Here is a 72,089-nt window from a genome sequence, read left to right on the forward strand (position 1 = left end):
AAAAAAGAAAGAAAGAAAAGGAATGGTTGGTTTTATACTAGAAGAGGAAGTGTGGTTTACATGAGAGATTTCAGAATCAAATGTACTTGATTCTTCAAGACAATCTTCCTGTTATCTGGAGAGAAAAACGTGTTTCAGGACGGCATGGAAACAGATAAAAGTACACAGAGAATTACTTGTCTTATCTTGAATGATGAATAATTAATACATTTCCTTAAAACAGTCTAAACAAATGCCAAAGGGGGTTTGTTTTTCGTAGGAAAAGCTTGATTTCACTGTTGTAATCTAGCAGCATTGAACTTTCAAAATGATTTTTGTAGTTTCCTATGCTACATAAAGCGAAAACATGGAATAATGAAGAGCAAAATGTCTTTTCATTCCCAACTGTGACAGAAAACAAATAGCAAGATAACAAACTTAATTGTATCAATGATCACATTAAGTGTAACTGGTCTAACACCTTAACTTAAGAAGGTTGTCAGGTTGGATTTTTTTTTAAAAGTCAGACCCAAATACATGCTACCTACAGGTAATACTTAAAATATTAAAGCACTAATAGGTTAAGAGTAAAAGGATGGAAAAATATATACTATCCTAACACTAGTCAAAAGAAAGCTGGAGTGGCTATATTAAAAACAAAGTGACTTCACCAAAAAGACTATATCAGGGATAAAGAAAGTTACATCATAATAATGATGAAGGATACAGTTCATCCAGTGGAAAGAACAAACCTAAATTATGCTCTTAATACAGCTTCTAAGTATGTGAGTAAAAACCTGTTAGATCAATAAAGTAACAGACAAATCCACAATTATAATCAGATATTTCAACATATCTCTCGCAGAAAAGCAACAGGGTATAGATTATCTAAACAACATATCAACCTGCTTGATCTCATTTATACTTCGGGAACACTCTTCTCAAAGACAGTAAAATTCATCTTAGGTGGACAGGGGACACTTACCAGCATATACCATATACCATATTCTTGAGACTTGTTTTAGTCTCAATAAATGAGTAAATGGACTCAAGTCATACAAAGCATGTTTTTGACAAAAATGGAATTAAATTAGAAATCGATAACAGCTCACTATATAATATGTTGTCCAAAGGAGTAAAAATTTGAAAATGTATGAATACTATGATAATTGAAATTACATAATGTTTGAAAATTTCCTTTATGAGTCATAATTTTCTGTTATATCCTAAAGGGTAAACAATAACATATTTGCATTAAAACAAAATAATGTTTTTGTAGTAAGGAAAAAATTTTAAGCTATCTATATTGACTATACATTAAAGAGCAGAATAATTATTTCTGGTATATATTCGAATGTTTTAATCAATTTCTTAGCCAGTATCACCATATTTTTAAGGATTTTTTTTGACACAGTCTATTATTTTTAAATTTTGATAAAATTGTATGTAATCTTCAACGCTGGACTTTATGGTTAAGAAACTTGAAATTATAGCTACCTTCAAATGGCACTTCTCTGAACACCATACCTTTTAAATTGAGATATATACTCTGCATATACTAAGGTAATCAGAAGTCTTAGAATATATCCAATGAAATGGAAAATATCCTCATGAGTATTGTGAATATGGAATATTAGATTGCAAATATTTTAGCAGTTGATGTATTTTGCCTTCACAGTACATCTCTATTTTTTTTTGCCACTTAGTCTAGGAAGGGTACATTTATTTAAAAATTATTCCTAAAGCCAAACAAATTGGCTCAATTTGTGATACCTTTGAATGTTAAGCCAAATTTAGGTGTTACAGAAACATAAACCTTCTCAATTGCATTCCATTCTAACACAAATTGTAAATGTATCCAGTTAAAAATGGGAGCACCATCAAAAGACTACTGCCATAGCTGAAGAAATTCCTATGCAAAATTGAAGAATTTCAAAATTAAATCCTGTATATAATATGTTAGTTCATGACTTTATTCATTCAGTTTCTTCCTTAATTTGTAGGACTAAATCCCATTGTCTTTATGTTGGCAAGTTCTGATAACTGAAATTCTGTTGAATTTTTTTTTTTTTTCTTTGAGACGGAGTCTCGCTCTGTCGCCCAGGCTGGAGTGCAGTGGTACGATCTCAGCTCACTGCAAGCTCCGCCTCCCGGGTTCATGCCATTCTCCTGCCTCAGCCTTCCGAGTAGCTGGGACTACAGGCACCCGCCACCGCGCCCAGCTAATTTTTTGTATTTTCAGTAGAGACGGGGTTTCACCGTGGTCTGGATCTCCTGACCTTGTGATCCGCCCACCTCGGCCTCCCAAAGTGCTGGGATTACAGGCGTGAGCCACCGAGCCCAGCCTGAAATTCTGTTGAATTTCTATACTGAATAGGAGTGAGGATAGATGATATTGCTGTTTTGTGCCAAATCAACAGAATCTTAAACAACCAAAGGGTTAAAGAACAAATAAAAAGAGAATTTAGAAAACATTTTAGATAAATACAAATAAAAACACATGTTATTAAAGTTCATGAGATGCTTACTACTCAGGGAAAAATTTATAGCTCTACATGCCTATAAAAAGGAGGAAAGATGTCAAATCAGTGACCTAACTGTATACATTTAGGAATTAGAATATGAAAAACAGAAAAAAAAAAACAAAACCAAGAGAAGAAAGGAAATAATAAAGATAAAAGTGAGGTTAGATTAAATAGAAAATAGAAAAATAATAGAGAAAATTTACAAAATTAAAAGCTGGTTCTTTGAAAAGATAAAAAAAAGTGGCAAAACTGTAGCAGGACTGAACAAGAAAAAAGAGAAAACACCAAAATTACTAAAGTCAGAGCTGAAAGTGGAGACATTACTAAACTTACAAAAATGAAAATGATGATTGAAGAAAATTATAAACAATTGTATGTCAACAAAATAACCTAAATGGAAAGGAAAAATTCCTAGAAACACACAAACTATCACTGACTCAAGAAAAAATAGAAAATCTTAACAGGAGTGATGTCAGCAAGATAGCAGAATGGGACTTTCCAGCACTTAGCTCTCACAGAAACATCAATTTAAACTTCTATCTATGCATGAACAAACTTTCACAGGAGCTGAAGAATCCAAGTAGCTCACTTGGAGGGGATGGGAATGAAACAGCTAGTAGACAACTGTCTCTGAGACAGCACAAATGTTGGATTTAGCAAAGATCTGAAAGCAGCAATTTTAATTATGTTCAAAGAACTAAAACAAGCCATATGTAAAGAATTTAAAGAAGAGTATGACAATAATGTCCTGCCAGAGACTATCAACAGAGAGATGGAAATTATTACTGCAATGAAAGAACCAAGTAGAAATTCTGGACTTGAAAAGTACAATAACTGAAATGAAAAATTCACTAGAAGAACTCAATAGCAGATTTAACCTGAACAAAGAATTAGTGAACTTGAAAATAGGTCAATAAAATTATGCAGTCTGAAGAACAGAAAGAAAAACAGAAGGAATAAAAATGAAGAAAGCATCAGATACATGTAGTACACCATCAAGCAAACCAGAATACATATAAAAGGAGGGTCAGAAGGAAAAAAAAAAAGAAAAAATGCTTGAAAAATAATGGCCAAACTCTTTGTGAAGTTGATCACACACACACACACACACACACACCCCTACACTTACAAGAATGTAAATACACTTCAAGCGGGATAAACCCAGATATTAATACTTAATCAACATGTCTCAAGGAGAGCTACCCCAGAGTCAAATTGTCAGAAGCCAAGAACAAAGGGAAATCTTGAAAACAGCAAGGGAAACATTATTCATCATATAAACGAGATTCGCAACAGGACTATTGGCTGACTTCTCATCAGAAACAACAGAGACCAAAAGGCAGTGGGATGAGATTCAAAGTACTAAAAACAAACAAACAAAAACAAAAAACAAAACAAAACAAAAAAACAAATAAAACCCCACCAGTCAACCAAGAATTCTATATCCAGAATATTCTCTCTCAAAATATAGACAAAATAAAGAGAATTGCAGATAAGGACTGAAAGCCTTTGTTGCTAGCAGACTTTCCTAATAAGAAATATTAAAGTTCTTTAGGATGAAAGGTGATGGTCACTGGAATCCACACAAAGAACTAATGAGCACTGATTAAAGTCATCACATAGGTAAATAAAAGATAGTATACACTTTTACTTTTTTATTTTAACTGATTAAAGATAACTGCATAAAACCATAATTATACAATTGTATTATTTTGTTCATAATGTATAAAGTTGTAATTTGTGTCACATTCATCTTACTACGATAGCACAAAGGAAGGGAGCTATATTGGAGTAAACTTTCTGTATACTATTGATATTATTTTATTTATTTTGATTTTTAAAATTTTATTTCTAATTTTTTGTAGAGACAAGCTCTCACTATATTGCCCAGGCTGGTCGTGAACTCCTGGGCTCAGGCAATCCTTCCACCTCAGCCTCCCAGAGTGCTGGGATTACAGGTGTGAGCCACTATGCCTGACGACTATTGTTATTATTTTAGCAATAATCTCAATTAGATTTTTTTAAGCTAAGATATACATTAGTTCTTTTTAAAAGCTGAAAACAGATGGAAAACAAAAGGATGGAAAAAGATACAAATAGATACCATACAAATGGTGATCAAAAGGGAACAGGAATGGTTATACTACCATCAAACAAAACAGACTTTCAAAATGTTACTAGAGAAAAAGAGAGAGATTCATTTAATGATAAAAGGGCAAGTTAATCAGAAAAATATAACTACAATGAAAGCATATGCTCCTAAAAACAGGAGACTACATACATGAAAGGAAAACTGACAAAAGTGAAGGGAGAAAACGACAGCTCAACAATAGAAGCTGGAGATTTTAACACTCTATTCTCAATACATATAACAACTAGACAGGAAATCTGCAAGGATATAGAAGACTTAAACAACACTACAAACTAGTTTGTCTTAACTGATGGTTGGTTGAACACTCAACCAACAATAAAATACATACTCAACATGCAACATTTTCTAAACTAAACAATATACTAGACCTATATATGGCAAATCATAATATTTTTTAAAAGTAAGTCATGCTAAGTATATTCTCTGACCACAGTGAAAATAAAATTAGAAATCAAACACTGAGGAAATTTGGGAAATGCAAAAATATTTTGAAATTAGTCAACACATTGCTAAGTACCCCATGGATCAAAGAATAAATTATAAGAGAAATTAGGATGTATTTTTTATTTTACTTCTTAAAAATAGAGATGGGGGTCTCACTATGTTGACCAGGCTGGTCTCAAACTCCTGGCCTCAAGCAACCCTCCTATCTCGGCCTCCCAAAATGCTGGGATTACCGGCAGGAACCATCGCACCTTGCCTAGAATGTATTTTTAATAAAAACAAAATCCAAATTTTTGGAGCAGCTAAACATGTTTTTATTTTTAGCTTTAAATGCCTATAGTGCTAGAAAAGACTAAAGATGTAAAATCATTTGGTAGACTTCACCAGTGAAACCATGTAGTCTTCGGCTTTTCTTTGTTAGGAGGTATTAGATTACTATTCAGTCTCCTTACTGGTCATAGGTATATTCAGATTTTCTATTTCTTCATTATTGAGTCTTAGAAAGGTGTGCATTTCTAGAAACTTTTCCATTTTGTCTAGGTTATCAAATTTATTGGAATACCATTGTAAAAAGTACCCTTGAATAATGCTTTTTATTAGTATACAGTCGGTAGGAATGGAATGTTCCCTGTTTCATTTCTGATCCTAGTTATTTCAGTCTTTCTCTCTTAATCAATCTGCCTAATGGTTCTCAATTTTGTTGAGCTTTTCAAATAACCAACTCTTAATTTTACTAATTTTCTCTATTTTTTATTCTCTAATATGTTAATCTCAAGCCTAATATTTTCATTTCCTTCCTCCTACTAGCTTCAGATTTAGTTTCTTCTTCTTTTCTAGTTTCTAATGGCATAAAGTTAGGTTGCTGACTTGAAATCTTTCTTCTTTTTTAATGTAAACACTAACAGCTATAAAATTCCCTTAACACTGCTTTTGCTGCATCCCATAAATTTGGTATGTTGTGTTTTCATTTTCATTTACCTCATTTTCATTTGTTTTGATTTCTTCTTTGATCCACTAGAGTGTGCTTAATTTTCATATACTTGTGGATTTTACAGTTTTACTTATGCTATTGAATTCTAGTTTCAATATTTTAACATTATGACTTCTTCTGTGTCCTAAGACATAGTTTATCCTGGATAATAATCCACATGCAATTGAAGAAAATGTGCATTCTGCTATTGTTGAGTGGAAATGTTATGTATATATGTGTGTTAGGTCCAATTGGTTCAAGTCCCCTATTTCCTTATTTATCTTCTGTCCTGTTCTTCTACATATTATTAAAAGTAGTGTATTGAAGTCTCCTACTATTTTTGCATAGATGACTATTTCTTCCTTCAATTCTGTCAATGTTTCCTTCATACATTTTGGAGCTCAGGTGTTTAGTGTATATGTATTTGTAATTGATATATCTTCTTGGTAAGTTGACCCTTTTATTATATATTGTCTCTTCTAACCTTTTTAAACTTATAGTATATTTTGTCTGATATTAATATAGCCATGCCCACTCTTTTTAATTGCTGTTTGCATGCAATATCTTTTTTCATCTTTTCACTTTCTTTTTGTTTGTTTTTTAGACGGAGTCTCGCTCTGTCACCCAGGCTGGAGTGCAGTGACACGATCTCGGCTCACTGCCAGCTCCGCCTCCCAGGTTCACGCCATTCTCCTGCCTCAGCCTCCTAAGTAGCTGGGATTACAGGCGCCCGCCACCAAGCCCGGCTAAGTTTTTGTATTTTCAGTAGAGACGGGGTTTCTCCATGTTGGTCAGGCTGGTCTAAAACTCCTGACCTCAGGTGATCTGCCTGCCTCGGCCTCCCAAAGTGCTGGGATTACAGGCGTGAGCCACTGCGCCCGGCCCATCTTTTCACTTTCAAACTATGTGTGTCCTTAGATCTAAAGTGACTTTCTTATAGATAGCATTTAGTTGGATTTCATTCATTTATCGTCTGCCAGTCTATGTCTTTTGATTGCCAAGTTTGATCCATTTACATTTAAAGTAACTATTGATAAGGAATGACTTATTTTTGCCATGTTGTTTTTTTCTGTATGTATTATAGTTCACCCAGTCCCACATTTCTTTTCTTACTGCCTTCCTCTGTGTTGATTTTCTATAATAACACATTTAAATTTCTTTTTTATTCATTGTATTTTTGTTATTTTCTTAACGGCTGCTGTAGGGTTTATTATATACATCTTAGAATCAGCTTCAGAATAATACTAACTTGATCCCAGTGAGATATATAAATGTTATTTATATAGCTGTAATCTATCCTACGTTTTAATTCTATTATTGTTCTACATTATTATGTCTACACATGCTACAGACTCAAAAATACATTATTACACTTATTCTGTATAGGTTTATGTCTATTAAGGATGGAATAGAGCATATATATATTTATATGGTATTTTTAATATATAGCTTTTTATTTACTATTTCTACTTCTTTTTATTTGTTCCTGTGAATTCTAGTTACTATCGTTTATCATTTCTTTACTCCAATACAACTCTGCTGTCATTTACTTCCTTTATGCTGCTATTGTCAAATATATTACATTTCCATGTCATATGGCCAATAATACAATTATGTACATATTGTATTATACAATTGCTTTTTAAATCTATTAAGAGAAAAAGTAAAAGAAATGTGCATTTATGCTGCCTTTTATAATTACCATTTTGTGTGTGTGAGAGACAGAGTCTCACTTTGCTGCCCAGGCTGGAGTGAAGTGGCATGATCTCAGCTCACTGTAACCTCTGCCTCCTGGTTTCAAGCGATTCTCTTGCCTCACCTTCCGAGTAGTTGGGACTACAGGTGCATGCACCATGCCCAGATAATTTTTGTGTTTTTAGTAGAGATGGGGTTTTGCCATGTTGGCCAGGCTGGTCTTGAACTCCCAACCACAGGCAATCTGCCCGCCTTAGCCTCTCAAAGTGCTGAGATTCCAGGCGTGAGCCACTGTGCCTGGCTATAATTACCTTTAATTATAAATATTAATTTTGTTCTTTTTAAAAATGTGATTTTAAATTTTCATGTGTTTTACTTGCTTTCAACATTAATAACTTTTTTTTTTTTTTTTTTACAATTTCTCATATGGCAGATCTGGGAGGGCTTTGTTTCACCTTTTTTTTGAAGGCAGCATTACTAGAAATAAGATCATGGTTGACAAAGCTTTTGTCCTTTGAGTACTTTGAATGTATCATCCCACTGCCTTCATCCCCTCCATTGTTTCTGATGAGAAGTTTGCTGTTAATCTATTGGGGTACCCTTGTGGCACATTGTTTTTCTCTTACAGCTTTCAACATTTTCTTTCACTTTTAACATTTTTATTATGATGTGTCTGTTTGTGGACATGTTTGCATTCATTCTGTTCACAGTTTGTTGAGATGCTTGTGAGTGTAGATTAATGTTTGTTCAACAAATTGTGGATGTTTTTAGCCATTATTTCTTTGAATCTTTTTGTGCTTCTCTTTCTCCTCACCTTATGGTATTCCCATTACATGTACATTGGTGTACTGAAAGGCGTCCTGAATTTCTCTGAGGCTCTGTTTATATTTCTTTGTTCTATTTTCTCATCCTATTTCTTCATTTTCTTATTCTATTTTCTAATAGGAAGATGGAATTGAGGTTGCATAATTTCTATTGATCTATTTGAAAGTTTTCTAATTCTTCTGCCAGCTCAAACTTATTTAGCCCTTCTAATTATTTTTTTATATTGGTTATTATAGTCTTCAACTCCAGAATTTACATTTGGTTCATCTTATGATTTCCTTTATTGATATTCTTTATTTGATGAGACATTATCTTTATATTTTCCCTTACTGCTGTGAAGATATATATAATGGCTACCTTGAAGTTTTTGTCTTTTAAATCTGATATCTGTTCCCTGTCAAAGGCCATTTCTGTTGCCTGCTTTTTTCCTGTTTATAAGTTGAACATTTCAGTTTCTTTGTAGGTCTTACAATTTCTTGTTGATAAGTGGACATATTAGGTAACATACTATAGCCATTCTGGATAATGATTCCCTGTCCCCTTCTTCAGAGTGGTTTTTGTTGTTGTTCTTCAGAGTGGTTTTGTTTGTTTTGTTTTGTTGTTATTTGTTTTCTGTTTTGACTAAGCTATTTTAGTGAAATAGTTTGCAGTGGGAAGCATTTTGTTGTTCTTCAGAGGGTGCAGCCTTGGACATAAGCAGAGTTACCCGTAGTTGTTTTGTGTTTTCACTAAGCTATTTTAGTGAAATAGCTTGCAGTGGGAAGCATTTTGTTGCTCTTCAGAGGGTACAGCCTTGGACATACACAGAGTATACCCTGGTATGGTTTTAAACAGGAGTCTCTTTGACCATCTTTCCCTGATCTCTCTGTTAAGATGTTTGTCTCCTTTGGTATTATTTCTAGCCCACTAGGCTCCACTGGCTTCTGTCCGATCACTCTACTGTTCTCAACAAGTCCTTAGAGCATTAATTACTAAGCAGTTTGGTAGAATTTAAGCCAAGCAGGGCTAGTTTTTGAGGCCAGTCTTTTTTTTTTTTTTTTTTTTTTTTGAGACGGAGTCTCGCTCTGTCGCCCAGGCTGGAGTGCAGTGGCGCGATCTCGGCTCACTGCAAGCTCCGCCTCCCGGGTTCACGCCATTCTCCTGCCTCAGCCTCTCCGAGTAACTGGGACTACAGGCGCCCGCCACCACGCCCGGCTCATTTTTTGTATTTTTAGTAGAGACGGGGTTTCACCGTGGTCTCGATCTCCTGACCTCGTGATCCGCCCGCCTCGGCCTCCCAAAGTGCTGGGATTACAGCGTGAGCCACCGCGCCCGGCGAGGCCAGTCTTTAAGGTTTCTTTTCACCTTAGGAGGGCTCCTTAGCTGTGTCTTCCCCTGGAATTATCTGATTAACTAGCTGATTTACGGTTCATGTTGTTTTTAATTAAGGGAAGTTTTGACACTGATTCAAATAAATTCCATTCTTCTCGAGAGAGCTTCAGAGCTCTATTCTTATAGACCGTCTCTCCCTCTGGACAAAATCTCTGAACCACCATTCTGGGCAATGGGCTGGGTGGTAGCCATTTTGTTTCTCTTGTTGTGAAACCTCTGCCTTACAAGTGAGCTGAGGCAAAGGCAATCAGGGCCCGAATCTGAGTTCACTGTGCCTGGGTAGAGCTTCCAAACTATGGGTGGGAGCAGGGGAAGCAATGGAGCCCCAAGCCTCTTAGTTGCATCACCAGGAATTTAGCCTCTTCAACTGAGAGGAGGTGGGAATGAGAATCCCTGGAAGCCTGACCCTCCTGTTGTTATAAAACTTGATTGAGAGCTGGAGCCGCATAATCTTGGCAGCATCCACCCAGTGTGAAGCTTCCATCAAACTGAGCTATGAAGACAAGAAGAGAGTGGGCTGTGTCTTAAATACCACGAATTCTCACTGCTCTTACCAAGTTTTAGTAGACTTTGTTGTTAGACATTTCATTCTCTGTATACTGTTTACACTCTTTTAGACCTCAAATAGTAAGGTTTTTACAATAGTTTTTGGGGTTTTTTTTTTTGCCACTTTTACTTGTCTTGCTGATAAATGAGCCTGCAGAGTCTCCCTATCCTGTTATCCAGAAGTGGAACTTCATACAGTCATCTAACAATCGTTTAGCATTTTCTGTCGTCTCATTTTGGAGAATCATAGATGTGGCAGAAATACATATTCTTGAAGAAAAAAATGTCTCCCTTACAGGTACTGTGGTTTTAATAGGGTGTGGGATAAGTACATGACAACATGCATGGGATAGACGCTCTGCTCTCCGCAGATCTGTGCTTTTGAGTTACAGAACCTAGAAGAATATATTGACTATTCTTAGTCTTAATATATGACAATCAAGGTGTATCATTTAAGATTAAATTTGGTTGTGAGTAAAATAGTAAAACTGCACCAAATTAAAGTGGATAAAACAAGATAAGATTAATTTCTCTGTCACAAAATATGGATGTAAGCCTGATATTGTGGCCTTGCTCCAAACCAATCATGAATTCTTCCACTGCTGGCATCAGAATGGTATAAGCTCTCAGGCTTACACAGAACTGGGAAAAATTGTAAAGAATTTCTGGATATCCTTCACCCAGATTTCTCAAGTATTAATATATTAAGCCAGCTGTGTTTTAAGAGAGGTTTCTAGAACTGCCAAAATATTCACTTACATCCTACTGGCCCTAAGTTATGTCACATGACAACATCTTGGAAACATAAATGCGGTCCTTACTCTAAATAGTCATAGCCAACTGTTAATAAAAATTACTAGTTCTATAATCCTGGACTCTAATCTATAAAAACAGACTCTGACCCGCTGGGGAATCCAAGGAGAAAGTTTCACTTTCAGCAATTACAAATAACCACAGTGAAACCCTAGAGACCACACTTGTGCAGAAGACTTAGAAATGGAATGGTATCCTAGAAATTAGAACACACAGGTCTCTCATCCCCCATACTGCAAACTGGATTATCATAATACCCTATAAAAGGATGACAGAAGGCCAGGCGCGGTGGCTCACGCCTGTAATCCCAGCACTTTGGGAGGCCGAGACGGGCAGATCACGAGGTCAGGAGATCGAGACCATCCTGGCTAACACGGTGAAACCCCGTCTCTACTAAAAAAAAAAAAATATATATATATATAAAATTAGCCGGGCATGGTGGCGGGTGCCTGTAGTCGCAGCTACTCAGGAGGCTGAGGCAGGAAAATGGCGTGAACCCGGGAGGCGGAGCTTTCAGTGAGCCGAGATCACGCCACTGCACTCCAGCCTGGGCGAGAGAGTGAACTCTGTCTCAAAAAGAAAAGGATGACAGAAATCTTCTGTCCAGTTTTTTTTTGGGGAATCTATGAACATTCAAAATATTATCTATTGACGGCTGGGTGAGATGTCTCACACCTGTAATCCCAGCACTTTGGGGTCTGAGGCGGGCTGATCACTTGAGGTTAGGAGTTCATGACCAGCCTGGCCAACATGCTGAAAGCTGTCTCTACTAAAAATACAAAAACCAGCTGGGCGTGGTGACAGGCACCTGTAATCCCAGCTACTTGGGAGGCTAAGGCAGGAGAATCGCTTGAACCTGAGAGGCGGAGGTTGTGGTGAGCCACAACTGCACCATTGCACTCCAGCCTGGGCAATAAAAGCAAAACTCCATCTCAAATATCTATCTATCTATCTATCTATCTATCTATCTATCTATCTATTATCCATTGTTGAATGTTCTTCATAACACTGCTCAGAAACACCATGACAAATTTGAATCAGACCAATATCTCCAAAAATGGGCAAGCGGATTAATGTGTCATTTCAGGAAGGCCCTAGCAGGAGATAAACTTCTCAGCTATCACCATACATAAAACCTTATAATTCAATAAAATATCAAATGCAAACAAGAGCAGATCATAGAAATGTAAGTTGAGAAAAATCAGACTGAACTTCTGACCTTACGATGACATTTTCTACTCTGAAACTATTAAAAGAATTCTAACAAAAGCAGCATCTTTTTTCCATACCTGTAACTGCCATGTGCACCCATAGCAGCCAGATTTCTTGGTCTCTAAGGCTCTTTTCCTCTAAATAGAACCAGGACGCCCTACGAGGGTAGTGAATCATGGGTTGATTCCATGACTCAGGACAAGAGGCATGGGGGACATGGACCAACAAAGAAGGATCAGTCTAAAACATCTTCTTAGAACCTGAACACAATATACGTTTAAAAAGTGAAAAGAAAAAAAGAAGTCAAAAAAACAAATGTAACTGGACTCCTACTGGCTACACATCAAATTATCATAATTACTACAGATGCTTCTCAACTTACGACAAAGTTATATCCAAATAAACTCATCACAAATTGAAAACATCATATGCCAAATGTGTATTTATGACCTACAATATTTTCAACTTAACATAGCCCCATCTTAATTTGAGGAGCATACTCTGACTGAGTATGTCTTAGTCCATTCTGTGTTGCTATAAAAGAATATCTGAGGCTGGGTGATTAATAAAGAGGTTTATTTGGCTCACTGTTCTGCAGAATGTACAAGAATCATGGTGCAGCATCTGCTTCTGCTAAGGGTCTCAGGCTGCTTCCACTCATGGCAGATGATGAAGGGGGGGCCAGTGTATGCAGACATCACATGTCAAGAGAGAAAACAAGAGGGTGAGGGAGGAGGTGCCAGGTTCTTTTGAACAACCAGCTCTCACAAAAACGAACAGAGTGATAGCTCACTCACCCCTCAATCCAGAGAGGGCATTAATTTATTCATGAGGGATCTTCCGCCATGACCCAAACACCTTCCATTAGGCCCCACCTCCAACACTGAGATCAAACTTCAGTGTGAGATTTGGAGGGGCAAATATCTAAACTATAGCAACATATCACTTTTGCACCATCATAAAGCTGAGAAATTGTTAGTTGACATTGCTGGGGACCATCTCTATAATAGCTCATTGGAACAAGTCTGTTAAAAATCATGTTCATACTGATACACAAAACATGTAATTATCATACATCTAGTATCATGTCACACTCAAAAGATAAATGGTTATAAATTTTACAAAAAGAGGCTGCAGTTAGGAATGTTTAATTTACTGTTGACAGTAGGTGAGAAAGAACTGTTCATATGCCTTTTTTCCACCAACTTGATGTCTGTTTAGAAGGTATAGTTACCTATTTGTATTGATCTGTAAAAGCAAGATGGAACAAATACAGAGAAGTTTGAGTAAGCCAGACACTTTTGGAAGGGGCAGTGTACTAGAAATGGGAAAAATGTATCCATATTAACGGCTACTCATAACTCCTATGAATCAGGTGAAAGGAGGTCCAAATAAAAATCAGTGCTAGGGAGTGAAGGTCAGACTCACAAACCAAATAAATGATATATTCAATACATTTCACAGTAAGAAAATACCCCAATGTCCTAATGAAAAAGAATAAAAACACATACTCGATCCTCTTCTCCTAGGAGATGAAATATATTGTTTTAAAAATGAGTTACTCCAGTAAGATATGAATAAGCAATACATAAATATATAATAAACGTAACAGACCAGTTAGATATATAATAGACAACAGATTAAATACTGCTGACTAAGCACAACTTAAGGGGATTATATAATTAAATGTATCCAAAAAAAAACCATTATTTAATTGACCTGTCACTTTCTAATACATCTTTGTTACTAAAAATTTAAGCAACTTAGTAACCATGACTCTGGGTCATCCGATATCATACTGTGGTTCAAGGTCCAGCAATCTTCTGTTTCTTTGATTGTATTTCCTTGTTTCAGGACAGGTAAAAATGTTAATAGCATAATAAAGACCAAACTGTCCAATTACCAAAACCCTGAAGCAGCAACAATGTCAAAGAATTACAAATAAAAGGAATAAGAATTTTTTTGAAAAGCAACTAAAATTGAGAAAATTTTTTGTAAGTGAATTCAGTATGTTCACTGAGCTTGTAAGCAAGGAAATATTCTATGGATGCCTTCTCTGCTTTTAAAAGTAGTAGGTGATTTTTAAATTTTTACATACTTGGTTTGTAACTTTCGCAAATATTTTAAAGTGTTTTATTATGTTTGCAAAGGGACTGTGACTTCCAACTTAGAAATCCCAAGATTGCATGATGATAGAGTTTCACTGGAAGGCCTCCAGGGATCTTTCTTTTATGACAATTCTTAATGAGATGCCAGAATGTGCAATGACCCATAAAGGAGTTGTGCTGGGTTAATACCCAGGGAATCTGTTGAGTTCAAAAAAGAAAGTCAAAGAGAATCAATACGAAAAAGACGAAACTGGAAATAAAAAATAGGAACATGAGACTAGAAAGCCAGGTTTTAAATAGCCTCGTTTTATAAGATTTATAAGATCATTGCATTAATAAAACCTGAAAAATGTTTAGAAAATTATAACTTTACTTATGATTATAGATGCAATTAAATGTTAAGAAATAGAATTAAGTAGTCTATCAAAAGCATAATAATCTGATAAGGGTATGTATATTCACAAAAAGAAGAAAGCTATCAATATAAATTATAATTTTATAGATTTTTAAATGCACTGGAATAAAATCACAAAGGATTATTATTGACTTTTTAAAAAGTTAATCTAATTCATGATGCCACAATGGTATCATGTTTTATAGCTTGATTTAAAGGCTTAATTTTTTTCAAAGTTTATCAACATGTACCAGCCATGATGTATAGGTGCTGATGATAAATGCTGAACAAAAACAAGGTTCCAGACAAAACAATCTTGGCTCCCTGAATAAACTAGAGGGTGCTAATTTTATACTGAGTATACTGTCAGCCTTATCACACAAGTTGACTTATGTTGACACCTTAATGGCATTCATTTTTGAATAGTCTACTTCAATTTTCATTTTGTATTCAATCCACAGCTAAAATACACATGACTATAAATATTCAGAGGTCAAAGTCTCTCCATAGATTATTTACCCACTACAAATTAGATCTTTACAATGGACTTATGGCGGTTACAAGCTTACCCAAATGATCAAACTTAGTTTCACTAATGCAAGGACCTGTACTTAAATGTTTTCTGACAGTAAAACATGACATACAAATAGCCTACAAAGTATTCTTCCCCAAAATGTTTAATCTGACCTAACAGAGCCTCTGGACTCACTCAAATTCCCTTGTACAGAATATGCAACAAAGAGAACAAGGCTAAATGACACCATAAAGAAAGAAATCTAAACACATAGTCAACTTTCCTGGGCTAGTCAAAATTCAATCTCATTTTTTAAGAATGAGGAGATGGACCAGGCCTTTTCAAAACTATCAAGCAGATAGTCAGGGCCTGTGAAGTGTGCCAAAGAAATAATCCCCTGCACTGCAGGCCATACATTTCAATCCCTGTATCTTTAACCTCCTTGTTAAATTTGTCTTTTCCAGAATCAAAGCTGTAAAGCTACAAATAGTTCTTCAAATGGAGCCCCAGATGCAGTCCATGACTAAAATCTACCGTGGACCCCTGCACCGCCCTGCTAGCCCATGCTGCAATGTTAATGACATCGAAGCCACCTCTCCCGAGGAAATCTCAACTGCACAACCTCTACTACACCCCAATTCAGCAGGAAGCAATTAGAGTGGTTGTTGGCCAACCTCCCCAACAGCACTTGGGTTTTCCTGTTGAGAGGGGGGACTGAGAGACAGGACTAGCTGGATTTCCTAGGCCGATTAAGAATCCCTAAGCCTAGCTGGGAAGGTGGCCACATCCACCTTTAAACACAGGGCTTGCAACTTAGCTCACACCCGACCAATCAGGTAGGAAAGAGAGCTCACTAAAATGCTAATTAGGCAAAAACAGGAGGTAAAGAAATAGCCAATCATCTATTGCTTGAGAGCACAGCGGGAGGGACAATGATCAGGATATAAACCCAGGCATTCCAGCTGGCAACGGCTACCCTCTTTGGGTCCCCTCCCTTTGTATGGGAGCTCTGTTTTCACTCTATGAAATCTTGCAACCGCAAAAAAAAAAAAAAAAAAAAAAAAAAAGAATGAGGAGAAATGTTCTAGGTCAGTGGCTCTCTAACTCTGGTTGGTATCACAATCACCTGGAGAAATAATAAAAAACAGAGGCCCAGACTTATAAGCTAGGGCTTAAGCCTCTGTAGCTTTACTAAGTTCCACTGTTGATTCTAATACCTACCAAAATTCGAGAGCCTACATTCATAGGATTTCCAGGCTACAACATACTAAAAAGAGATAACCAAATGCAATGCAGATTCTGCAATGGATTCTCCTTTGAATATGAATAGCTGTAAAAGATGGTTTGGAAGCCAATGAAGAAATCTGAAAATGAAATGATATTACAGAATTATGAATACTTTCCTTAAGGGTAATTATGGTACAATGGCTATATGATATTGTATTTATGTTTGGTTGATACACATGTTGATTAAATAAAGGGTAAAGTATCATGATGTCTAAAACTTATACTCAATGGTACAACAAATATACAGAAAATAAAAGTGCAAATTGTTAACAATTTTGAATCTAGGTTGGGGCGTATGATTGTATATTTGACTATTCTTTCAAAACCCACAACAAGTATCAACTAGGTTTACCATCTTTTATGGGCAGGATTTGTGGTATCCCAAAGCAATTACAATAGTAACATCAAAAATCACTGGTCATTGATCACCATGATAGATATATAACAATGAAAAAGTTTGAAATATTCTGAGAATTACCAAAATGTGACATAAAGACATGAAATGCACAAATGATGTTGGGAAAATGGACCTGATCGTCTTGCTTACCACAGGGTTGCCACAAACCTTCAGTTTGTATAAAACACAATAACTGCAATGCACAATTCAGCGAGGTATGCCTGTATCTGGTAAATCATTTCATAGGGAGTATATTGTGAACATGACAACTACCCTATATTCCTCATTCAAAGACTTTCTCACAAGAATTATCTTCTCCGAACTCTAAGGTATTTAGTGTGGCTATAAAACGCCCCACATTCCTTATACTCAAAGATTTCTCGGAAGTATGAATACTCAGAAGTTGAGCAAATCCCAGGCCATGATGAAAGTTCTTCACACATTCTTTTATGTTCACAAGATTTCTCATCAATATGAGCTTCTGGTGTTGAGTAAATTTTTCATACACGTGAAGGCTTGTCCACACCCCTTATAGTCACAAAATTTTTAACTATTATGAATTTTCTGATGTTGAGACAGCTGATCATCCACAGTAAATGCTTTCCCACATTCCTTATATTATAGGGTTTCTCACCAGTATGAATTTTAACATGTTGAACAATGTTTGAGCTATAACTAAAGGTCTTCCCACATTCTGTACATTCACAGGGTTTCACACCAGTATGAATTCTTTGATGTGCAGTCAGGACCAAACTAAATCTGAAAGTTTTCCCACACTCCTTACATTCATAGTTTCTCACCAGTATGAATACTGTGATGTTGAACAAGGTTTGAGCCACTACTGAAGGCCTTCCCACATTTCTCAAATTCAAATGGCTTCTCGCCAGTATGAATGACCTGAAGTCCAGCAAGCTGTGTCAGAAAACTGAAGGCCTTTCCACATTCTTTACATTCAAAGGGTTTTTTTTACCAATATGAATTCGGTAATGTTAAATAAGTTGGTAATGATATCTAAGGGTCTTCCTCCACTCTTGCATACAAAGAGTTTCTCACTGGAATGAATTTTCTGATGCTGAGTAAGGTTTGAACCACAACTGAAGCCTTTCCCACACCCCTTACATTCACATGGTTTTACACCAGCATGAATACTCTGATGTTGAACAAGGTTTGAGACACGATTAAAGGACTTCCCACATTCTTTACATTCAAGATGGCTTCTCACCTGTGTGAATGTTCTGATGGCGATTAAGCTGGGTGTGAAGACTAAAGGCCTTGCCACATTCCTTACATTCAAAGGGTTTCTCACCAGTATGCAATTTCTGATGTCGAACAAGTTGCATATGAAGTCGAAAGGCTTTCCCACACTCCTTACATTCGAAGGGTTTCTCACCAGTATGCAATTTCTGATGTCGAATAAGGTGCATATGAAGTCGAAAGGCTTTCCCACATTCCTTACATTCAAAGGGTTTCTTTCCAGTATGAATACTTCGATGTTGATTAAGATTTGAACCACGACGAAAGAATTTCCCACATTCCTTACATTCAAATGGTTTCTCACCTGTGTGAGTTTTCTGATGTTGGGAAAGTTGTAGGTAAAGTCTAAAAGCCTTCCCACACTCTTTACATTCATAGGGCTTCTCACCAGTGTGAATACTCTGATGTTGAACAAGGCTTGAGCCACGATTGAAGGCCTTCCCACAGTCTTGACATTCAAATGGCTTGTCACCAGTATGAATTCGAGAATGTTCAATAAGTTGGCAATGATATCTAAAGGCCATCTCACATTCCCTACATACAAAAGGTTTCTCATTGGAATGAATTTTCTGATGCTGAATAAGGTGTGCACCACGATTAAAGCCTTTCCCACACTCCTTACATTCATATGGTTTTACACCAGAATGAATACTCTGATGTTGAACAAGGTTTGAACTACGATTAAAGGACTTCCCACATTCCTTACATTCAAACAGTTTCTCACCTGTGTGAATGTTCTTATGGCGATTAAGCAGGGTAAGAAGACTAAAGGCCTTTCCACATTCGTTACATTCAAAAGGTTTCTCACCAGTATGAAATTTCTGATGTCGAGTAAATTGTATGTGAAGTCGAAAGGCTTTCCCACACTCCTTACATTCAAAGGGTTTCTCTCCAGTATGAATACTCTGATGCTGAATAAGATTTGCACTACGACTAAAGTATTTCCCACATTCCTTACATTCATACGGTTTATGTGTATTGCAAAAAAGAGAAGCATGAGGAGTATAAGTAGGCAGTTTTTCATAGCTGATCATCTTTTGATTGATATGTCTTTCTTGATATCCCTGTAGTCCCTCAAATCTTCTATATTCTGAGTCATTTCTAAAATAAAAGGCCTCAAGGCCAAGAGTTGTACTTATTTGCTTTATAACCTGTTCAGGTAAATTTACTTCAGAGGCATCATTTTCTGGAGATACTTTCTCAGGTCCATATTTTGACTCCAAATCTGAAAGAAATGCAGAAAGCAAACCTATTTTATTTTCCTATAACACACATGCATACAAAGTCCTTTCATCAACTGAAATCATCAATTCAAACCAATAAAACCTATATTGGTTTTATTAGCCAAAACCAACAAAGTTGGTAGATAGAACCTTTCTCATATCACTTCTGTTTCCAGTGGAAGCAAATGCACACCTGAACTAGCCTGGTTATGTACATGTAAAAATTGGAAAATGAACCACAGAAGGTTGAACCTAACTAGGTCGACTATCTGTTGAAACATACTCATATGTTATATAGGACTTAAGACCATGAGACCCATAGCTTCATAGTCAGTAATTAGAATGTCCAGGATACAATCCAAATATACTGGCATATACAAGAAAATTTCAACTCACATTGGAAAAGAAAATAAACAGCAGCATTCTGCCAGGGGCCTGGGGATCACCCCATCCCTGCTTAACACAAGAACTAGCACATACAACTGGGGGGCCTAAGGTCAAGTCCACCAGAGCCAGCTCTGTGCCTAAGTCCCCAAGCACACCATCTGCGGACCTGGGGATCACCCTGATCCATCTACCACCTTTGCTACCTAAGCACTCATCACAGAGGCCTGAGGTCGGACCCATACAACCTGCTGCTACCTCCACAACTGGCACCCACCTGTACTCACAACCAGAAGTTCTGGGGACTGGCCCACCCACCCCATCACAGTCACCTCCAACACCAAGCACTTACTGCTTGGGAGCCAGAAGGTTGTCCTGTTCACTACTACTACCATCACCCATGTCACGCTTGCTGCCCAAGAGTCCAAGACCCCATCCACCTACCCATCATACCACTACCATTGCCAGCACCATCCAAACTATGAGGAGGCCAAAGAATCAATGTGCCTAGACACACTAATACTAGTACCAGCATACACTACCCTGGAGCCTCAAAACAGGCATGTCTGGACTGCCACTGCCACCACCAGAGCCCAAGGACTTGCCTACCTAGTGTCCTTGTGCTAGGCCATTCTTGCATTAAAGGAATACCTGAGACTGGGTAATTTATGAAAAAATGAGTATTAACTGGCTCATGGTTCTGCAGGTTGTACAAGCATGGCGCTGGCATCTGCTCAGCTTCTGGGGAGGCCTCAGGGGGCTTTTACTCATAAAAGAAGGCAATGCAGGACAAAAAATGTCACACAGCAAGAGAAGGAGCAAGAGAGAGAACAAGGAGAAGTGCTATATACTTTTAAACAACCAGGTCTTGCAAGAACTCACTTAACTATTGTGAGGATAGCACCAAGGGGATGGTGCTAAGCCATTCATGAGAAATCAACTTCCATGATCCAATTACCTTCCACCAGTCCCCATCTCCAACACTGGGGATTACATTTCAACGTCAGATTTAGAGAGGAAAATATCTAAACTGTATCACTCCTCATCCCCAATAAAACTTCACCATACCCTCCACTAACCATCACAACCAAAGCCAATGAAGAAATCACAGACACCAATGACACTGTTTATAGCCAAAAAAAAAAAAAAAAAATCATAACACTGCATAACAACACTACTGCACACACCCAGAATCAAAGCGAAAATGCCCTATCCAAACCTATTAACCACAGATACATCTTTAGGAAAAAAGCCTCCTCTACAAAAGCAAATTCAAAAAAAAAAGAGAATAAATACAGGAAATAACAAAAAAAAAAGAGGGAAACATGACATCTCCACAGGAATATAATAATTCTCCAGAAACATTCCAATGGGGGAAAAATGCTATATCCTAGCAAAAGAATTCAAAATAATTATATTAAAGAAGCTAAGTGAGATACAAGAGAATTTGGAAGAACAATACAAAGAAATCAGAAAAAAAAAACCCTCAGGATAAGAAGAAATTTATCAATTTCATTATAAAAAAGAACCAAACAGAAATTCTGAAACTGAGTAATTCATTGAATAAAATATAAAATACATTCAAAATCTTCAACAACAGACTAGATCAAGTAGAAGACTCTCAGAACATAAAGCTAATTCTTTTGAAATAACCCAGTCAGACAAAAAATAGAAAAACAAAAAAAGAAGAAGAAACAAAGACCCTATATGGGACATCATAAAACAACCAAATATTTGAAATTTTGAGGTCCCAGAGATGAAGAGAAAAAATAAAGGAAAGAAAATCTATTTAATGAAATAACAGCTGGAAACTTTCCATTTCTAGCAAGAGATGTAGACATCCAGATACAGGAAGCTCAAAGATACCCAAATAGATAACAACACAAAAAGATCTTCTCCATGACACATTATGGTCAAAATACAAGTCAAAGACAAAGAGACAATACTAAAAACAGCAAGAGAAAAGCATCTAGTCACTTACAAGGGAACTCTCATCAGCCGAACAGCAGATTTCTCAACAGAAAGAAATGAGAGACAATGAAATGATATATTCAAAGTGTTGAAAGAAAAAACTTGCCAGTCAAGGATACTAGCCTCAGCAAATTATAAAACATAAATGAAGAAGAAATAATCTTTCCCAGACAAAAGCTGAGGGCAGACCAGCTCTACAAGATATGCTTAAGAGTCCTACACCTAGTAGTGAAAGAATATCTACCATTGTGAAAACACACAAAATTATAAAACCCACTGACACAGCAAACACACAAATAAGCAGAAAGAACTCAAATGTTACCCCTATAGAAAACAACCAAATCACAATGATAAAAAATAAAAGAGAAAAAAAGGAACAAAGGATATACAAATCAACTAGAAATCAATTAATAAAATGACAAGAATAAGCCCTCACATATCAGTAATCACACTGAATGTAAATGGATTAAACTTTTCATCTAAAAGATATAGATGGAATGGATTTTTTAAAAAGTGACCCAATTATATGCTGCCAACAGACTCATCTCGCTGGTAAAGACACATATGGATTGACAGTAAAGGAATGGTAAAAGATATTCCATGCAAATGGAAACCAAAAGTGAGCAGGAATAGCTATATTTATATCAGACAAAGATTTTAAGTCAAAAGTGGCAAAAAAGAGACAAAGAAGATCACTGTATAATGATAAAGCGATCAATTCTGTAAGAGGATATGATAATTCTAAACATACTATAATCCCAACACCAGAACACCCAGATATATAAGGTGAATATTATTAGATCAAAAGGGAGAGACATGTACTCCAGTGCAATAATCGTTGGGGATTTCAACACCCCACTCTGAATTAGACAGATCATCTAGATAGAAAATTAACAAGGAACATTGGATTTAAACTTCACATTAGACAAAACAGGCCTAACAGACATTTACTGAACATTTCATCAAATAGCTACAGAATACACATTTTCTCATTAGCACACAGAACATTCTCTAGGATAGACCATATGTTAGGATGCAATTCTTAACAAATTCTTCAAAACCAAGATTATATCAAGTCTCTTCTCAGACATGGAATAGAACAAGAAATCAGTAACAAGGGGAACTTTGGAAACTGTACAACACATGGAAATTAAACAACCTGCTCCTACATAACCACTGGGTCAAGAAAGAAATTAAGGAGGAAACTAAAAAATTTCTTGAAACACATGAAAATCAGAATACAACACACCAAAACCTATGGGATACAGCAAAAGCACTGCTAAGAGCGAAGTTGATGGCAATAAGCACCTACATTGAAAAAGTAGAAACATTTCAAATAAACAATCTAATGAAATCAGGGTAGAACTAAATAAAATACAGGCTAAATAATACAAAAGATCAATGAAATGAAAAGTTGTTTTTTAAAAAACATAAATAAAATTAATAAACCACTAGCTAGACTAACCAAGAAGAAAAGAGAATAAGCAAAATCAGAAATAAAAAAGGAGATATTACCACTGACACCACAGAAACAGAAAAGATCATTGAAATAGAAAAGCTGAACAGACCAATAATGAGTAATGAGATTGAATCAGTAATAAAATGTTGCCCAAAAAAGAAAACTCCAGGACTGATGGCTTCACTGCTGAATTCTATCTACCAAACTCTCAAAGAACTAATATACCAATTCTCCTCAAACTATTCCAAAAAATTTCAGAGAATGGAATTCTCCTTAACTCTTTCTATGAAGCTGGCATACCATGAAACCAAAACCAGACAAGGAAGAAACAAAAAAAAAGAAAATAGTTCTAACCTAGTCACATGAATGTCTATGTTTATTGTAGTACTATTCATAATAGCAAAGACATGGAATCAACCTAAATGTCTATCAATGGTTACCTGGATAAAGAAAATGTGGTACATATACACCAGGGAATACTACGCAACCATAAAAAAGAACAAGATTATGTGTAGCAATATGGATGGCGCTGGATGCCATTATCCTAAGCAAATTAATAAAGGAACAGAAAACCAAATACTAGATATTCTCACTTATAAATGGGAGCTAAACACCGAGTACACATGGACACAAAGAACAGAAAAACAGACATCAGGGCCTACTTGAGAGCAGAGGGTGGGAGGACAAAGATCCAAAAACTACCTATTGGGTACTATGCTTATTACCTGGGTGGTGAAATAATCTGTACACCAAACCCACCAAAACATGCAATTTACCCATATAACAAACCCACTTATGTACCCCTTGGACCTAAAATAAAAGTTGGAAAATAATAATTAAAAATAAATAAATAAATGGTGCTGGAACAACTGGATATCCACATGCGATAGAATGAAACCAGACCCCTATGTCTCACCATATACAAAAATCAACTGGAAATGGATTAAAGATTTAAATTTAAGACTCAAAACTATAAAACAACTAAAAGAAAACATAAAGGAAGTGCTTCAGGACATTGACCTAGGCAAAAATTCTCTGGTTAACACTGCAAAAGCATAGGCAGCAAAAACAAAAATAGACAAATGGGACTATATTAAACCAAACGCTTCTGCAGAGCAAAGGAAACTATCATCAGAGGGAATAGACAAAATTAAATGAGAGAAATTATTTGCAAACTATTTATCTGACAAGAGACTCAAATAACAGCAAAAAAAAAAAAAAATCCAATTAAAAAGTTGGCAAATGGGCTGGGCACGATGACTCACACCTGTAATCCCAGGGCTTTGGGAGGCCGAGGCGGGCAGATTACCTGAGGTCAGGAGTTCAGGAACAACCTGGCCAACATGGTGAAACTCCATCTCTACTAAAAATACAAAAATTAGCCAGGTGTGGAGGTGGGCGCCCATCATCCCAGCTACTTGAGAAGCTGAGGCATGAGAATTGCTTGAACCCAAGAGACAGAGGTTGCAGTGAGCCAAGATCACATCACTGCACTCCACACTGCAGGACAGAGCAAGATTCCATCTTAAAAAAAAAAAAAAAAAAAGGTTTACACTGGGAAAAAAAGAGAGAACTTACTCCACTACTCCACTAAAAGGGGAAGGAAATAAGAGAACAGAAATTAGGTGATTAGTAAATGATGAAGTTCCTTGGTGATGGCTTCTACTATAATCTTTGTTTCCTTCCCAGGTCTTGGGCATTTTTATCCGACAGGACTTGGGTCGTTGAAGAAAGCTTTTCAAACCACATCTCAAGGGTATGACTCCTTGCTGAGCACATGGCTGTCCGGGACAATGATGGCTTCCCCCCGCCTGCTTTACCCTCACTTACCTGGATACCGTCTGTTTGTTTCTTTCCTTACAACCATCCAGGGCTCTTTCTCTTGCTCTAGTAACGTAATCACATCTGGTTTAGAAATGGAACTTCCTGCTTAAAAGAAATGACACATGTAGAATTTTTTTAATACAAATTTTTTTTTTTCAAATCTTTGTGACTTGCTTAAACTTACAATAAATTACAAGTCAAAACAATATTGAGAAGAGACTTCAGATAAGAGTGAGAGGTTGAGTAAGAGAACTCTTTTCTAACTATGTTAGAAAAGGACTTTCTTTCATTTAAACTCAGAATCTTATCCCTCGAAAAGAGGTATAACTGAATGGTTGACAGCGGGAAACTTCAAGCCAGACTGCCAGGTTCAAATCCTGTCTCTGCTACTTCACTAGCAGTATGACCTCAGGTAAGTCACTTAAACTCTGTCCTTCAGTGTTCCCAACTCTAAAATGGGGATGATACAATACCTATTTTATAGGATTGATACTAAGACAAAATAAGTTATATATATGCAAAATACTTCTAACATTGCCTGATATACAGTAGCACAAAGTCAAGAATTATTGTTTATTATTGTCATTTATTTTGCATCCTTAGACATTTACAGCTTACTCAGTATATTCACTCAATGAAAATACATAAACTCAGTGGTCTGAAACTTTCAACTACAAAACAACAGAATGTTTATTGAAGGAAATGAAATGCATTCACTTTAGTGTTAAATGAATTTCTGTCAACCCAATCAGTATATGTAAATAACAGACATTTTTGTTTGTTTGTTTTTGGTTTTGAGACAGGGTCTCGGTCTATTGCCCAGGCTGGAGTGCAGTGATGGGTACAGCTCACTGCAGCCTCAACCTCCCAGTGATCACAGAGGTTTCTCTGATAGAAAAATTCAAGACACTCTTCTCCTTACAGGTGGGTTAGAAAAACAAAAACAAACCAACAAACGGAAAATCTACAGTAAATCTGAGATCAAACATAATATGAAACCTGGTTCTTAGACAGTATCTTTCAATGAAGGTACAAGATTTCAAATTCAGCCCCATGGTCATGAAGAGACAGGCAATTACAGAGAGGACCAGCGTAACGAAGGAGGCCACTGTGGAGTAGGCAAGATGCAGGGGCTCCAGGGAGGTGCCTGTTTTCAACCCAACAAATCTTAATCCATTCCTTTGGGAACAAGAAGAAGGAATTCAGCCACCTCTTAAAAGATAGCCCTGAAATTCACGGTGAAGAAAGCTGATATTCCAGAAAACAGATATAAAAATAGCTGGGACCAATGACCTTACCCAGTGAGATCAGGTGGCTGTAGTTCTCCAACATCACATCCCTGTACAAGGTCCTCTGATCAGGCTGCAGGCACTCCCACTCCTCCTGAGAGAAGTCAATGGCCACATCCCTGAATGTCACTGATCCCTGAAACCACAAACACATGTATTATGGTGAAATCGAAGAAAGCTGTTTCAAGATGAAAGGAGAGGAAGTGAAGGAGTGTACTGTAAGAAAAAAGCAATATGGAAATTCAGAGAGTGCCTGCACATTCTTCAAGAAGCCTCCTGCTGGCTGAGTATGGTGGCTCATGCCTATAGTCCCAGCACTTTGGGAAACAGAGATAGGAGGATTGCTTGAGCCTAGAAATTTGAGACCAGCCTGGGCAACATAACGATATCCCGTCTCTGCAAAAATTAAATAAGTAACTGTGTGTGGTATCACGTACCTGTAGTCCCAGCTACTCGGGAGGCTGAGGTAGGAGTATCGCTTGAGCCCAGGAGTTCAAGGCTATAGTGAACTGTGATCACGCCACTGCACTCCAGCCTGGGCCACAGAGCAAGACTGTCTCAGAGAAAAAAAAAAAAGGTGGCGTACAATTGAAGAATGTTCTTAATCCTCAAGTTCATTATGGTATGAGATGATAGCAAAAGTATTTTTTCTTGTCATGACAAATGATTTTTATAAGCTGCATGAAAGTCAATACAACTGATATATTAGATTTATTCATTTTTTTCTATTTATACGTTGAGGATGGCCAGGGCCTCTAAGGATTTCCCCAATTCTGATAATTTTTTTTTTTTCTGAGACAGAGTTTCACTCTGTTACCCAGGCTGGAGTGCAGTGGCTTGATCGTGGCTCACTGCAACCTCCACCTCCCAGGTTCAAGCGATTCTCCTGCCTCAGCCTCCTGTGTAGCTGGGATTACAGGTGCCCACCACCACAACAGGCTAATTTTTTTTTTTTTTTTTTTAGAAGAGATGGGGTTTCACCATGTTGGCCAGGCTGGTCTCAAACTCCTGACCTCAAGTGATCCACCACCCGCCTTGGCCTCCCAAAGTGCTGGGATTGCATGCGTGAGCCACCACGTCCAGCCAGAGAATCTGTAATCACCTATCATTCATGCCCTGAATTATCTGCTCCCTGTTACTGCCCACTGTCCTCACCGATCATTTTCCTAAAAGCCTCATAAAGCAGATCACCTTGTCACACTTGCAGACTGAGGCTACTCACTATGGAATTCTACCTTAGCTACCTGGAAAGCTCTGGTCTGTGAAGTTTCAAAGTGTTCCCAAGTATGGTCAATCATCTGTAACTTATCAAACCCATAAGACCCTGTTTCCCTGTGGGGACTGATTCCTCCACTGTTCCAATATTCTTCCTGACCAAGGTCTGAGCACAGAGCACAGACTGAATAACTTTTTCAAAGAAAACATCAAAGCCAGTAGGAAACAGAGGTACAAATAGGAAGAGCACTGACTTTTTTTTTTGTCACCAACCTTCACTGTAATGGGACAAACTGGGGTGTAAGATCATGGATGCTAGGTAAGAAGCTTCAGGTTAAATAACAACAGTCACCTAACCTGAAAGTCACCATATTTCAAGGAAAAGAGAGAAACACCAACTTACATGGACCATGTTTCTAGAATTACAAAATTGGTCAATCTTCCTCGGGCTTCTCCCCTGGAAAACAACAACAACAAAAAAGGCCATAATTAAAGCTGTGTCTCAAAAGCAAATAACTATTTTATCCTCCATTCCTACTTCTCAACTACTCCTGCTAACACACACACTTCCACCCGTCCCATCACTCCCCTTGTCCCCACACACATTCTCTCACAAATAAACTGGCAGTGAACAGGTGGAGTAGGGATGAAACCAAGCTCTTGCCTGCATCCCAGGGAACCTGTGGCAGAAGCATGAATGCCGAGCACAGGCATTTCTGCCTTGAAGTTGTGGCTTCCAGCCAGTGCTCCATTCTTGGGATACCTATCTTGGCCTAGGACTGGACCTCTGATCCTGCCCTTAGCAGATCCTCCTCCCCTAGTCCCACCTTTCAGAGCTGAGAAGGGATCGCATCATCAAAACCAGAACCTCTTTGTGAAATCAGGATTGGGTGCAGTGGGGGAAGGCATGAGAACTGGAAAGGATATAGACAGAATTGCACTGGCAGTGTTTAGCATTCTGAGTTCAGCAAAAGCCAGTTGGTTAATACAGTTCAGAACATCCACTTAATAGAATACAAAGTAAATATTAAATGTTCAAGATATATGATTAACAGAAAAATCAGGTTACAAAACAGGATAGATAATATGATTACATTTGTAAAATATATGTATATATAAATACTAATAAAAAGACTAACAGACATTAATAGAAAAAAATTTAGAAACTTATATACATGTTAAGAGTTCTCCTCTGTCTATTAGCTCCAGTTTTCTTCTTTTTGCTTAAGAGCGCTTCATGGCCGGGCACGGTGGCTCACACCTGTAATCCCAGCACTTTGGGAGGCCGAGGCAGGCAGATCACGAGGTCAGGAGATCGAGACCATCCTGGCCAACATGGTGATACCTCGTCTCTACTAAAAATACAAAAATTAGCTGGGTTTGGTGGCGCATGCCTGTAATCCCAGCTACTCGGGAGGCTGAGGCATGAGAATCGCTTGAACCCAGGAGGCGGAGGTTGCAGTAAGCTGAGATCGCACCACTGCACTCCAGCCTGGCAACAGAGAGAGCCTTCATATAAAAAAAAAAAAAATTGTAACTACATCCAGGCATTAACTTGGAATATATATAGTTATATTTACACACACACACACACATATATATATACACACACACATACGTGTGTGTTTGCATCTCTATATATGGACCTATACAAATGTACATACACATTTCTTTCCTATGAGGAAACTTCTCCAAATCAGATGAAAGACACTTTTTATTTAGATATCTCCCTTTGAACTGGGGGGAAAAAAATCAGGATACTCTAATGAGCTGTTGTTTTTACTTAACAAGTTTGTTTCCTTTATTTTCCAATTCTTGACCAACACTAAGATGTCTATGTTTTTCTATGCATGTTGGAGCAATCTCTAGAAAAAATTGTCTACAAGTCCCCAACCAATGTCTTGTATGCATTAATGATAGTCTATTACTACTTTTGAAGTAAAAAGTAAAAACAGAGTTATCAGGGAAAAAACCTGAGCCTGTCATGAGATTCAACAAAAGAGGTTAAAGTGACTATAACAAATAACATCAGCTAGTTCTAATATCCTTTAACTGTATCTCACCGATATAATTAGATATTCTCATTATCAAGATTCTTCTTTGAATGAACACAATGCAGATAAGTGGCATTTGCAAACTATGTGAGAAAATTTGTGGAATATACACCACCATGCTTGGTTCCCTTCTTCAACAAATAACCAATTAAAATATTATTTTAGATATAATCCTTATAGAATGCCTTTAGATAGAATTCTTACAGAATTCTTATACAAAAACTCTACCTTAGTATATGGGATTCATATACAATATAACAATTTCTTTTTGGGGGGCAGGGGTGGAGTCTCACTCTGTCACCCAGGCTGGAGTGCTGTGGTCTGATCTTGGCTCACTGCAACCTCAGCCTCCTAGGTTCAAACAATTCTCCTGCCTCAGCCTCCTGAGTAGCTGGGATTACAGGCACCCGCCACCACCCTCGGCTGGTTTTTGTATTTTTAGTAGAGACAAGGTTTCACCATGTTGGCAAGTCTGGTCTCAAACTCCTGACCTCAAATGATCTGCCTGTCTCAGCCTCCTAAAGTGCTGGGATTACAGGTGTGAGCCACCGCACCCCGCCCCATGTAACATTTTCTTGAGTATTATTGTTCATAGCATGAATATTGCTTAATGATATATCAAATATTTTTCTTTTCATAATTCCTTATAGACATCATTGTATTACCTGCATAATAATCTATCACTTGAGTCTATTATGATTAGCTTAATGATTTCTGTATTATAGGACACTTAGTTTATACAAGATCATTTACAATGTCATTCCAGATATCACAATCTTTTGATTCTAGACTACAGTTTCTCACCCTAGGCACTACTGACATATTGTGCTGGATAATTCTTAGTTGGGAGAGTGGGGAGAGGTATCCTGTGCATAACACAATGTTTAGCAGCATTCCTGACCTCTGTCCATTAGATCTAAGTAGCACCCTCCCTGACAGCATGACAACCAAAAGTTTCTAAACATCACCCCAGCTGAGAACCAATATTCTATCTAGATCAATGGATCCAAACCTCATGGGTCACATAAATTTTTTGATAATCTTATGAAATGATACATTATTTCTCCCGCTAAAACCCATATTTATAAATTTCTGTAATACTTCAATATTTTATTTCAAGAGCTTTTGGTCCCTGAGACCATAAATGGAGTCACAGGAACTCAGGTTAAGAATTTCTGTCCTACATTACTTACAGAAATAGGAAAAGACAAAAAATGCTAAAATTTGTATAGAACCACAAAAGACCCAAATAGCAAAGCAATCTTGAGCAAAAGGAACAAAGTTGGAAGCATCAAACTGACTTCAATATATACTACAAAGCTATAGTAACCAAAACAGCAGGGTACTGACATAAAAACAGACACACAGACCAAAGAAACAGAAGAGAGAGGCCCAAATAAATCCATATATTTATAACCAACCAAGTTCTGAGGAGGGTACCAAGAACATACAATGGGGAAAAGAGAGAATCTTCAAAAAATACTGTTGTGAAAAGTAGGTATCCATAGCAGAAAAATGAAATTAGACCCTTATCTCAAACCATCATACAAAAATCAACTCTAAACAGATTAAAGACTTAAATGTAAGATCCTAAACTATGAAACAAATAGAAGAAAACATAGGGGGAAAGCTCTGTGAAACTGATCTGAGCAATGATTTTTTTTGGGATATGACCTCAAAAGCACAGGTAACAAAAGCAAAAATGAACGAATTAAATTATATCAAGCTAAAAAGCTTCTGCACAGAAAAGGAAACAATCAACAAAGTGAAGAGACATCTTGTAGAATGAGAGAAAATATTTGCAACCATATATATGATAAGAGATTAAGATCCAAAATATACGCAGAAGTCAAACAACTCAACAGCAAAAAAAAACCTGATTAAAAGATGGGCAAAGAACCTGAACAGGCACATCCCAAAAGAAGACATATAAATGGCCAACAGTTTATGAAAAAATACTCAAAATCACTAATCATAAGGGAAATGAAAATTAAACCCGCAATAAGATATTACCTCATCCCTGTTAGGGTGGCTACTGGAAAGACAAATGTTAACAAGTATTGGCAAGAATGTAGAGAAAAGGGAATGCTTACACACTGTGGGTGAGAATGTAGATGGGCACAGCCATTATGGAAAACAGTAGGGAGGTTCCTCAAAAAATTAGAAACAGAACTACCATATGATCCAGCCATCCCACTACTGGAATATATTTCCAAAGGAAATGAAATCCGTATGTCAAAGAGATATCAGCATACCCATGTTTGTTGCAGCACTATTCACAATAACCAAGATAATGGCATCAACCTACGTGTCTAACAATGAATGAATGGATAAAGAAAATGTGGTATATATGCAGGTATATTTACACAAGGGAATACTATTTAGCCATAAAAAGCAGGAAATTCTGTCATTTGCAAAAGCATGGATGAACCTGGAGAACATCATATTAAGTGAAGTAAGCCAAGCACAGAAAGACACATGATCTCACTCTTCAGCCGAATCTAAAGAAGTTGATATCATAGAAGTGGAGAGTAGAATGGTATTTACAGATCTGGGGTAATATGGGTGAGGGAGGAAGGAGGGCAGTGTTGACTGGGGAAATGTTGGTCAAAGGATACAAAAGTTCAGGAAGATAAGAGAAATAAGTTCAAGAGATCTATTGCGCAACACGGTATCTACAATTAATAACAATATTCTGTAGTTCTTGAAAAATGCTAGGAGAGTGGATATTAAGTGTTCTCACCACAAAAATGATAACTATGTGAGGTAATGCATTGTTAATTAGCTAGATTTAGTCAGTCCACAATGTATACATACCATAAAACATCATGTTGCACATGATAAATACATACAATTATATCTGTCGATTTAAAAAGAAAGAATTTCTGTCCTAGATCATTTGAGCCCCTCACTCATTTTCTTAATATATAAGCAGCAGTCACAATGAATCACATATTCCCAATGCTCCTGTTCTATAGAGAGTCAAGGGGAATGACTTAAAAACAACAGTTAAAACATATTAAACATTATTACATGCCTAGCACTGCTCTAAGGGGCTTTACGATATTAATTCGTTCTAATGACAGAACCAACATTCCAACCCAGATACTACAGATCCACTCCCCTATTTTTAACCACAACAGCGTACTGCCTCTCACAGTCACACACACACACACGCCTAAAACACAACTGGAGCTGCCAAACCTCAGAGAGATCTGGCAAGTATTACAAATATCATCTCATGGACTCCCTGGAAAAATCCTGGCTCTTGTTGATACCAATTTCTGTGCGGTCACTTTTCCACTACCGAATGCCTCACAGACTAATGGAGATCATCCAACCATCTCCATTCTTCCCTGTTTTGAAAATGAGGTCTGTAAAGACCAACTGATGTCTGGTGTGTGATTCCACCTAAACGCTAATCTCCTCCTTCCCAAATATGGGTCTAAAATGGAGCTTTAATATTAACTACTGGAGGTGTATTTCTATACCAGCTTCGAAAAAGAGAGCGCACAGGAAGGTGTGAATGATTTGCCAAATTGTTTTGTGACTATTAGGTGGAAAGGTGAATGAGGGGGCAAGAATCAATTTGCATATCCCCCTAGATTCACTGAAAATTTAAGGGGAATCTCAGTATTCTAAAATCAAAAACGCATTTCTTGAACAAATACAAAGCATAAACTCACCCTTGACTTTTAGGTGTGCAGCAGTAACGCTCTCATCCTCCTCCAGGTCCTTCTTTTGGATAATAATACGACTGGAGAAGGATACGGCAAGCGTGAGACTCCAGGCATTTCTTGGAGCGCAGACTAAGTTTGAAAGCACCCTCCCTCCGTAGCCACAATTTCCCTCACTTCACACGAAATAGGACGGAAGTAAAAGGAAGAGGAATCGATTCAACCAGTACAACCAGTTTGGAGCTGGTTTCTGGGGACAGAGCTCTGAGGACGCTGTGGTTCTCAACATGTAGCTGCCTTCCTGGGGAACACTCGGGGGCACTTCTGCACTTTCTTGTGTAAAGCTTCATCCTCGGCTCAATATCTGACCTCCCTACTGGGGCCATCCCTCTGCTGCAGTCCCCGCAGCTGTGAAGGGAAAAGAGGGAGGAAGCAGCAGGAGCCTAGGGGCACCGGCACAGTGTCACTCAGCAAAGTGCGCTGCGTCCAGACGCCCTCCCGGGCCTGTGCATAGAACCTCACGCACACACTCACACAGTCCCCTCCGTCACTCATGATCTCACAATCCCCCTCCTCTGATACCCGCGCACACGCACGCCTGGGGATCCGGCAGATCCCGTCTGCACCCCGGAGTTCCTACTCTGAGCGCCTCCCTCTAGCCCACCGGCACTGTCGGGTCAGTCAGGCTCGAGCCCCAATCCGCAGAGACCTCCCGCAGCCACCGATGTCTTCCTCAGACGCGAAGACCTTACCCCACTACGTCGTCGACCCCGGAGACCGGAAGTGGACTGGCGCGGTGGCCGCTGGGAAATACAGTCCTGAACAGAAAAAGCCTCAGAAGCCTTGAGCTGTGATCCGTTCAGGTTGATCCCAGCATACTAATGGGGGCTGACCCCTAAGGGAGCCGAGCCTAGTGGATTCGTGGGAGTTCCAGCCCGCGGGGTGCACAGGTTGTTGCCATGGGCAAGGATCCCCATCTGAGAGGAGGGTTTTCCTCTCGGAGCGTCAGTATAACTTACTTTTTCTCTCCATGGAGAATGCAAATAAGCAGAACTTTTAAAGAAAGAAGAATTTAAAGTAAAATTATGTCAACATGTAGGTGCTTTAACTCCTTTGTCTCAGACCCCAGCGACAGGCTTCCACTTCTCTGTGCTATTTGAAGGGGACTTAGGATAAATTTGAAAAGCTCGAACTAAAGAATTGGTTGGTTATATACTAGGAGAGGAAGTGTGGAATCAAATGTCCTGGATTCTTCGACAGATTCTTCCTGTTATCTGGAGAGAAAAATGTGATTCAGGACGACATGGAAACGGATAAAAATACACAGAGAATTACTTGCCTTATCTTGAAGGATGAATAATTAACACTTTGTTAAAATAGTATAAACAAATGCAAAAAAGGGCTTGCTTTTCCTAGGAAGAGCCTGATTTCACTGTTGTAGTCTAACAATATTGAACTTTCAAAATCATTTTTCTAGTTTCCTATGCTACATAAGGAGGAAACATGGAATAATAAAGAGCAAAACGTCTTTTCATTCCAGAATTGTGACAGAAAACAAATAAGATGATTAACTCAACCATATCAATAATCACATTAAATGTAAATGGTCTAAACACCTTAATTTAAAAAGATTGTCAGATTGGATTTTTTAAAAAGTCAGACCCAAATGTCCATCAATGATAGACTGGATTAAGAAAATGTGGCACATATACACCATGGAATACTATGCAGCCATAAAAAGGGATGAGTTCATGTCGTTTGTAGGGACATGGATGAAGCTGGAAACCATCATTCTGAGCAAACTATCGCAAGGACAGAAAACCAAGCACCACCTGTTCTCAGTCATAGGTGAGAATTGAACAATGAGAACACTTGGACACAGGGTTGGGAACATCACACACCGGGGCCTGTCGTGGGGTGGGGGGAGGGGGAGGGATAGCATTAGAAGATATACCTAATGTAAATGACGAGTTAATGGGTGCAGCACACCAACATGGCACATGTATACATATGCAACAAACCTGCACTTTGTGCACATGTACCCTAGAACTTAAAGTATAATTTAAAAAAAGGTAATTAAATAAATAAATAAAAAGTCAGACCCAAATGGGTGCTACCTACAGGTAATATGTTAAATGAAAAGCACTAAAAGGTTAAGAGTAAAAGGATGGAAAAATATACACCATCCTAACACTAGTCAAAAGAAAGCTGGAGTGGCTTTATTAAAAACAAAGTAGACTCCAGACAAAGACTATTACCAGGCATAAAGAAGGGTATATCATAATAATGATAAAGGAGATAGCTCATAGAGTAGAAAAAAACAAACATAAATTTTGCTCCTAAAAGCAAAGCTTCTAAGTATGGGAAGAAAAATCTGTCAGATCAAAAAGGAGACAGATCCACAATTATAGTCAGATATTTCAATATATCTCTCTTGGTAATTGATAGAACAAACACAGAAAAGCAAAAAGGTATAGCAGATTTGAGCTACATATCAACTTACTTGATCTCATTTATATTTGAGAACACTCTCCTCAATGACAGTAAAATTCATCTATGTGGACAGGGTATACTTACCAGTATAGGCCATATTCTGGGCCATAAAACAAGTCTCAATAAATGTAAGAGGATTCGAGTCATACAAAGCATGTTCTTTGACAAAAATGGAATTAAATTAGAAATCAATAATAGCTGAGTATATAATATATTGTCCAAAGTAGTACAAATTTGAAAAGGTATGAATACTAAGGTAATTGAAATTATGTAATGTTTGAAAAATTCCTGTATTTATTATAATATTCTGTTATATTCTAAAGGGTGAAACAATAACATATATACGTTAAAGCAAAATAACAATTTTGTAGTAAGGAAAAAAATTTTTAAGCTATTTATGTTGACTAAACATTAGAATAAAGAGGAGATTATATTTAAGTATATTCTGATACTTTAATCAATTTCCTAACCAATATCACCATTCTTTTTAAGTATTTTCTTTCAATGTGGTCTATTATTTTTAAATTTTGATAAAATTTTATGCAATCTTCAATGTTGGACTTTATGTTTAATAAACTCAAAATTATAGCTACCTTCAAATGACTCTTCTCTGAACATCATACTTTTGAAATTGAGATATATACTCTGTATATACTAAGGTAACCAGAAGTCTCAGAATATATCCAATGAAATGGAAGATATCCTCACAAGTATTGTGAATATTGAATATGGAAAAATTAGATTACAGTTCATATTCTAGTAGTTAATATATCTTGCCTTCAAGGTACATCTCTTTTTTTGCCATCTCTTTTTTGTACCCTAAGAAGGGTACATTTCTTTGATAATTATCTTTACAAGGCAAACATATTGGTTCTATTTATGATTCCTTTGAATGTTAAGCCAAATTTAGATGCTGCAGTAACATAAGGCTTCTCAACTGCACTCCATTCTGACACAAATTGCAAATTGATCCAGTTAAAAATTTGAGCATCATCAAAAGACTATTCCCATAGCTGAAGAAATTCCTAAGTAAAATTGAAGAATTTCAAAATTAAATTCTGTATGCCATCTGATATTTCATGACTTAATTCATTCAGTTTCTCTCTTAATTTGTAGGACTAAATCCCATTGTCTTCATGTTGGCAAGTTCTGATAACTGAAATTCAGTTGAATTTCTATGTTGAATAGGAGTGGTAAGAGAAGACATCTTTGTCTTGTGCCAAACCAACACAATCTTAAACAACCGAAGGATTAAAGAATGAATACAAAAATTTAGAAAATATTTTAGATAAATACAAATAAAAACACATGTTACCAAAGTTTATGATATGCTTACTACTAAGAGAAAAATTTATAGCTCTGCACGACTATATAAAAGAAGAAAGATATCAAATCAACAACCTAACTGTACAACTTTAGGAATTAGAACATGAAAAATAGCAAAAAGACAATAATAATAATAATAAAAGACAAGAAAGGAAGGAAATAAAATAAGAGTGGAGTTAAATAGAGAATAGAAAAATAACACAGAAAAATTACAAAATTAAAAATGGTTCTTTGAAAAGATCAAAAGAAGTGGCAAAATCTTAGCTGGATTGACTGAGAAAAAAATAGTAAAGACTCAAATTACTAAAGTCAGAGGTGAAAGTGGAGACATTCCTAACCTTACAGAAATGAAAATAATTATAGAAGAATATTATAAACAATTGTATGCCAACAAAATAAACTAAATGGAAAGGAACAATTCTTTTTTTGCAATATTTATTTACTATTATACTTTAAGTTCTGGGATACATGTGCAGAATGTGCAGGTTTGTTACATAGGTATACATGTGCCACAGTGGTTTGCTGCACCTATCAACCTGTCATCTACATTAGGTATTTCTCCTAATGCTATCCCTCCTCTAGTTCCCCACCCCTGACAGGCCCCAGTGTGTGATGAGGAACAATTCTTTACACAAACTGTCACTGATTCAAGAAGAAATAGAAAATCTTAATAGGAGTGATGTCAGCAAGATTGGAGAATGGGACTTTCCAGCACTTAGCCCTCACATCAATTTAAACATCTGTTTACTCATGAACAAACTTTCACAAGAGCTAAAGTATCCAAGTAAGAGAATAGAGCACCTTGCTGTAGCACAGAAACAGGAAAAGATATATTAAAAAGGCTAAGAAGGACAGTTTTGCATTACCCAGTCCATCACTCTCCCAAGCCCAGAAATTATAGTGTGGTGAGAGATATCCTCCATGTTGGAGGATGAATAAAGTGAACACCAACTTTGCTGTGGACCCTGGCAGCAGGACTACTCCACTGAAACCCAAATGACCAGCTGGCCCCCTTGACCCAAACTCCAAGTTGGCAGCCTCAGCTCCAGGCACAAAGCTGGCACCCATAGACTCAAGCTCCAGGATAACCCCCATGGATACAGGCTGTCAGCCTACCCAGACCCTGTGGCTCCAGTCTCTAAGCTGGCTCCCATGGTCCTACACTCCAACAAACCCGGGGTTCAAAACCACTCCACCACATCCAATATCCAGACCTGGCCCAGGAGACCCCAGTGCCAGGCCAGCTCCTAGAGACCCCAGTGCCAGGCCAGCTCCTAGAGACCAAAGCTTTAGAACCACACCTAAAAACACAGGCTCCAGGCTGGCCTCCATATCCCTAGGACAGCACCCACAGCCTCAAGCTTCAGACTGACCTCTGTGGACTCCAGACCCAACTGTGCCCCAGACCAGACCCAAGCTCCAGGCTGGTTCTTGTGACCCTATGCTCCAGTGGACCCAAGCAGATCCTGGAAGCAGGCTGACCCCTATGAGCTCAGGACCAAGGCATATTATGAGCCTATGTCCAGACCACCCCAGCACCAGGTCAACTTCTGTGGACCCAGACTTCAGGCTGGTTCCCATGGACACTGTCCTCAGGCCTATCCACTTGTTGACCCTGGCACCAGACCAGCATGTCTGATAACTTCAGCAGCAATCCCACCCACAAACTTCTCTATAGAGCCCACCCAGTATCTCTGATGAAGGGCTTTCACTACCAAAGCTAGTCTGTAAAGACTAGAAGGGATCCCTACTTCTTCAAATGTTCAACACCAAAGCAAGTTCACAAAGATCATGAATAATTAAGAAACATGACACCAACACAGATCAAAATAAACCATCAGTAACCAACTCTAAAGAAATGAACATCTACAAAATGCCTGGCAAAAAATTCAAAATGACAGTTTTAAAGAAACTCAGTGAGCAAACAAGAGAATACAGATAAACACTAAACAAAATCAGGAAAATGATATAGGAACAAAATTAGAAGCTCAAAAAAGAGATTAGAAAACATAGAAAATTTTTGCAAACAAAAATTCTGGAACTAAAGAACACAGTAACAGATTGAAAAATTCCATAGAATGCCTGAACAGCAGACTCAATCAAGCAGAATAATTAATGAGCTTGAAGACAGGTCATTTAAAAGTTAAAAGACAGGCCAGGTGCAGTGGCTCACACCTGCAATTCCAAAACTTTGAGAGGCCAATGTGGGAGAATTGCTTGAGGCCAGGATTTGAGACCAGCATGGGCAACATAGTGACACCTTAATTCTACAAAACAAAACAAAATTTTTTAATTTAAAAAAATTTAGCTGGGCATGGTGGTGCAGAGCTGTAGTCCTAACTACTCAGGAGGCTGAGGCAGGAGGATAACTTGAGCCCAGGAGTTTGAGGCTGCGATGAGCTATGCTCATGTCAGTGTACCTTAGCCTGGGTGACAGTGAGACTCTGTCCCAAACAAAACAAAACAAAAAAGGCTAAAAGGATTAAAAATGACTATAACTACAATTTGTATATGGGTACATGATATATATAAGATACAAATTATACTTTGGGAGGCCGAGTCGGGCAGATCACTTGAGGTCAAGAGTTCAAGACCAGCCTGGCCAACATGGTAAAATCCCTTCTCTACTAAAAATACAAAAATTAATTGGACGTGGTGGCATTTGCCTGTAGTCCCAGCTACTCAGGAGGCTGAGGCAGGAGAATGGTGTGAACCCGGGAGGCGGAGCTTGCAGCGAGCCGAGATCGCACCACTGCGCTCCAGCCTGGGTGACAGAGCGAGACTCTGTCTCAAAAAAAAAAAACAAAACAAAACAGAGAACAAGGGCAGCTATGCCTATATGAGACTAAATAAACTTTAAGTAAAAAAACTGTCACAAGACATAAAGAAACATTATTGTATAGTTATAAAGGGGTCAATTCAATAAGAAGATATAATAATTATAAATATATATGTGCCCAACAATGGAGCACCCAAATATATGAAGCAAATGTTAACAGAACTGAAAAGGGAAAGAGATAACAATACAATAATAGTAGAGGATTTCAATATGCTACTTTCAACCATTGATAGATAAAACAGACAGAAAATCAATAAGAAAATAGTGGACTTTAACAACAGTAGACACCAAATTAGACATAATAAACATATATGGAATATTTCACCTAACAGCAGCAGAATACATATTCTTCTCAAGTGCACATGGAACATTCTTTGGAATAGGTCACATGTTAGGTCACAAAACAAGTCTAAAAAAATTTAAGAAGATTGAAATCATGTCAAGTATCTTTTCCAACAACAATGAAATAAAACTAGAAATTAACAACAGAAGCAAAATTGGAAAATGTACAAATATGTGGAAACTCATACACTACTGAACAACCAATGGGTCAAAGAAGAAACCAAAAGGGAAATCAGAATATATATTGAGATGGCCAGGCACGGTGGCTCATGCCTGTAATCCCAGCACTTTGGGAGGCCAAGGTGGCTGGATCACTTGAGGCCAGGAGTTTGAAACTAGCCTGGCCAACATGGTGAAACCTCATCTCTACTAAAAATACAAAAATTTGCCGGACGTGGTGTTGCATGCCTGTAGTCCCAACTACTTGGGAGGCTGAGGCACGAGAATCACTTGAACCCAGGAGGAGGATGTTGCAATGAGCCAAGATCATGCCACTGCACCACTACACTCCAGCCTAGGTGACAGAGCAAGACGCTGTCTCAAAAACAAACAAACAAACAACAACAACAACAAAAATATATATATCTGTGTATGTATATATATATATATATAGAGAGAGAGAGGGGTGGGGGGAGGGAGAGAGAAATACAAATGGAAACACAGCATACCAAAAGTTATTGGATGCAGCAAAAGTACTTATAAGAGGGAAGTTTATAGTATAAATGCTTACATTTTAAAAAAAGAAAAAAATATCACAAATAAGTAACCTAACAATGTACCTCAAGGCCTATGGGGAGAAAAAAAAAAAAAAAAAAAAACCAGACCTAAAATTAGCATAAAGAAGGAAACATTAAAGATCAGAGCAGAAATAAGTGAAATCATGACCAAAAAAAGGTTAATAAAATTAAGAGTTGGGTTTTCTGTAAGTCAAAATTGACAAATCTTTAGCTAGACTAAGGAGAAAAAGAGAGAAAACTCAAAAAAATAAAATCACAAATAAAAGAGTAGACATTATAAGAAATGCCACAAACAAAAGGATTAGAAGACACAACTATGAACAATTATATGCTAACAAACTGGCTAACAGAAAAAATAGATAAGTTTCTAGAAACATATAATCTGCCACGACTGAATAATGAAGAAATAGAGCCTGAATAGACTAATAACAAGTATGGAGATCAAATCAGCAATCAAACACCTACAAACAAAGGGAATCCCAGGACCAGATGGCTTCACAGCTGAATCCATCAAACATTTAAAAAAGAATTAACATGAATTATTCTCAAACTCTTCCAAAAAATTAAAGGGAAAGGAATGCTTCAAAACTCACCTAATGAGTTTAGCACTGCCCTAATACCTGATACTCCCATCACAAGAAGCTGGAAAAAGAACAAATCAAGTCAAAGAATGTATAAAAGGAAATACCACATATAAGAGCAGATGTCAGTAAAATATAAAACAAATATACAATAGATAATGCAATATCAGAATTTGGATCTTTTAAAATACATATATAATTTAAAAACCTCTAGCAAAATGTATGAGAAAGAGAGGAGTGGAAGAGGGAGAGAGGAAAAGGAAGGAAGGAAGGAAGAAAGGGAGGGAGAGAGGGAGGGATAGAAGAAATTACTAATATCAGAAAGGATAAATGAGGTCTGAATACAGACTCTGTAGACATTATAAAAGAGAATAAGATAAAACAATAAATAACTTTTTGACATTTGACAATTTAGTTAAATGTCTAATTTTCTTGAGGAATAAAACTTGTAAAAATTGACATGAGAAGAAATAGAAATTCTGAATTATCCTTAATCTATTAAAAAAAAACAGTACTAGTATTTTTTAATTCTCCCAAAAGAAAATTCCATGTCTAAATTGCTTCACTAATGAATCCTTCTAAACATTTAAGAAATATCATCCACCTTAGACAAACTCGTCCAAAGAATAGAAAAAAATGGAAACATTTCCCAACTCATTCTAAAAGTCCAGTCATTCTGATATTAAAACCTGACAAGGATATTTAAATTTGTATCTCATAAACATAAATACAAAAATCTTTGCCAAAATACTAGCAAATCAAGAAAAATACAAAAAGTATAATATATCACAACCAAGTAGGGTTTATTTAAGAAATGCAAGGGTAGAGTAACATTAGAAATAAATCAGTATAATTCTACTATATTAACAGAAAATACAATCATCTTGGTAGACTCAGAAAAACCACTTGATAAAAGTCAGTACTTAAAACACAGCAAACTAAGAACAAAAAAAGCTTCCTTATTTTTATAAATATCATCTAATATGATTTGCTAAAGAACTTTAAAAAGAACTTTAGCAAATCATAAGATTTTTAAAAATGATTTAAAAGTTCATTTTAATCATAAGATTTACAAAGAACTTTAGCAAATCATAATTAATGATGAATTATTATAATTAATAGTGAAAAATTGAAAGCTCTTCTTCTGAGATCAGAATTAAGCAAGGATACCCATTCTCACCACTTTATTTGAGGCTCCATTCAATGCATTAAAGCAAAACATATGAATAAAAGGCATATCAATGGAATGAAAATAGACAACCTGTTGTTACTCACAGATGACATCATGGTAAAAATAGAAAATAAAAATGAATCTACAGCAATGTATTATATAATTTAGCAATGTCACTGGATTTAAATATAAAGTACAACTACAAAAAAGAAATATTATTTCTATGTAATTTTTAAATACTACCAACAAAGAAATATAAAATGAAAATTTTAAAGTGGTGCCATTTAAAATGTCAAGTGTCTAGAAAAAAATCTAATAAATGGTATAGAAAACTTCTACACTAGCCCAGCCCAGTGGCTCATGCCTGTAACCCTAGAACTTTGAGAGGCTGAGGAGGGAGGCTTGCTTGAGGACAGGGGTTCAAGACCAGTTTGGGTAACATAGTGAGACCCATGTCTCTACAAAAAATATTTAGCTGGGCACGATGGTGTGCCCCTGTAGTCCCAGCTACTCAGGAGGCTAAATTGGGAGGATCACTTGGGCCCAGGGGGTCAGGCTTCAGTGAACCATCATCACACCACTGTACTTCAGCCTAGGTGACAGAGTGTGACCCTGTCTCAAAAAAAAGACTTTGGGAGGCTGAGATGGGAGGATCACTTGAGCCCAGGATTCTAGACCAGCCTCAGCAACATGGTGAAACCCCAAAAATTTTATACAAATTAGCCAGGCATGATGGCACACACCTGTAGCCTGGGAGATCGAGACTGCAGTGAGCCATGCCACTGCACTCTAGCCTGAGCAGCACAGCAAGACCTTGTCTCAAAACAAAAATAAAACACAAATTGTTCCTGGAAAAAAATTAAATAAGACCTAAATCAGCAAGGGATACACTGTTTATAGATTGAAATACTCAATTTGGCTGGATGCTGTGGCTCACACCTGTAATCCCAGCATTTTGGGAGGCCAAGGTGGGTGGATCATCTGAGGTCAAGAGTTCGAGACCAATCTGGCCAACATCATGAAACCATGTCTCTACTAAAAATACAAAAATTAGACGGGCATTGTGGCAGCCACTTGTAATCCTAGCTACTCGGGAGGCTGAGGAATTGCTTGAACCCAAGAGGTGGAGGTTGCAGTGAGCTGAGATTGTGCCACTGCACTCCAGCCTGGGCAAATCAAAAAAAAAAAAAAAAAGATAGAAATACTCAATTTTTAAAAAATATCAATCCTTCCAAATAGATATATACATTAAATGCAACCCCAGTGAAAATTCCAGCAGGACTGTTTGTGAAAATGTATAGGCTGATTCCAAAACGGAAATGGAAAGATCAGAGAATGAAGAAAAGTTCATTGAAGAGAAACTGAAGAAAAGAACAGAGCTGGAGGGCTTACTTAAAAGCCATTATAATTAAGAGAATGTGGCAATGGCACAGAGATAGACAGACCAATGGGAAAGAGTAGAGATTACAAAACTGAGGTAAAGACAAAACTGTATTCTCAAAAAATTTGTGCATAAGTGTCCCAAAGACATACAGAAAAACAGTGCTGTTATGACAGCACTGTTCTTACAGCCAAATCTGGAAACAAGTCTAGTGAACATGTACTTTAGAAGGATTAAATTGTCTCATACTTATACAGTGGAAAAATATAGTGATATGAAAATAAAAACTGGCTGGGCATGGTGGCTCATGCATGTAATCCCAGCACTTTGGAAGGCTGAGGCGGGCAGATCATCTAAGGTTAGGAATTCGAGATCAGCCTGGCCAACATAGTGAAACCCCATCTCTACTAAAAGTATCAAAAGTAGCTGGGCATGATGGCGAATGCCTGTAGTCCCAGTTACTCGGGAGTCTGAGGCAGGAGAATCACTTGAACCTGGGAGGCAGAGGTTGAAGTGAGCTGAGATTGCACCACTGCACTCCAAGCTGGGCAAAAGAGCAAAGCTCTGTCTGAAAGTAAATAAATAAAAAGAAAGAAACTAAAAATTTCAACTACATGCAATAGTATGTATGAGTTTCAGAACATAATGTTGAGCCATAGAATCAGGCACAATGAGTATATGTACTGTGTGATTCCATTTATACAAAGCTCAAACACAATGAAACTAATCTACAGTTTTAGAGATTTTGATAGTGGTAACCTATCTACTGCAGTTTCCCTTACATAGCAAGAGGGATGTTGCACATATGAAGCTAAGGATTTCTTTTTTTTTTTGAGACAAAGTCTTGCTTTGTCACCCAGGCTGAAGTGCAGTGATGGTATCATCCTGGTTCACTGCAGCCTTGAACTCCCGGGCTCAGCAATTTACCCACCTTGGCCTCCCAAAGTGCTGGGACTACAGGCATGAGCCACTGGACTGGCCGAAATTAAGGATCTTGAGATGGAGAGATTATCCCGAATTATCCAGTGTGCCCAATCTAATCACCGGGTCCTTATAAGAGAGAGAAGACATAAGGACAAGGCAGAGGTCAAAGAGGAGAGAAGACGCCACGCTGCCGGCTGTGAAGGTTTTACTCGTAGTGACTGTGAAGCCACTGCCAGTAATAAGCAGAGAAGGAACAGAATCTGATTTGCATTTCAACAGGAGAATGACTTCGCAGGGAAGGGATGGAAGCAGAGAGTCCAGTTAGAGAACTATTGTAATATCCCAGGGAAGAGGTGATCTGTGTCCTGGCCCAGGTGTTTGCATGTGGAATACTTCACAGATAAAGCCAATGGGATTTGCTGACATATCAGACATGACATACAGAAGAAAGAGAGGAGTCTGTCAAAGATGACTCCAAAGATTTCACCCTAAGCAAAGGGAAAGATGCAGGTGCTGTTAACTGAGACAGGGAAGCCTGCGGGATAAGCAGGTTTGGGACGGAAGATCAGGATCTCAGCTTTGGATACAAGTAACTTGAGAGTCCATTAAACATTCAAGTGCAGAATTCAGGGGAGAGGTTTGCAGTGCCGATAGAAGTTCGGGACTAATGGTGGATACAGAGATACCCTGTCCAGATCCCTCTTCCAAGCAGGGTTTGCTGCTTCAGCCACTGGGAGTGCTGTCAGCAGACAACTTTCTGCTGTCAAGTCCTTCAGGACCAGCCTCAATTGCAGAGAGCTGCCTTGCCCAAATGCACACCTTTCCGGGGAAAGCCCCAGTAAGGAATATAAGGCCCAGCAATTTGAGCCAAACAGATAACAAGTCTAATAAGCTATTCTCTTCATCAATTTGTACAGCTAAAACAGAATACCTGAGACTGAGTAATTTACGAAGAACAGACATTTATTTTCTCATGGTGCTGGAGGCTGAGAAGTCCAAGATCAAGGCGCTAGCAGACTCAGTGCCTAATGAGGGTCTTATCTGTGCTTCCAAGATGGTGCCTTGAACACTGTGTCCTCTGGAGGGGAGGAGCACTGTGGTAGAAGACGGAGGGCAAAAAAGGATAAACTCCCTTCATCAAGCCCTTTTATAACACCATTAATCCATTCACGAAGGTGGAGCCTTCATGACCTAAACACACCCCAAAAGTCCCACCTCCCAACACTGTTGGATTGGAGATTAAGGTTCCAACACACGAATTGTGGGGGACACATTGAGACCACAGCAGCTATCTATGCTATGGAGCTCTTGCAGGGTTGACCATGGCCAAAGTTGTGCCACATCTAATTCAAATTCTCCATCTGCCCAACCCTGGCTCCCCTCTCCCTTCCACAGGCGTCAACCCCTAATAAGTCGCTTGCACCCCGAACTGCATCTTAGTGTCTGCTTCCAGAGAACTCAAATAGCAACAGCCCTCAACAGCATATAGATGGTTATGCAAAGCCTAGAAGTTGCATTTACCATATTAACAGGTTCTTAAAGTATTTCATGCCAACTTCCCAAAAAAATAGACTCTTCTCTGTCCAGTGAGCCTAACATCCTGACCTGGAGAGGCAAGAGCAGGATTTTTTAAAAGCACTTCATAGAGGCCACAGTAGGAAAGGCCAAAGATGCCCAACCTCATCAGTATTCAGAATATTCTAATTAACACACAATGAGGCCAGGCACGGTGGCTCACACCAGTAATCCCAACACATAGGGAGGCCGAGGTAGAAGGATCGCTTGAGCCCAGGAGTTCAAGAGCCACCTGGGCAACATAGCGAGACTCTGTTCTCCACAAAAAGAAGGGGAAAACCCACAATGGCATACCATTTCATACTCAGCAGACTGTCGAAAATGTAAGTCTCTCAATATCAGGTTTTAATCCATAGAATAAAATAAATATCCACACTTCTCGGCCGGGTGCAGTGACTCATACCTGTAATCCCAGCACTTTGGGAGGCCAAAGCGGGTGGATCACTTGAGTTCAGGAGTTTGAGACCTGCCTGGCCAACATGGTGAAACCCTGTATGTACTAAAACAAACAAACAAAAAAATTAGCCAGGTGTGGTGGCACACACCTGTAATCCCAGCTACTCGGGAGGCTGAGGCATGAGAATCGCTTGAACCCAGGAGGCAGAGGTTACAGTGAGCAGAGATTACAACACTGCACTCCAGCCTGGGTGACAGAGTGAGACTCCATCTAAAAAATAATAAATAAATAAATAAATCACACTTCTGCATGGATCGAAATAAATAAATAAATACATGAGGAGAAGGGATGGTTCTATCTTTCAGTAGATTTACAATTTACAAATGTAAAAGGAGAAAGGAACATGAAAAATTACCATTAGTCAAATGTCACAGCAATAACTGTTGCAGACAAGATCCACCAATGGATGCTCAAATTTGTGGGCAAAAGTTTGAGAAGGAAAAAGACTTGTACAGTCTCAAAGGATCTCCTTCAAGATAGTTTTTAATTACCAAAAGGAAGATAGTAACTTTACAGTGGAGATGTGCAGCACACAGCAATTTAAGTGACCAAGGTCAGCATCACCAGCAATAAGATACACTGACATCAGGTGCCTCCTGATGTCATGCACTGAGAAGGACACAACATCATTTCTGTAGTGGTCTTGGCAAAAACTCATAACTTTATTCCGTCATGAGAAAATGTCAGACAAGCCCAAATTGAGGAATATCCTATAAACTAACTGATCAGTACCATTCAAAAGTGTCAAAGTCAGCTGGGCATGGTGGCTCACACCTACAATCCCAAAGCTTTGAGAGGTTGAGGCAGGAGGATTGCTTGAGGCCAGTAATTCAAGATCAGCATGTGCAACACAGTGAGACCCCATCCTGACAAAAATTAGCTGGGCATCATGGCATGTGGCTGTAGTCCTAGCTACTCAAGAGGCTGAGGCAGGAGGATCCTCTGAGTCCAGGAGTTGAAGGTTGCAGTGAGCTATGATCACACCACTGCACTCCAGCCTGGGCAACAGAAAGAGACCTGCCTCTTAAAAAAGCAAAGTGTCAAAATCATGAAACACAAGCAAATACAGAGGAAATTTTCCTGTCTAGAAGAGACACAACAACTGAACGCAATATGGGAGCCTGAAACAACAACAAAAAAAAGGACATCGATAGAAAAAGTGTTAACATTCAAATAAGATTGGTAGTTTGGTTGATACTGTGATACCAATGTTAATTTCCTAGTTTTGATCATTGTGCTATGCTAATAACAATAGGGGGAGCGGGATGAGAGATATGTGGGACCTCTCTGTATTATCTGCACTTTTCTGCAAGTCTAAAATTATCTAGCATTACAGCTTCCACCTCACTGTCTGCGTTAACTTGCTCACCGTCTGGCCCTCCCCACAGTCCCCATGACGTGACCTAGCTTCCCCCAGAGCAAGTGGACCCAGAGGAGTATAAGTGAGCCCCCTTGGAAAGGCATTCTCCAGTTCCTTTAAACCCTTCTGATGACTGGACCCCAGGCCAGTGTCTTCCAACCAGAACCACGTGGATAAGCCGCTCTCAAATACTTGACCCACAAAAAGTGTGTGAGACAATAAATGTTTACTGCTTTGACCTCCCAGATTTTCTTTTTGAAATTCAGAAAATTGTTGTTGCACATAATGATGACTAGATGGCACCAGAATTCCAAGGATAGAAGCAGGCTGCCAGCGTCATGAACTCAATTGCCTCTGAGTTTGTTTTACAAATTTATCACAATCCCAATACAGATATCATCAAGGGTTTTTTTTTGTTTTGTTTTGTTTGTTTTTTTTTTTGTTTTCGTGTGTGTGTGTGTGTGTGTGTGTGTGTGTGTGTGTGTGTGTTTCTTTTTTTGCCCCAGAGCTCGAAAGAAGAAGTAGCAGCCGTGGCTGCTACCAACTTAGGCAGTAGCTCTACCAAATACTTAAAACAATATAAATGGCCAGGCGTGGTGGCTCATGCCTATAATCCCAGCACTTTGGGAGGCCGAGGCGGGTGGATCACCTGAGGTCAGGAGTTCAAGACCATCCTGGCCAACATGATGAAACCCCATCTCTACTAAAAATACAAAAATTAACTGGGCATGGTGGTGGGCACCCGTAATCCCAGCTACTCGAGAGGCTGAGGCAGGAGAATCCCTTGAACCCGGGAGGCAGAGGTTGCAGTGAGCCGAGTTCGCACCATTGCACTCCAGGCTGGCGACAAGAACAAAACTCCATATCAAAAAAAAATAATAATAAAAATAATATAATAAAAATAAAACATGTGTCCTTGCCATGGTTGGGGCTAAAAAAAAAAAAGTAAATAAGAACAATATTTTAAAATATTTAAAATGTGTTACTGATGCATGAATAAGCAGACAGATCAAGAGAAGTTAGAAAATCCAAAGACAGAAGCAATTGCTGATGGAGATTCATATGATGATACAGTAATTTCTAATTCAGGAAGGGACTTTAGAAAAGGTTTTAATTTAGTAGTGTAGAAGCAACTAGATGACCACGTGAAAACAAAGAAGCTTGAATGCATTTCCCACCCCATATACCAGATTAAATCCTAAACATACCAAAGATCTAAATGAAAAAACACAGCCTCACAGATAATAAAACACTGGTGAGTTCCCTCATGACCTAGGAGGGTGTAAATTTTCCAAACTATTGCTCAAGATCCAGAAGCCATAAAAGAGAATTTTGTTAAATGACCAAACCAAAAAACAAAAACCTTTTGCATGGCCACAGAATAAGCCATACACAACCAAAGACTACAGATGACAAAATAAGAAAAATATTTACCACTTATATCACAGAAGACAAAGAGTTAAAATCCCTAAAATATAAAGTGTCTAAAAATTAAGGGGAAAAAAAACCAAGAAACCTATTGAAAGCGGGCAAGATACATAAACAGAGAGTTCACATTAAAAAATGCAAATGCCACCTAAATTTATAAAAACAGCCAGACCCAGTGGCTCATCCCTGTAATCCCAGTACTTTTGAAGGGAAGATAGGGGGATTGATTGATCCCAGGAGTTGCAGACCAGCCTGAGCAAGATGACAAGACCTTGTCTCTAAATAAAATAAAATAAATTAACTGAGTGTGGTGGCACACACCTGTGATCCCAGCTACTCGGGATGCTGAGGTGGGAGGATGGGAGGACTGCTGGAGCCCAGGAGTTCAAGGCTGCAGTGAGCTATGATTGCACTACTGCACTCCAGCCTGTGTGACCAAGACCCTGTCTCAAAAAATAAAAAATAAAATATCACACCTGTAATCCCAGCATTTTGATAGGCTGAGGCGAGCAGATCACCTGAGGTCAGGAGTTCAAGACCAGCCTGGCCAACATGGCAAAACCCCATCTCTACTAAAAATACAAAAATCAGCCAGGCATGGTGGCATGCACCTGTAATCCCAGCTACTCAGGAGGCTGAGGCAGGAGAATCGCTTGAGCCTGGGAGGCGAAGGTGGCAATGAGCCAGCCGAGATTGCGCCACTCCACTCCAGCCTGACTGGCAAAGCGAGACCCTGTCTCAAAAACTAAAAAATAAACTAAAGCTCAACCTCACTCATAATAAAAGAAACACGATTAAAACTGCCCTGAGATCCTATTTCTCACCTAATAGATTAGCAAAAATCCAAACGTTGGACAGCACTCTCATTGGCAACGCTGTGGGGAAACAGAGACTCTTCCATTTTACTGATGGAGTATAAAAAGATAAAACTTCCATGGAGGAGAATTTGGCAATATCTAGTTAATTTGCCCTTTGACTCAGCAATCCTACTTCTAGGAATTAGTCCCAAAGACACAGACAGAAATAGGAAACTTCATATGAATGTGCCTCTTCACTGGAGCCCTATGCATGATAGCAAAAAACTGGAAACTACTGCAATAGCCATGAAGAGGGTGCTGCTTAAATCAACTATGCTATATCCACAAACATAGAGCACTGTACAGCTGTGAAAATGAATAAGATATATTGATTACATATACATGTGATGTGTGTGTATGTACAAGTGTGTACACGCATTTTTCTTTGTTGTCGTTTTGTTTTTTTGACTGTTTTGTTTTGTTTTGTTTTGAGACAGAGTCTTGCTCTGTCGCCCAGGCTGGAGGGCAATGGTACAATCTCAGCTCACTGTAACTTGTGCCTCCCAGGATTCAAGCCATTCTCCTGCCTCAATCTCCCTAGTAGCTGGGACTACAGGCACGTACCATGACACCCGGCTAATTTTTGTATTTTTAGTAGAGATGGGGTTTCATCATTTTGACCAGGCTGGTCTCAAACTCCTGATCTCAAGTGATCCTCCCACCTCAGCCTCCCAAAAGTGCTGAGATTACAGGCGTGAGCCACCGCGCCCGGCCCATGTGCACACACTTATATAGTGACCTCCAAGATGTAGTTAAGTGAAAAAACCAAGCTGCAAATTGGTATGAACAGTATGTACCTTTTGCCATAGAGAGGAAAATGAATACATATGTTCATTGGTTTATTTTTCCAAGGAAATGGAATGTCGAAACAATCTTTGCGATTGGGACTCAATCACCCACAAAACAATGGTTTTGGTTTTTTGTTTTCTTGAGACAGGGTCTTGTTCTGTCACCCAAGATGCAGTGCAGTGGTATGATCACAGCTCACTGCGGCCTCCACTTCCTGGGCTCAAGTGATCCTCCCACCTCAACCTCCGGAGTAGCTGGGACTGCAGACGTGTGTGACCACGCCCAGCTAATTTTTTACTTTTTATAGAGACGGGGTCTGTTTATGTTGCCCAGGCTAAAACAATGTCTTAAAGTAATTTAAGATATATTAATTTCACATAAATCCCTAATGGGGTATATCCTCCTGGAAAAAAAAGCACCATAAGAAAATCTTAAACTATATTTAGTCATCATATTACTAGTGATAATATTGATATTGATATTTTAAAATTTTATATATGCACATATATATTCAGATATGCATATATATTCACATATATATGCACATATATGATTCACATACTTCAAAACATATGTTAATGTCACTACAATTCAAAATTCTCTTTTTTTCTTTGAGAATTCAACATTCTCTGAATAAGAAAAAAGAGACATAATAATAACATTTTAGAAGTTGTAAAGGGCAAAACTAAACTATGGACACACATTTGGATAGCTAATTACTATAAAGAAACACAGAGATGATTGCTATAAAAGTCAGGCTGGTCAGGCACGGTGGCTCACACCTGTAATCTCAGCACTTTGGGAGGTCAAGGCAGGCAGATCACCTGAGGTCAGGAATTCAAGATCAGAGTGGTAAACATGGCGAAACCCATCTCTACTAAAAATACAAAAAAATTACCTGAGTATGGTGGCACACACCTGTAATCTCGCTACTGGTGAGGCTGAAGCATGAGAATCACTTGAACCCGGGACGCAGAGGTAGCAGTGAGCTGAGATCGTGCCACCTCACTCCAGCCTGGGTGACAGAGTGAGACTCTATCTTAAAAAACAAAAAACAAAAAAAACGGCTGAGGGTTAATTTTGGTAGAGAGAAGGGAGGGGCTGGGCCTGGGCGCCTGGGCTAGGGCACATGGAGAGGCTTATGAACAGCTGACAAATTCTATTTCTTGACTTAGATGTGGTTACAAGTGGCTTGCCTTAAAATAACACAATTTGTGTTTTCGCTGAATTTCAGGAACTCCTATTTTAAGAACTTCCTGGGGTTGTTTTTTTTAACAAAGAAATGTAGTACTTTGTTTTTCAAAAGGAAGATTTTTATTATATGAATCAATACCTAATAAATTAGAAGCAAAGCCTCTTGTAGAGAAAAAGATCCACCAATAAGGAGATCTGCATTTCTTCAGGGAAAAAAAAAAATCACCACCATCACAGAATCAAAAACGAAGGAATAATCGTACAGATTTGGGAAGCTGGGGACTTCGCCTTTGTTTTCCTTATTTTAAATTAGGAGTGCTGGCTGATGAAATCAGGGCACCCTGTGAAAAGAACTATACCAGACATCTTGATCAGCACTATTTTGGGCCTCTGTAATGTCAAATAATTTTGAATATATTTTTGCTTTTACAACATTATGCTAGCTGTGAAACCACTTGAAATGCAGCATTTCCTGACAATTACAAAGCTCCTCCATGGGAAACTCTCTTTCTTTCTAATGTGTTAAGAAATAGACTTATGTCAAAAAGAAAAGCATTCTCTATGAAACACAAACGCTTTGGAAGTTTCTAAAGGTGCCATAAAGGTTGCAATTCTCTCTCCACTTGCAAGATTTTTTTTTTTTTTCCCGAGATGCCGTCTTGCTCTGTCACCCAGGCTAGAGTGCAGTGGCTCGATCTCAGCTCACTGCAACCTCCACCTCCCAAGTTCAAGCAATTATCCAGCCTCATCCTCCCAAGTAGCTGGGATTACAGGCACATGCCACCATGCCCGGCTAATTTTTGTAGTTTTAGTAGAGACGGGGTTTCACCATGTTTGCCATGCTGGTCTCAAACTCCTGACCTAGGGATCCACCCACCACAGCCCCCCAAAGTGCTGGGATTACAGGCGTGAGCCACCATGCCTGGCCTTTTTTCTTTTTTTTTTTAAAGACAGGGTCTAATTCTGTTGGCCAGGCTGGAGTGCAGTGGTGTGATCTCGGCTCACTGCAACCTTGAACTCCTGGGCTCAAGTGATCCTCCTGCCTTGGCCTCCCAAGGTGCTGGGATTACAGGCACCAGGTGAGCCTTCACACCCGGCTCACTTACAAGATTATAGTGAGATCAAACGTGGAGAACTTCTGATCTGGATTCAAATGGTCTAGATTTATATTCTGGCTCCCTCACTTACTAGCTGTGTGACCTTAATCAAATCACTTAACCTGTCTGATTCTATGGCCACACACATAAAACTGAGACATGACAATGCCTATCTCCTAGAGGTTGTCATGAGAATAAGCTGTTTTAACAGAAGTAAGACACTTAGGATAGGGCAAAGCTACCTTGAGCTTTACTAGGCCAAGGGACCAGAGAAGCTCAGATCCAAGCCCTCCATACTGAGTGGCCATGCTGCAAAACTCCCACAAACCCCATGGCTTAAAACAATACAGATAGGCCGGGCAAGGTGGCTCGGGCTATAATCCCAGCACTTTGGGAGGCTGAAGTGGGCGGATCACTTGAGCCCAGGGATTTGAGATGAAAGAAAGAATGAGAGAGAGACAGAGAGAGAGAGAAAGAGAGAAAGGGAGGAAGGGAGGGAGGGAGGAAGGAAGGAAGGAAGGAAGAGAGGGAGGGAGGGAGGGAGGGAGGGAGGGAGGGAGGGAGGGAGGGAGGTTAGTTTATTCTCTTACCATTCTGGAGGTTAGAAGTCAACAATCAGCTTCCCTGGGCAAGCAAGAGAAAAGAAAGGAAATAACACAGATTTATTCTCTTACCGTTCTGGAGGTCAGAAGCCAGCAATCATCTTCCCTGGGCTAAAGTCAAGTGGTTGTCAGGGCTGATTCTTTCTGGAGGCACTGAGGGAAGACCTCATGTCCTTGTCTTTTTAGCCACCCATATCACCTGGCTCGTGGCCCCCTCCTCCTTCTCCAAAATCGGCCCTCGGCTGGGCGAGGTGGCTCACGCCTGTAATCCCAGCACTTAGGAAGACTGAGGCGGGTGGATCACCTGAGGTCAGGAGTTCGAGACCAGCCTGGCCAACATGACAAAACCCCATCATGACTAAAAATATAAAAATTAGCCAGATGTAATGGTGAGCACCTGTAATCCCAGCTACTCAGGAGGTTGAGGCAGGAGAATAGCTTGAACCCAGGAGGCGGAGGTTGCAAAGAGCTGAGATCACACTACTGCACTCCAACCTAGGCAACAGAGCAAGACTTCGTCTCAAAACACAAACAAACAAACAAACCCGCATCCCTCTAATGTCTGCTTCCATTGTCACATCGACATCCCTCTGACCAACTTCTCCTGTGTCCCTCTTGTAAGGATCTTTGTGATTCTATTCAGGACCCACCTAGGTAACCCAGGATCATTTCCCCAACTCAACAAACTTAATCACATCTGAGAGTCCATTTTGCCATATAAGGGAACATTCACAGGTTCTAGGGATTAGGATGCAGAAACCTTCTTAATTATTATTAATACTTAGCCAAGCCTTGGGGAGCAAGAGAAACTTTTTCTTTTCTTTTGTTTTTTGGTTTTGTTTGTTTGTTGTTGTTGTTGTTTGAGATGAAGTCTCCCCCTGTCACCCAGGCTGGAGCACAGTGGCACAATCTCAGCTCACTGCAACCTCTGCCTCTGGGTTCAAGTGATTCTCATGCCTCAGACTCCCAAGTAGCTGGAATTATAGGAGCCCACCACCACACCCAGCTAATTTTTGATTTTTAGTAGAGATGGGGTTTCACCATGTTGACCAGGCTGGTCTCAAACTCCTGACCTCAAGTCTGCCTCGGTCTCCCAAAATGCTGGGATTACAGGCATGAGCCACTGTGCCCAGCCATTTTTTTTGAGACTGAGTCTCACTCTGCTGCCCAGGGTGGAGTGCAGTGGTGCAATCTGAGCTCACTGCAACCTCCTCCTCCCGGGTTCAAGCAATTCTCATGCCTCAGGCTCCCGAGTAGCTGGGACTACAGGCACCCACCACGCCTGACTAATTTTTGTATTTTTAGTAGAGACGGGGTTTCACCATGTTGGCCAGGCTGGTCTCGAAATCTTGACCTCAGGTGATCCTCCTGCCTCGGCCTCCCAAAGTGCTGGGCTTACAGGTGTGAGCCACCACGCCCAAACTTTTTTGTTTTGTTTTGTTTTGTTTTTGAGACAGGGTTTCCCTCTGTTGCCCAGGCTGGAGTGCAGTGGTGCGGTCACAGTTCACGGCAGCCTCAAACTCCCAAGCTCAAGTGATCCTCCCACTTCAGCCTCGCAAGTAGCTGAGACCATAGATGCGTGCCACCACGCATGTCTTATTTATTTATTTGGTAGAGACAGGATCTCACTATGTTGCCCAGGCTGGTCTTGAACTCCTGGACTCAAGTGATTCTCCCACCTCAACCTCCCAACTGCTGGCATTACAGGCATGAGACACTGCACCCAGCCAGGACATGGAAATTTTGGAGGCCACATTATTCAGCCTACCGCAGTCTCAAAGTGTGGTCTGATTCCATTCTGTTGGCTGTTTTATTTCTTCAGGTCTCAGACCTAATGTGGACCTATGGGTGCTACTTAGGACGTAGGTCCAGCCAGAAGTCAGAGAAGGCTACTGGAACTGCCAGTTCAGGAACCTTGAGCTCCCCTGTACATGCCTTTGTGCAAATTAGGAAAGGCTACCCTCCCTTCCTCTGGGTAGACACAGCCCCACACCAGGATGTGTGGCTGGTGAAAGGGCACAGGTTGCATTTCAGCCTCCACATGCCTCCTGGGTCAAATTTGTGCAGTGCACAACCTATACAACCCTACTTTAAGGCACAGGGCCCCCACCTCACCCTGATTTAAAAAAAAAAAAATTAGAGAAGCATGCCTAGTGTTATTCTTGTCTTTCTTGGTATAATTTAGATCTGCACAAACTTTCTATTGTGACTCACACTTCCTGAAACCCTGGAGCCTCCCAGATGTGAAATCACTGAGAGCTGGCTCTTCAGAAACAGTGACTCCTTTAACAGGCGGGCTTGGAGGACGTCTCTTGTGGGTCTAGGTCTTGCTGTTGTGAAATTGACTCCCGCAGGGCTGCCTGGGACTGGTGGGAAACCCTTGGTGACTAGGGTCAGGGCTTCGCAGAGCCCCGGCGCAGGGTGAGATTGGAAGAATTACACTTCCGCCCAGGCGCAGAGCCCTGGCACAGGGTAGGATTGGAAGAATTACACCTCCGCCCTTCGGCCAACGACCAACACCTTTGGAGTCTGCAGAGGTTTGGAGGAGTCCGAGGAGATTTCAAGGCAGAGCTGGCAAGGTCTGGGATGGAGCGTGGGCTTGCTGCGTTCTCCCCGCGCCCGTATTCCCACCCTCCCGAAGGCGTAGCTGCTCTCTTGTGGGAAACCCATCCTTCAGCCCTTCCACGCGTAGGGAGTGGGGTGGGAGGGAGACCGCAGCGCCCTGCTCTGTGTGAAGGCTGCCCCCACAGGGACGCTGGCAGGATCCGTCCCATAAACAGTACAGTCTGGGATCGACGACACAGCTCTGTGGATCCTGGGATATCCCCCCCCATCTTTCATTCTCATTTTTCTTGGACATACTAAATTCGCCTGAATCGGAATGAAATTAATAATTTTTATTTTCCACTTGGGTGTTTTTTGTTTTTGTTTGGTGTGTAGCTTCCAGATGTTCAACAACTACCATGAATTACTTTTATAATCATAAAAGTCAATAAATATTGTTATAAGGATGTTTCAGGGCTCTGAAATCCCAGCCGGTAACCCCAGCACTTTGGGAAGCCGAGGCGGAAGTTTGAGGGGCTTGAGGCCAGGAGTTTGAGACCAGCCTGGGCAACATATTGAGATCCCCGTCTCTACAAAAAAAAAAAAAAAAAAATTGAAAATTAAAAAATTAGCCAGGTGTAGTGGCACGCTCCTGTAGTCCTAGGTACTCAGGAGGTGGTGGAGGGAGGATCACTTGAGCCTGGGAGGGCGAGGCTGCAGTGAGTTGTGATCCCTCTGCTGAACTCCATCCTGGGTGACAGACCAAGACCCCACCTCTAAGAGAAAAAATAAAATTTTCCACTGGGTGCAGTGGCTCACACCTGTAATTCCAGCACTTTGGGAGGCCAAGGCGGGTGGATCATTTGAGGTCAGGAGTTCAAGACCAGCCTGGCCAACATGGTGAAACCCGGTCTCTACTAAAAATACAAAAAATTAGCCGGGCATGGCGGCAGGTGCCTGTAATCCCATCTACTCAGGGGGCTGAAGCAGGAGAATTGCTTGAACCTGGGAGGTGGAGGTTGCAGTGAGCCAAGATCATGCTACCGCACTCCAGCCTGGGCAACAGAGCAAGACTCTGTCTCAAAAAAACAAAAATTAGCTGGGCGTGGTAGCACGCGCCTGTAATCCCAGCTACTTGGGAAGCTGAGGCAGCAGAATCGCTTGAACCTAGGAGGCAGAGGTTGTAGTAAGCCGAGATCATGCCACTGCACTCCAGCCTGGACGACAGAGTAAAACAGTCTCATACAAAAAAAGAAAAAAGAAAATTTTCGAAAATAAAAACAATCCCTAATAGTAATCGCATCCTGATAATACTCACTGTTTGCCAAGATCTGACCCAGAACTGTCTGTGCACTTTTTGTTGTTGTTGTTGTTTGTTTTTATTTTTTGATACAGGGTCTCACTCTGTCGTCCAGGCTAGAGTGCAGTGGCGCAATTATGGCTCACTGCAGCCTCGACCTCCTGGGCTCAAGTGATCCTCCCACCTCAGCATCCCAAAGAGCTGGGACTACAGGGGCGCATCACCGCACCCAGCTAATTGTTGTAATTTTTTTTTTTGAGGCGGAGTTTCGCTCTTGTTGCCCAGGCTGGAGTGCAGTGGCACGATCTCAGCTCACTGCAACCTCCGCCTCCTGGGTTCAAGCAATTCTCCTGCCTCAGCCTCCTGAGTAGCTGGGATTACAGGCATGAGCCACCACGCCCGGCTAATTTTTGTATTTTTGGTAGAGACGGGGTTTCTCCATGTTGGTCAGGCTGGTCTCAAACTCCTGACCTCAGGTGATCTGCCCACCTCAGCCTCCCAAAGTACTGGGATTACAGGCGTGAGCCACCGCACCCGGCCAAATTATTGTAATTTTTGTAGAGATGGGGTTTCACCATGTTGCCCAGGCTGGTTTCCAACTCCTGGATTCAAGCAATCCACCTACTTTAGCCTCCCAAAGTATCAGGATTATAGGCGTGAGCTACCATGCATAGTTCTTTTCGTCAGAATGGCATTTTTCAGGATATGCTTAATTGGTTAGAAACTAAAATGTGGTATACCCACACAATGGGATATTAGTCAGCCATAAAAAGGAATGAAGTACTGATCCATACTACAACATGACTGAGCCACAAAGACATGCTAAGCAGAAGAAGAGGCAAAAGACCACACAATGTATCATTCCATTTATATGAAATATCTGGAATAGGCCAATGGACAAAGATGGAAAGTACATTCATGGTTACCTAGGACTGAAGGACTTGGGGGATTAGGGAGTGACTGAATGGATACAGATACAGAATTTCTTTTTGGAGGCCAGGCGTGGTGGCCCATGCCTGTAATCCCAGCACTTTGGGAGGCCGAGGCAAGCAGATCACCTGAGTTCAGGAGCTCAAGACCAGCCTGGCCAACCTAGTGAAACTCATCTCTACCAAAAATACAAAAATTAGCCAGGTGTGGTGGTGGGCGCCTGTAATCCCAGCTACTCAGGAGGCTGAGGCAGGAGAATCACTTGAACCTGGGAGGCAGAGGTTGCAGTGAGCCGAGATCATGCCACTGCACTCCAGCCTGGGCAACAGAGCCAGACTCCGTCTCAAAAAAAAAAAAAAAAATTTCTTGTTGGAGTGATGAAAATGTTCTGGAATTGACTGTGGTAATGGTTGCATAACTCTGGAAATATGCTTGATATGGTTTGAATCTGTGTCCCCGCCCAAATCTCGTGTCCAGTTGTAATCCCCAGTGTTGGAGGAAGGGACTGGTGGGAGATGATTGGATCAGGGGGCAGAGTTCTCATGAATGGGTTAGCACCATCCCCTCAGTGTTGTTCTCGTGATAGTGAGTTATTATTTTGAGATCTGGTTGTTTAAAAGTGTGTATGTGTAGCACCTCCCCTGTCTCTCTTCCTCCTGCTCTGGCCATGTAAAGCGCCGGTAACCTCCTTGTCTTCCACCATGATTGTAAGTTTCCTGAGGCCTCCCCAGAAGCAGGTGCTGCCATGCTTCCTGTTCAACCTGCGGAACTGTGAGCCAATTAAACCTCTTCACAAATTACCCAGTCTCAGGTATTTCTTTAGAGCAATGCAAGAATGACCTAATACAATGCTAAAACTAAGTAATCATATCTTTTAAATTGGTGGATTTTATAATATGTGAATTATATCTCATTAGAGCTGTTCCTAAAAATAAAACAAAGAGCCTGGCACAGTGGCTCACACCTGTAATCCCAGCACTTTGGGAGGCCGAGGTGGGTGGGTCACCTGAGGTCGGGAGTTGGAGACCAGCCTGACCAACATGGAGAAATCCCGTATCTACTAAAAATACAAAATTAGCCGAGTGTGGTGGTGCATGCCTGTAATCCCAGCTACTCGGGAGCCTGAGGCAGGAGAATCACTTGAACCCAGGAGGCAGAGGTTGTAGTGAGCCAAGATCATGCCATTGCACTCCAGCCTGGGCAACAAGAGCGAAATTCCGTCTGAAAAAAATAAAATAAAATAAAAATAAATAAAACAAAAAGCCTAGGGGCAGGAAGCTGAATTACCTTGACTTCTACTTACTGTCTGTTACTTTTAGCACATTGCCTCATGACCCAAGACAATTGCTTGAGCTCTAGACATCACAACTAAATTCCAGGCAATGAAAGCAAGGAAGGAAGAAGGGCACAGCATCTCCCTTGCAATGTGAATTAATGGAATTTGTGCAAACATTTCCATTTACATGGTTTTAGTGCGGACACAGAAACAAAGCCACATCTAGCTGCAAAGGGGGCTTTTCAAACCCACCATTATAGGGAGTCATGCTTGCAGAGGGTTGGAAGGGTGTTGACCAAGCCAATCCCAAAGCGAAGTTATTAACCCCACTTTAAAGATGAGTAAACTGAGGCACAGAGAGTGGAAGCTGCCTGCCCAAGGCCTCAGCTATTAGGTGAAGGAAAGGAAACGAAAGCCACTGTGCTCAAAGATTCCAGCTCAGATGGGGAAATTCATCAAAGATGAGCCATCCCACTCACATTGAGACCATACTAAAATTAACGTGACCAGTTCTGGATATGTGTCCCTTAACAGAGCCAGCGAGGACGTGGTCAGAGTGGGGATGAGGCTAAGGTTTATGAAAGGCAAACACATTTAATGGTTAACCCAGGCCTGAATCACGCTGCCTGGATGGACAGGTTTTTGTTTGTTTGTTTTTTGGTTTTTTTGTTGTTGTTTTTTTTTTTTGAGACAAAGTCTTGCTCTGTTGCCCAGGTTGGAGTGCAGTGGCTCGATCTTGGCTCACAACAACCTCCGCCTCCCAGGTTCAAGTGATTCTCCTGCCTCAGTCTCCCCAGTAACTGGAACTACAGGCGCACACTGTGGGCGGCAAGCCACCCAGGTGCTGAGGCAAGAGACCGAGGACACGAGCTGTTCCAGTATAATAAAATATAAAACAAGAATAGTTATACCAGATATAGATCTTAGATATGATTATATATGAATATCGATAATCATTAGTTGGTAGTAATTACTCTTTATCCCAATATTATAATAATCCTCACTCTATAATCATAACCTAGGAAAAACCAGGCCATACAGAGATAGGAGCTGAGGAGACATAGTGAGGTGTGACCAAAAGATAAGAGTGCGAGCCTTCTGTTATGCCCGGACAGGGCCACCAGAAGGGCTCCTTGGTCTAGCGGCGACGCCAGTGTCTGGGAAGACGCCCGTTGCCAGGCGGACCATGGTCTAGTGGTAACGAAAAGTGTCAAGGAACAACACCGCTACTTAGCAGACCGGGAAAGGGAGTCTCCTTTTCCCCGGGGGAGTTTAGAGAAGACTCTGCTCCTCTACCTCTCGTGGAGGGCCTGACATCAATCAGGCTCACCCGCAGTTATCCTGAGGCCTAACCGTCTCCCTGTGATGCTGTGCTTCAGTGGTCACGCTCCTAGTCCACCTTCATGTTCCATCCTGTACACCTGGCTCTGCCTTCTAGGTAGCAGTAGCAAATTAGTGAAAGTACTAAAAGTCTCTGATATGCAGAAATAATGGCGTAACCTGTCTTTCTCTCTGTCTCCTCTCCCTCTCTGTCTCAGCTGCCAGGCAGGGAAGGGCCCCCTGTCCAGTGGACACATGACCCACGTGACCTTACCTATCATTGGAGATGACTCACACTCTTTACCCTACCCCTTTTGCTTTGTATCCAATAAATAACAGCGCAGCCAGACATTCGGGGCCACTACCGGCCTCTGAGTCTTGGTGGTAGTGGTCCCCCGGGCCCAGCTGTCTTTTCTTTTATCTGTCTTGTGTCTTTATTTCTACAACCTCTCGTCTCTGCACATGGGGAGAGACCCACCGACCCTGTGGGGCTGGACCCTACAGCGCGCCACCAGGCCCAGCTAATTTTTGTATTTTTAGTACAGATGGGGTTTCACCATGTTGGCCAGGCTGGTCTCGAACCCCTGACCTCATGATCTGCCCACCTCAGCCTCCCAAAGTGCTGGAATTACAGGTGTGAGCCACCGCACCTGGCCGATGGACAGTTTTTATAAGCTGTTATCAGGAAGGAATGCTTTTGGCTGCAATAACAAAAAAAACGTTTTTAACCTGGTAAACACTAGCTGACACCTATAAGAAATTAATTTTATGCCTATTTTTCAAGGTTCAGAAGAATGCTGTCCAGAACCATTTTTCTGGCTCAGGTAAGCCTAAAAGCCAAGTCCTTACGGAAGGATCACTCGAGGCCAGGAGTTCAAGACCAGTCTGGGCAACACAGCAAAACCCCATCTCTAAAAAATAAAAACATAATTACCCAGGCGTGGCGACATGCATCTGTTGTCCCACTTACTTGGGAGGCTGAGACAAGAGGATCTCTTGAGCCTAGGAGGTCAAGGCTTCAGTGAACTATGATTGCACCACTGCACTCCAACCTGGGCAACAGAGAGACCCTGTCTCTAAAAATAAAAATAAATAAATAAAATTTTTTAAAACCCAGGCCTCTAGGAATCAGAGGTTCTCTGTGGATCCCTAAAGAATGTCCCTTTAGCTTTATTAATACTTCCTTAGAGAATCAGCTCCAAAGACAGCTAAGCCTAACACAAGCGGTTAGGGCTTCAACATAGAAACTTTGGAGGGCACAAACATAATAGGGGTGCACATTGGGGTGACAACCAGAAGGAACTGGGAAACGTCATTGCTATAAAAGACAGCACAGGCTGAGAGTGCTGGCTCACTCCTGTAATCCCAGCACTTTGGAGGCTGAGGCGGAAGGATCATGAGGTCAGGAGTTCAAGACCAACTTGGCCAACATGGTGAAATCCCGCTCTACTAAAAATACAAAAATTAACCAGGCCTGGTGGCACGTGCCTGTAGTCCCAGCGACTCAGGAGGCTGAGGCAGAAGAATTGCTTGAACCCAGGAGGTGGAGTTTGCAGTGAGCCGAGATCACGCCACTTCACTCCAGCCTGAGCAACAGAGCAAGATTCCATCTCAAAAAAAAAAAGCATAGTGGCTACCCAGGGGAGCAGGGAGAGGACCGGAATGGGGAACAAGGCGGGGTTCCTGAGGTGCCCGGCAATGTTCTGTTTTTAAGCAAATGGAAGTTAAAAGGCTGTTGTCTTATCTCATTAAGGTAGACCTTTGTTTGGTGTAGCTGGCTTCCTTCCTTTTTTCTTTCTTTTTCTGGAGACAGGATCTCGCTCTATTCCACAGGCGGGAGTGCAGTGGCACTGTGATAGCTCACTGCAGCCTCAGCTGCCTCTGCTCAAGTGAACTTCCCACCTCAGCCTCCCAAGTAGCTGAGACTATGGGCACGCACCACCACACCCAACAATTTGGTGTCATTTTCTGTATATATGTTTTATTTTACAACGCATAGGCTGATAAAATAGGTTCCCAGACCCAGCGCAGTGGCTCACTCCTATAATCCCAGCACTTTGGGAGGCCAAGGTGGGAGGATTGCTTGAGCCCCGGAGTTCGATGCTGAACTCAGATATAACCATGCCACTGCATTCCAGCCTGGGTGATAGAGTGAGACTCTGTCTTTTTAAAGAACAAAAATAAAAAATAAAATAAAAATAAAAACAAGATGGGCTCCTCCGCTCCTGCTTCACCATCCAACCCTGTGTCTTTCTTCCTCTCATTGCAAAAAAACTCCTGCATCTCCGGGTTGCACATCCACATCTCCGGCAGGAAGTGAAGGGCAAACATCTACAGTCTTCTCCACGTAAAGCTTTGCCTTACCATTTAGAAAGAAAATCCTCTTCAGGCCCACAACAACCTCTGCCTCCCAGGTTCAAGTGATTCTCCAGCTTCAGCCTCCAGAGTAGCTGGGATTACAGGAGCCGGCCACCACGCCTGGCTAATTTTTGTATTTTTAGTAGAGACGGGGTTTCACCAGGTTGGCCACACTAGTCTCGAACTCCTGACCTTGTGATCCACCTGCCTCAGCCCCCCAAAGTGCTGGGATTACAAGTGTGAGCCACTGTGCCCAGCCAAATTAGTTGATTCTTTAAACCCTGACATCTTAGAGCACCGATCCCCAACCTTTTTGGCACCAGGAACCAGTTTTGTGGATGACAGTTTTTCCATGGGTGGGGTGGGTGAGGTGGGAATGGGAGGATGGTTTTGGGATGATTCAACCACATTACATTTATCAATAGCTTCTCATAAGGAGCGAGCAACCTAGGTCCCTTGCATGCACAGTTCACAATAGGATTCACGCTTCTATGAGAATCTAATGCCACCGCTGATCTGACAGGAGGCAGAGCTCAGCTTCCCTGGCTCACCCGCTGCTCACTCCTGCCGTGCGGCCCAGTTCCTAACAGGCCATGGACCCATATCAGTCCATGGCCTGGGGGTTGGGAACCCCTGTCTTAGACTACTAAGCCCCATTCTCCTGAATTCTTGTGGCATCAATTTTTCATCAGCCAAGCATCTAACCCTCCAGGCACAGCCCTTGAACAAGCTTGCCTCTGGTACTTCAGCTCGACTAACCTTCTGCAAAATCAGTGGTAACTGGGCCCTGCCCCTCCATCGTGGATATGGGGAACGGATGCCCTGCGTCTACTCCCAATCTCCCCCTACTGTACCCTCAAGTACTGTAGAAGCTGGAAAGCTATTTTTTAAATAATAACTTCACCACTCTCACCCAAATTATCAATACTTAATTGCCAAATGGTTTTCAGTGCCTACCCTTCTGTCTTAAAATATGATGTAGACTGGGCGCGGTGGCTCACGCCTGTAATCCCAGCACTTTGGGGAGGCTGAAGCGGGCAGATAACGAGGTCAGGAGATCGAGACCATCCTCGCTAACATGGTGAAACCCCGTCTCTACTAAAAAATACAAAAAAAAAAAGAAAAAAAAAAAAACAGCCAGACGTGGCAGCACGCGCCTGTAGTCCCAGCTACTCGGGAGGCTTAGGCGGGAGAATAACATGAACCCGGGAGGTGGAGCTTGCAGTGAGCCGAGATCGCGCCACTGCACTCCAGCCTGGGCGACAGAGCGAGACTCAGTTTCAAAAAAAAAAAAAAGATGTAATACTAATAGAAAATTTGAGGCTGGGCATAGTGGTTGATGTTTGTAGTCCCACCACTTTGGGAGGCTGAGGCAGAAGGATTGCTCGAGCCCAGGAGTTTAAGACCAGTCTGGGCAACACAGTGAATCCTCATCTCTACAAAACATACAAAAATTAGCCAGGCATGTTGGTGCATGCCTGTAGTCCCAGCTGCTCAGGAGGCTAAGGTGGAAGGATTGCTTGAGCCTAGGCAGTGGAGACCACAGTGAGCCAAGACTGTACCACTGCACTTCAGCCTGGGTGACAGAGCTAGATAAAGGAAAAAAAGAGAGGCCAGACACAGTGGCTCATGCCCGTAATCCCAGCACTTTGGGAGGCAAAGGCAAGTGGATCACCTGAGGTCAGGAGTTCCAGACCAGCCTGGCCAACATGAAACCCCATCTCTACTAAAAATACAAAAAATTAGCTGGATGTGGTTGCGGGTGCCTATAATCCCAGCTACTTGGGAAGCTAAGGCAGGAGAATTGCTTGAACCCGGGAGGCAGAGGTTGTAGTGAGCCAAGATCGCGCCATTGCACTCCAGCCTGGGCAACAAGAGCAAAACTCCGTCTCAAAAAAAAAGGAAAAAAAAGAAAAGAAAAGAACTTTTGAGGTAACAGATGAGGAGATGATTGCTATGGAAAAGATAGTTTGTTACAGTTGAAGAGGAAGGGGCACATGATTCCATGGGGGACCACATGGGGGAGCCCCTGAGTCAGTTAGGAGAAAAGACAGAGGAGGAAACTGGGCAAGAACTTTTACCGTGGTTGCCACAGGAAGGAATTGCTGATGCTGCCTCTGGAGTGAAGTGTTGCTGGGGTAACACTCACAAGAACAGCAGGCAGACAGGAAGCAAAAGTCCCTTCTCCGGGAGGTGACCAGCCCCCCTGGAAGGGGTTCCGGGATTCAGAACTTTCAGTGCTAAAAATGGGAAAGATCTGGGCAAAGTGGGACGAGTTGATTACCCTACTTCTGCAGTCTCCTAGCAAACTCTCTTGCCAGAGCCCAACATAGAACCATCTGGCAAAGCAGAAATGTGGTTTGCTTGTCCCAGCATCACAAAGCAGAGCACAGGATGGTGGATTTGGAGCTGAGAGACAGTAACTCTGTAATTGATACTGACTTTTTTCTTTTTTTCTTTTAACAGAGTCTCACTCTGTCACCCAGGCTGGAGTGCAGTGGTGTGATCTTGGCTCACTGCAACCTCTGCCTCCCAGGTTCAAGAGATTCTCCCAGCCTCCCGAGTAACTGGGGCCACAGGCAAGCACCACCACGCCTGACTAATTTTGTATTTTTAGTAGAGATGGGGTTTCATCATGTTGGCCAGGCTGGTCTCGAACTCCTGACCTCAGGTGATCCACCTCCCTCAGCGCCCCAAAGTGCTGGGATTACAGGCATGAGTCACCTGGCCCAGCCCGATACTGACTCTTTATGATCTTCCTGGTCCTCTCCAGTCCGTCCTCTGGGCTGCCATTGAGAGGAGCTTTATAAATAGATAAAATTGATCATTTCAGACTCTTGCCAAAAGTTTTCCATAGTTACCTACCAGCCAATCAGGGTGAAATTTCAACTTTTTAATGAGGCATAAAATGTTCCTCAAAGTTATCCTCAGTTACAGCCCAGTTTTATCTCTTCTCCTGAACTTGACATTCCAGAAATATATAAATCTTTGAATTTTTAAAAATAAATCATATTCTCCATTTCCTATGCTTTTAATACACTAGTCCCTCATCTGGATAAAAAGAAGATTAGGCTGGGGGCAGTAGCTCACACCTGTAATCCCAGCACTTTGGGAGGCCAAGGTGGGCAGATCACCTGAGGTCAGGAGTTAGAGATCAGCCTGGCCAACATGGTAAAACTCCATCTCTACTAAAAATACAAAAATTAGCCAGACATGGCGGTGTGCAACTGTAATCCCAGCTACTTGGGAGGCTGAGGCACGAGAATCATTCGAACCCGGGAGACAGAGGTTGCAGTGAGACAAGATCACACCGTTGCACTCCAGCCTGGGTGACAGAGGGAGACTCTGTCTCAAACAAACAAAAAAAAAAAAAAAAAAAAAACATATTAAGCCCCCCTTTTTAGAGACAGAGTTATGGTCTGTCACCCATGCTGGAGTGCAGTGGCGTGATCACAGCTCGCTGAAGCCTCAACTTCCTGGACTCAAGCTATCCTCCCACCTCAGTCTCCCAAGTAGCTGGGGCTACAGGCCCACATCACCATGGCCAGCTAATTTTTTTTTCCATTTTTTTTTTTTATAGAGACAGGGTCTTGCCCTGTTTCCCAGGCTGGTCTTGAACTCCTGGCCTCAGGTGATCCTTCCACCTCGGCCTCCCAAAGTGCTGGGATTACAGGCGTGAGCCACTGTCCACCCAGCCAAACCCCTTTTTTAGAAGAAAATATCACATCAAAAGATGTGCTTCCACTTTAAGAATGGAAGTTAACTTTTGATCAGCTCAATGTTAGCTGGATTTGAAGGCCAAAGAAAATGGAAGCAAATGTATTTTTGAATTACACAGTATTTACTGTTCTCACGCTTCTGACACCCAAGGAGAAGAAAGATGATGCTCCCGGTGCTAATGAAACTTGCTAGGTTTTCTTTCCTGCTAAAGATATTTATACTTGAATTCTTTTATTTTTTAATTTTTTAGAAGCAGGGTCTCACTGTATCACCCAGGTTGGAATGCAGTCGCTTGGGCAGAGCTCACTGTAACCTTGAACCCCTGGGCTCAAGTGATCCTCCAACCTCAGTGTTGAGATTACAGGTATGAGCCACTGCACCCGGCCTTAAATTCTTTTTAAGGCTTGGAACAGCTTTAGATTAATTCCATAAATGAAAAAGCTGTGGTTGATTTGAAAATTAGAGATGGTTTATAAAATAATATCAGGGGATATAAATGATTCTGCAGTCATTTACCAAGCTTTTCCTTAAATTCAAAGGCTAATAAGCTTGCATGGTTATCTGGTTAAAAGGGTGATTTTGCTTTTTGTTTGTTTTGTTTTGTTGAGACAGAGTCTCGCTATGTCACCCAGCCTCCTGAGTGCAGTGGTGCCATCATAGCTCACCACAGCCTCAACCTCCCGGGATCAAGCAACCCTCCCATCTCAGCCTCCTGAGTAGCTGGGACCATAGGTGCCTGCTACCCCATTTGGCTAATTTTTTTTTTTAATTTTCTGTAGAGATGTGGTCTCACTATGTTGCCAAGGCTAGTCTTGAACCCCTGGGCTCAAGTGATCTTCCCCACTTGGCCTCCGAAAGTCCTAGGATTACAGGCATAAGCTACTGTGCCCAGCCTGACTTTGCTTTCCCCACTCCCCACCCTTTCTACTGCAACATTTTTTCTTTTTAAATCAGGTGACTTCTCACAGGTCTTCTTTAGTTTTTCTCCAGCATTAATTCCTTCATGAAGACTTCTGAGGCAAACTCTAGGCTGTGTGGGATCCTATTGAATTCAGTACCTCCCTTCAATGAGCTGGATGGTAACTGTTTACTCAACTGCCTTTCCACCATGCTAAACCTTCTTTTGGGCAGAAACTGTGGCTTTCCATCTTCAGATTCCACATTTGGAGCACAATATCTTCCCTATAGTAGACACTCATTCTACCCTTGTTGAATACATGTAAAATAACTTTTGATGAATCCAAATTTACGTAGAGAGAAGGGTGGCCACCAGGGATTCAGGGGAAGGAGAGACATGGGAAGATATTGGTCAAGGGATACAAACTTGCAGCTGTAGGATGAATAGGTTCTGCAGCCCTCATGTAAAACTCGGTGATTGACTGCAGTTAACAATACTGTATTATATACTGGAAACTTGCTAACAGAGTAGGCCTTACATATCTTCACCACACACACAAACAGGTGACTGTATGGGGTGATGAATGTGTCAGTTAGCTTGATTGTGATCATCATTTCACAATGTATTTTAAAAATCACATTGTAGGTTAGGCACAGTGACTCACACTTATAATCCCAGCATTTTGGGAGGCCAAGGCGGGAGGATTGCTTGAGCCCAGGAGTTCAAGATCAGCCTGGGCAACACAACGAGACCCCATTTCCATAAAAAAAGAAATTTAAAAATTGACAGGACATGGTGGTGCACGCCTAGAGTCCCAGCTACTTGGAAGGCTGAGGCGGGAGGATCACTTTGAGCCTGGGAGTTTGAGGCTGCAGTAAGTCGTGATCACACCACTGCACTCCAGCCCGGGCTACAGAGAGACATCCTGTCTCATTTGAAAAAAAAAAAAAAAAAAGAGGCCGGGCACGGTGGCTCACCCCTGTAATGCCAGCACTTTGGGAGCCTGAGGCAGGTGGATCACAAGGTCAGGAGTTTGAGACCAGCCTGGCCAACATAGTGAAACTCCATCTCTACTAAAAATACAAAAGTTAGTTGGGCATGGTGGTGCACACCTGTAGTCCCAGCTACTTGGGAGGTTGAGGCAGGAGAATTGCTTGAACCTGGGAGGTGGAGGTTGTGGTGAGCTGAGATTGTACCACTGCACTGCAGCCTGGGCAACAGAGCAAGACAAGAAAGGAAAGGGAAGAAAAGAAAGAAAGGAAAGAAAGGAAGATAGAAAGAAAGAAGGAAGAAAGAAGGAAGGAAGAAGAAAGAAAGAAAGAAAGAAAGAAAGAAAGGAAGGAAGGAAAGAAGGAAGAAGGAAGAAAGGAAGAAAGGAAGAAAGGAAAAAGAAAGAAAGAAAGAAAGGAAAGAAGAAAGAAAGGAAAGAAGGAAAGAAAGAAAAGAAAGAAAGAAAAAGAAAGAAAGAAAGAAAGAGAAAAGAAAAGAAGGAAGGAAGGAAGGAAGGAAGGAAGGAAGGAAGGAAGGAAGGAATCACCTTGTATACCTTAAGTATATACAATTTTTATTTGTAAGTTATGCTTTAATAAAGCTGGGGGAAAAAAAGATGTTCAAATGCAGCCCCAGCCAATTCTTATTCAACTTTGGCCAAGTTTAGGATTATCTGCGTTTCCGCTGAACAGCAGGACAGAAGCCACGGCATGTTGTGTCTACGAGTGAGCGTGCTGGTGTCAAGCTGCTTGGTGAGATAGTTGCTGGCTGTTTGGCCTTGGGAAAGAGATTGAGCTCACCAGGCCTGAATTCTTTTCCTATAGAATAAGGATGTTAACAACAGTGCCTACCTCATTCATTGCATGGAGGATTAACTGAGGCAATGAATGTTCAGTCCAGAGTACAGAGCTGGAGACGTTAGACAGAACTGAAATATTAGGTGGGCTGGGGGCAGTGGCTCACACCTGCGGTCCCAGCACATTGGGAAGCAGAGATGGATCACTTGAGCCCAGGAGTTCGAGACCAGTCTGAGCAACATAGTAAGACCCCATCTCTACGAAAAAACAAATTAAATTAAAAATCAGCTAGGTGTGTGTGGGTAGGGGGAGCACACCTGTAGTCTCAGCTACCTGGGAGGCTGAGGTGGAAAGATCGTTTGAGCCCAGGAGTTGGAGACTACAGCGAGCTATGATTGCAGCACTGCACTCCAGCCTGGAAGACAGAACAAGACCCTGTATCTAAAAATAAAAATTTTTACCGGGTGTGGTGGCTCATGCCTGTAATCCCAGCACTTTGGGAGGCCGAGACAGCGGATCACCTGAGGTCAGATGTTCGAAACCAGCCTGACCAACATGGAGAAATCCCGTCTCTATTAAAAATACAAAATAAGTCGGGCATGGTGGCACATGCCTGTAATCCCAGCTACTCAGGAGGCTGAGGCAGGAGAATCACTTGAACCTGGGAGGCAGAGATTGCAGTGAGCCGAGATCATGCCATTGCACTCCAGCCTGAGCAATAAGACTGGAACTCTGTCTCAAAAAAAAAAAAAACTTTTTAAAAATAATAAATAATTGAAATGTTAGCTGTTAGAGTTCTATTCTTTGAAATGTGGTAAATGGCACTTAACTCATAGTGTTGGGGTTTTTTGTTGGTTTTTTTTTTAGACGGGGTCTCGCTTGCTCTGTCACCCAGGCCGGAGTACACTGGTGCAATATCAGCTCACTGAAACCTCCACCTCCCAGGTTTAAGGGATTCTTTGCCTCGGCCTCCCAAGTAGCTGGGATTACAGGCCTGAGCCACCATGCCCAGTTGATTTTTGTATTTTTTGTAGAGATGAGGTCTTGCCATGTTGCCCAGGCTGGCCTCAAATTCCTGGGCTCAAATGATCCCCTAGGCTCAGCCTCCTGAAGTGCTGGAATTACAGGCGTGAGCCACCGCGCCCAGCTCATAGTATTGTTTTAAGGTTAAAAACGTGTAATAGGGCCAGGCACGGTGGCACATGCCTGTAATGCCAGCAC

General features: G+C 40.5%; 1 protein-coding gene across 1 annotated transcript; it reads right to left on the bottom strand.

Moving 5' to 3' along the window:
* Positions 1-16,924: 16,924 nt before the first annotated feature.
* Positions 16,925-34,315, bottom strand: LOC100589072 (zinc finger protein 780A). The gene is given in 11 exon segments (XM_030796011.1): positions 16,925-17,852; positions 17,855-18,024; positions 18,026-18,198; positions 18,201-18,250; positions 18,253-18,442; positions 18,444-19,711; positions 25,354-25,449; positions 26,646-26,772; positions 28,255-28,308; positions 33,592-33,662; positions 34,292-34,315. Coding segments are annotated over 9 exon segments (2,157 nt in total). The 5' UTR covers positions 28,264-28,308; positions 33,592-33,662; positions 34,292-34,315; the 3' UTR covers positions 16,925-17,778.
* Between the last annotated feature and the right edge of the window lie 37,774 nt (positions 34,316-72,089).

This window comes from Nomascus leucogenys, chromosome 17, assembly GCF_006542625.1.
Source record: "Nomascus leucogenys isolate Asia chromosome 17, Asia_NLE_v1, whole genome shotgun sequence".
Taxonomy (NCBI): domain Eukaryota; kingdom Metazoa; phylum Chordata; class Mammalia; order Primates; family Hylobatidae; genus Nomascus; species Nomascus leucogenys.